General features: G+C 41.1%; 1 protein-coding gene across 3 annotated transcripts; it reads left to right on the top strand.

The window, feature by feature from the left end:
- Positions 1–10,240: 10,240 nt before the first annotated feature.
- Positions 10,241–43,647, top strand: PDGFA (platelet derived growth factor subunit A). Of its 3 annotated transcripts, none has more exons than XM_075831397.1 (7): positions 10,241–10,901; positions 13,269–13,365; positions 23,815–23,925; positions 25,017–25,204; positions 36,453–36,576; positions 39,968–40,036; positions 41,696–43,647. In XM_075831397.1, exons 1-6 carry the CDS (start codon positions 10,839–10,841, stop codon positions 39,985–39,987), a joined length of 603 nt encoding a protein of 200 aa, XP_075687512.1. In that variant the 5' UTR covers positions 10,241–10,838; the 3' UTR covers positions 39,988–40,036; positions 41,696–43,647. The 3 variants fall into 3 exon arrangements, with proteins under 3 accessions (XP_075687512.1, XP_075687511.1, XP_075687513.1); XM_075831396.1 differs by lacking the exon at positions 39,968–40,036 and adding an exon at positions 39,002–39,087; XM_075831398.1 differs by lacking the exon at positions 39,968–40,036.
- Positions 43,648–70,834: the final 27,187 nt, after the last annotated feature.

Genomic DNA, 70,834 nt, shown 5'->3' with positions numbered 1-70,834 from the left:
TGAATATACCCCTTGTTACATCTGAATTTGCAGGAGCGTTACTCTGTAATGGGGTAATCCGAACATTCGTAATTGGAATGATTAAATAGATAAGGGGCTAAAATTCTGTCTGCGGGTTTTATCTCCTTCTCAATGAAACCGGTTACTGTATAATTGGAGGTGAATTAGTGACTTTTGCAGACTGCAGACTGTGGTATAGGATTATATTATAGGAGGCATAGTGAAAACCACAGACGTCAACGGGACAACAGACAGATTGGGATTCTTGGTATATAACCAGTCCGATTCTATTCTTCTCCCAATATGCATTAGCAGAACTGTCTGGCGGCTGCTTATTCTTGCTCCCACCCAAGGCCGGTTATATAAAGGTGCTTTCCTGCGCTTGCCATGTTTAGCCAGTTTTTTCTCAGAATTTTAGCCCGCATAATACCACCATACGTATATACCGCCCAGATAATATGCGACATTCAATTAATATGAGCTCATGTAGTACTGCCATATAGAGACCACATAATACTGCAGTTAAAAAAGCAAATAATACCACTATACACAGTAAGGGTTATCCAAGGAGATATAATTGATAGGCTATCAATAGCTGATTGATGGAGGTCTGACTCTCGGCACCCCCGCCGATTAGCTGTTTAAAGGAGCCACGGTGCTACTGCGAGTGCGGCTTCCCCTTCATGCCTTTCACTGCTTCGTACTGTGAAACGCCAACAAAGTTGTAGCAGCGCTTCACAGTATTACACATATTCTCCTATTAATGAGCACAGCGGATCCTTCAAACAGCTAATCGGCCAGGGTGCCGAGAGTCAGACCCCCATCGATTACATGTTGATGGCCTGTCCTAAGGATAGGCTATCAATTTTGTCTCTCTGGATAACCCCTTTAAACTATCTTTTCAATTGCTCCTAGAGTTTATGTCCTTGGCAGCCCCCTAGGATACAGGGGTCCCGGGCAGTTGCCCAGTGAGTCAACCCCAAAAACCCATCCCTGGTCTCATCATAGACATCATATGCCTGTTCGGCCGGCCTGTTCTTATGTCTGTGGGTAGCATTACACATTCAAGACTAGAAAAATATATTTCCAACTTTACTCTGAGCAGAAGTGAAATAAAATACTTGAAAATGTGGGCTCTTAAATTGCTCCCTTAAAATGATCATCAATCATGTGAGTTATATCTGTTTCAGAAAAAGCTGGGTGACGTTCCCTTTAAATGGACTGTCACTTATCTTTCTTATAGTCCTGAATACCAAAGTTTCCTGGTAATGCCGCAATATTTTGTGTTAAAAAAACTTTTGTAGTTAACTTTTATTTTTTTTAAAAATGCACCATTTCTCTTCTGCAGCTTCTATATATCACAGTGCATAGAAGCTGCAGAATCCCGTTCTAAGCCGAATCCGATAGAGCGATGCACTGTCGGCTCCTTCTACAGTGGCTCCTGCCTTCTCCTGAGCGATCTTCTAAGCTCAGTTCTGATTGTCAAAGTAGATCCCGTGGAAAAGCTGAGTGACAACGTCAGGAGAAGCTGCAATGTTAGCCACCATGATTTCCTGTTATGCCAAAGTTGCAGTCAATCTTCCAACCGCATTCTCCTCTATGGATGCAACTTGCCCATTATTGCTTTGTGTAACCCCAACATTAACATAGGGCCATCATTAGATCACATGTTATATCTATGAAAGAACAAATGAAAGGAACACACAAATATCAAATATGCATTGGTAAAATAGATTGTGCTTCCACATCATCCCAGTAGAGGGCGATCAAGTACATCAAACTCCTACAGGATTCCTGATAAGTTTTTATTTTTAGCCCATTTCATTGTGAACTTTTTTTTCCTATTAAAAATAATTTAATTCCATTAAAATTCTACATAATGCATGAAGTGTAGAATATCGTGCCGGAGAATCGTGACATAACTTTCTGCGCAATGTGCTATGAAGAGATACTGTAAGCTTGGACCATGCAGCTAAATCCATTGCAATATATGGATATCTATGTATTTAAAGAAAGACTAATAATAAGCCAAGGAGTGGAGATATATAAAGGTATAGACTCTTGACCTGGGCATAAATAGCATTTATTATGTACTTGCTGCAAAAATATGCAGCAATGGGTATATTTCCTTGTCTTCTGGTTACCCCCTCTCATGTTAATTCTTCTATAATGGGGCCCCAGCGACTGCTAACATAATAGACTATCATCTCTGAGTGGCTTCAGAGGTTTGTATTGTTGAGCATCAGGCTACACCTCCTGGCAGCTAAATGTATAAGGTTTCAGTGTACTTTTAGTACCCCCCCCCCCCAACACTTCTTATCACCATAGGCAGACACCTAACCTGCCTACCCAATACCCCGAGGAGTAGGATGAAGAACCGGCCGGAGTGGCATAGATTAAAATCTTGTCATTGGCATGGACACAAGTTTTTCTAGCAGACAATAAGCGACAGATTACCAGTCAGGTAGGCAGAGGCTTAACTTGAAGCTTCTGGGTCCCAATGCCAAATCTGCACCAGGGCCCCCAATACATATAACCGAGTGATTTCTGGGTCCCCCACAAGCACAACGGCCAGGAGCGACTGGACCCCATATAGCTACGCTCCTGCAGGTAGGTTTTGGGTGTAAAAAGTGTGCCAGGGAATTACCACATATACCCGCCGCAGTACTGATAAATTTGCCATTGACTGAATAACAATTTTCCATTGCAGTTATTTCCATTTTTCTGGACGGTCTCAGGCTCTTTGCTCTATACTCGGTATATGTTTACATGTGTCTAGCTGGAAATAGAATCCCATTCAAAAAATCTGAACTTTAATATCATTTGGAAAAAAGCCCATACAGATAAGAGCTGGCTCCCGGTAACTCTGCTGAGTATGACCTAATGGCCTTTCCCGAGACAGGGGATTGATTTCCCGGGACATTAACACAATACAACTTTATTTCACTGTAGAAAATATATAGTACCGGCCTCCGGGCACAGTTTACACATAGTGGAATGTGTCTTCTGAAATGTCTCAACCCCTTGTGTAGACCCTGCCCGGTAATTGTGGTGTCTGCTTTACTGATGATGTCATGGTTAGACATTTTTATTACACATAGGCAGTAGTCTAAAGTAGGACTTTCCAAAGAGGCATACAAGGTCTCATAGGCCATTAGAACGGACCCATTCCTGGTGTTGGTTCAACAAGTCACTAAGCTCCGAACATGGGAAAGTCTCATGACCTGTAATATTGAAGAGTGACATCACCCACGGGTGGGTTCCCTTCTGCCTAGTTTGCTAACTTTGAAGGTCCTGTCGAGAGTGCTACTTTATGCCACTTATATCGGAAGGGGCTAACCAGAAGGTTGGGCCACTCTATCAACAGGCCCCATAGTGGGTGCATGAGCTGCCCATGTGTACATTTACCCTTAGCCTTGGATGAGTAAAGATTTGAGCCCTCTCGAATGGTTTCTCTACCTTTCATCAAGGCCAAGACTGTCTCCCACAGAAAATGAGATGTAGACCGCTAGTGTAATTGAAGGGGTTGTATGAGGGTCTGCGTTCTTCTAGACACAGCCCATTGGGCTGTGCCTGGTATTGAAGCTCAGCAACCATTCAAGTGTTGTACAGCCCATGGACTACAGTGGTGCGGTTTCTGGTCAAAAAGCAGCCCCTTTTTTCTAACAACCCGTTAAAGTGGACCTGTCATCTCAACCTCATTGTGCTGTTTCTCTGTTACTCCTCCTAGAAATTTATGAATAAGTTGACAACTAAGTGTTACCAATTGGGGGTGTGTCCTTATAGAGACTGGCAATGTCCAATCAGGGATGACAGAGTGAGACTGTGTAGGGTCACACCCCCTTAAAACGGAGAATGGCAACACCCAGTTGTCAACTTATTCATACATTTCTAGGAGGAATAACAAAGGAACGGCCCAACGCAGAGTTCTAAGAAAAGATGCTCCAGAATTGTTATTACAGGGGAAATACAAGTAAAATAGACATGTCAGGAGAGGGGACATGTCCCCTTTAAGGATAATAAAATATTTATATGCCTAAACTGAAAACTCATTGCATATTCAATAGCCACGTTCTATATAATCGTTATGAAATTATTTTGCACATCATACCACATTTTATATACATCTGTAATGATCTATACTTCTAGTGGCAACATATGGATGGGTCCTGCTATCAAAAACAAAATATTTATAGACAGCTTTGTTAATGCGTTAATTTTAAATGATCTTTAAGTCTAAACCTACATACAAAAACTCTGCTTCAACCTTTGCTAAAAACGGAAACTCATACCCCACATGTGACGGCACATTAAGAGCTAATACAGAAACCCCCCATAGATTGCATCTGTCCTTTCATAATTTCCCATCATGCAACACGGTTCATAATGAGTAAAATGCCAAAGCTACAGTGACGACTGACACAGGCAACACAGATAACTAGAGGGATAAGGAGGATTTGCACAACAATACTGATCTATATGTCAAACAGGGATTGTGTGAAGTTGGGTGACGACCTCTATGGACGCGGTCACGGCTGCCATCGATAGTAGTTGTTACCAGGATCAGTTACCCGTGTAAAAAAACAAGATAACTCAAAAACAGCTGAATATTATATTAAAAGACTTCAAGCGATAGGAATCGAAGATTACGGGGAGTTTATTGAGACTGGGGTTTCATAATAGAATAATAGTTTTAATAGAAAGAAAGTTGCCGTAAGATGTATGATTTTTCGCAGCGTTTTTTACGGCCGTATTTGGAGCTGTTTTCTATAGAGTCAATGAAAATCGGCTCCAAAAACGTCCCAAAAAGTGTCCTGCATTTCTTTTTCGTGGCTGTCTTTTTACGCAACGGCCACATAAAAAAACGGCCCATCGGAACAGAACTCAATGGGCAGATGTTTGAAGGTGTTCTGTTTCCGATTTTTTGGCCGTTTTTCGGGCCTTTACGGCCCGAACAACGGCCGAAAGTCGGCCGTGTGAACATACCCTTATATTTCCAGGTATATACTTTTTTAGGGGCAATGCTCTTAAAGGGGTTGTTCTATTCTGCCATAAATATCTAATTCTGGTCGGTGGAGGGCCGACTGCTGTGCCGTCTGAGGATCGCTAGAAAAAAGTGTCAGTGGTGCTAGGAAAGGAACAGTGCCACTTTAACAACTGTAAGCTCCGCTTAGCTTTTTCTGGTGACTGTATGTCAATGGCCGAGCAAGTGGAGCAGACGGGAGACAAAGTGGCACTGTTCCTTTCCTAGCACCACTGGTACGTTGTTTAAGCGCTCGGCATCGGTCATAGTGGTCGGACCCCCGTCAATTGGACATTGATAGCATATTCTAGCGATGTGCCACCAATATCTGTCCTAAGACAACCCCTTTAAGTAAACACAGATCTGGCATGAATCGCTGTGTGGGCCTTTTACTAAGTGGTAGACTTTGGAACGGAGTAAAGATTATTCAGATATGAACTAAATTACATAAATTAACACTTAATATTAATATTTTCACAAATACCAGACCCAGTTCTATACATTTAGGACACCATAGGCCCTGTTCACGCCATGTTTTTTTTCTTTCGTGAGAGGTATACTTTGGGAGGAGTCTTCACGTATACTTCCGATGGAGGTAGCGACGTCTGCTACTGTGTAGGCATACAGTGGGATACGTCACGAGAACCCCACAGGTAGAGCCCTAACCGAAGCGCTGTGTCTTGGGAACTCCTGACATCACTGTCCATATATGGACAGTGACGTCAGGGGCTTCTCCAATTCCGAAGTCCCCAGCCAGAGCACTACATGATGCTCTACTCGGGAACTCTGGCCCTGGGGAAGCTCCCTAAGGTATACGTTAAATGTATACCTGCAATGGATGTCATACAGTGGCATCCATCAGCTATAGGATCTTGCGGAGTGTATGCTTTTTTTGCAGGATCCCTGAGGATTGAAGTGTAGTCTACTTTGCTATTCCATCCTCCAAAAAAAAAGATATATTGACGTATACCAGACCAACGGAGGCCAAAAGTACACTCTTTAGGCCTCTGTTGGGATAACGGAGCCCTATGGAACCATTTAGCCTGTACGTCGGGAGCTTTCCCAACATACTCACTATACATAGAGCTAAAACGCAATGTGAACCAGGCCTTACTGGTTATATGACCTTTGTGTCTTGAATGCCCATTTATTAAGCACTGTACTACTTGTTTACTACTCTAGTGTTATATTCACACGCAGGCTCGATGTTCCGTTCCCACGAGCCTTTATTTTACGCGTCGCTGTCAAAATACGGCGCGTAAAATGCTGGCTCGTCAAAATAAGTGCAGGACACTTCTTGGGACGTTTTTGGAGGCGTTTTTCATTGACTCCATTGAAAAACAGCTCCAAAAACGGCTGTAAAAAACGTAGCGAAAATCGCGAGTTGTTAAAAAAACGTCTGAAAATCAGGAGCTGTTTTCGCCTGAAAACAGCTCTGTATTTTCAGACGTATTTTGCGTTTGCGTGTGAACATACCCTAAGGGAAAAGAGCTCCTGATTTTCAGACGTTTTTTAACAACTTTTCGCTGGGTTTTTTTGGCCGTTTTTGGAGCTGTTTTTCAATGGAGTCAATGAAAAACGCCTCCAAAAACGTCCCAAGAAGTGTCCTGCACTTCTTTCGACGACCCGTCATTTTACGAGCCGTATTTTGACAGCGACGCGTAAAATAAAGGCTCGTGGGAACAGAACATCGTAAAACCCATTGCAAGCAATGGGCAGATGTTTGTAGGCGTAATGGAGCCGTTTTTTCAGGCTTAATTATAGGCGTAAAACGCCCGAATTACGCATAAAAACCACTGCGTGTGAACATACCCTTAGGCTGGGTTCACACGAGCATGTTACGTCCGTAAAGGACGGAACGTATTTCGGCCGCAAGTCCCGGACCGAACACACTGTAGGGAGCCGGGCTCCTAGCATCATAGTTATGTACGATGCTAGGAGTCCCTGAGTATGGGACAGTAGTACCACGGAGAGGCAGGGACTCCTAGCATCGTACATAACTACAGTGAAGGAAATAAGTATTTGATCCCTTGCTGATTTTGTAAGTTTGCCCACTGTCAAAGTCATGAACAGTCTAGAATTTTTAGGCTAGGTTAATTTTACCAGTGAGAGATAGATTATATAAAAAAAAAATAAAAAAAATCACATTGTCAAAATGATATATATTTATTTGCATTGTGCACAGAGAAATAAGTATTTGTTCCCTTGCTGATTTTGTAAGTTTGCCCACTGTCAAAGACATGAACAGTCTAGAATTTTTAGGCTAGGTTAATTTTACCAGTGAGAGATAGATTATATAAAAAAAAATTAAAAAAATAACATTGTCAAAATTATATATATTTATTTGCATTGTGCACAGAGAAATAAGTATTTGATCCCTTTGGCAAACAAGACTTAATACTTGGTGGCAAAACCCTTGTTGGCAAGCACAGCAGTCAGACGTTTTTTTGTAGTTGATGATGAGGTTTGCACACATGTTAGATGGAATTTTGGCCCACTCCTCTTTGCAGATCATCTGTAAATCATTAAGATTTCGAGGCTGTCGCTTGGCAACTCAGATCTTCAGCTCCCTCCATAAGTTTTCGATGGGATTAAGGTCTGGAGACTGGCTAGGCCACTCCATGACCTTAATGTGCTTCTTTTTGAGCCACTCCTTTGTTGCCTTGGCTGTATGTTTCGGGTAATTGTCGTGCTGGAAGACCCAGCCACGAGCCATTTTTAATGTTCTGGTGGAGGGAAGGAGGTTGTCACTCAGGATTTGATGGTACATGGCTCCATCCATTCTCCCATTGATGCGGTGAAGTAGTCCTGTGCCCTTAGCAGAGAAACACCCCCAAAACATAATGTTTCCACCTCCATGCTTGACAGTGGGGACGGTGTTCTTTGGGTCATAGGCAGCATTTCTCTTCCTCCAAACACGGCGAGTTGAGTTAATGCCAAAGAGCTCAATTTTAGTCTCATCTGACCACAGCACCTTCTCCCAATCACTCTCAGAATCATCCAGATGTTCATTTGCAAACTTCAGACGGGCCTGTACATGTGCCTTCTTGAGCAGGGGGACCTTGCGGGCACTGCAGGATTTTAATCCATTACGGCGTAATGTGTTACCAATGGTTTTCTTGGTGACTGTGGTCCCAGCTGCCTTGAGATCATTAACAAGTTCCCCCCGTGTAGTTTTCGGCTGAGCTCTCACCTTCCTCAGGATCAAGGATACCCCACGAGGTGAGATTTTGCATGGAGCCCCAGATCGATGTCGATTGACAGTCATTTTGTATGTCTTCCATTTTCTTACTATTGCACCAACAGTTGTCTCCTTCTCACCCAGCGTCTTACTTATGGTTTTGTAGCCCATTCCAGCCTTGTGCAGGTCTATGATCTTGTCCCTGACATCCTTAGAAAGCTCTTTGGTCTTGCCCATGTTGTAGAGGTTAGAGTCAGACTGATTCATTGAGTCTGTGGACAGGAGTCTTTTATACAGGTGACCATGTAAGAGCTGTCTATAATGCAGGCACCAAGTTGATTTGGAGCGTGTAACTGGTCTGGAGGAGGCTGAACTCTTAGTGGTTGGTAGGGGATCAAATACTTATTTCTCTGTGCACAATGCAAATAAATATATATCATTTTGACAATGTGATTTTCTGTTTTTTTTTTAATATAATCTATCTCTCACTGGTAAAATTAACTTAGCCTAAAAATTCTAGACTGTTCATGACTTTGACAGTGGGCAAACTTACAAAATCAGCAAGGGATCAAATACTTATTTCCTCCACTGTATGATGCTAGGAGCCCGGCTCCCTGCAGTGTGTTCGGCCCGGGACTTGCGGCCGAAATACGTTCCGTCCTTTACAGACGTAACATGCTCGTGTGAATCCTGCCTCAGAGTCTAAAGGATTGGACTTTCCAGGCTAAATTCATTCATTAATTCATACCCTATCATTCCCCTGACAAATAGAAGTGATGGTGCCTATTAGCGCTACTACTACTGGAGGGCAATGCTCCAACTACCCAAGACTCACTACCACTGCCTGCGAAATCAAAATTTTTTTTTTTACCTCTAATTATATGTTAGGGAATTGCTTAAGTAGCGGTTCCCTAATATATACAATTTACTGGAGCTGCTTTACACAGGGATCTGATAATACAGCAGGGAAGCTGGAGATTATAGGATTTGTATGACAGGGGTGCATAGGTATAACTAATAATAATAATAAGATATTCGTGAAATGTATGCAATTCCATAATATATAAGTGTAGAGTGACCAAAAGGTGAACCCACAATATAAATAGCTGTGATGTTAAAGAACAGCCATAAAAACAGCATCAATTCTATTACTGGTGGACCATATATGCAGAGGTTGTATACTGATGCCCTCAAGTACTCCTGACCTGATCCGCTCAATATATAGCTGCACCCCTCATCTCCCCAGTGTCAGTGATCAGCAGTATAGCTGCACCCCTCATCTCCCCAGTGTCAGTGATAAGCAGTATAGCTGCACCCCTCATCTCCCCAGTGTCAGTGATAAGCAGTATAGCTGCACCCCTCATCTCCCCAGTGTCAGTGATAAGCAGTATAGCTGCACCCCTCATCTCCCCAGTGTCAGTGATAAGCAGTATAGCTGCACCCCTCATCTCCCCAGTGTCAGTGATCAGCAGTATAGCTGCACCCCTCATCTCCCCAGTGTCAGTGATCAGCAGTATAGCTGCACCCCTCATCTCCCCAGTGTCAGTGATCAGCAGTATAGCTGCACCCCTCATCTCCCCAGTGTCAGTGATCAGCAGTATAGCTGCACCCCTCATCTCCCCAGTGTCAGTGATAAGCAGTATAGCTGCACCCCTCATCTCCCCAGTGTCAGTGATAAGCAGTATAGCTGCACCCCTCATCTCCCCAGTGTCAGTGATAAGCAGTATAGCTGCGCCCCTCATCTCCCCAGTGTCAGTGATAAGCAGTATAGCTGCACCCCTCATCCCCCCCAGTGTCAGTGATAAGCAGTGAGGCTGCACCCCTCATCTCCCCAGTGTCAGTGATAAGCAGTGTAGCTGCACCCCTCATCTCCCGGTGTCAGTGACTAGCAGGCAGGCAGTGTTGGCTCACAGATCCTGCCCACTACTTGGCTGTTTGTGGTTGTGTTGCTTAGTACAGCAGAGGGGGCGGTGCATAGGAGGTTGGCAATGCTATAATCTCTTGCTCCAGATTATTTCACTCTCCCAACAGCAGAGAGCTGCGAGCAGCTGACATCCCCCAGGAGTTACTCGTCCACCCTGATGCTGCTGCTTCCTCCCAGGGATTTAAACCATTTTCCATCCAGGTGGAACTCCAGGGAGCTGCTCCCCTTATTGATCACTGTGCAGAAGACCTGACAAGATCCCAGTGTTTGGAAACTTGGTTTCTTTTGCTTCTTCCTCTGAGACAGACACATTGCTCGCTGCCTTTGTGCATTTAATGATTGGGAGAGGAGGGGGGGACATAGGAGCTCCATGCAGACAGGTGATGGGCGTTTCAGTGGAGATCTAGAGCTGCCTCCTTGGGCTTTATGTTGGTCTGATCAGTGCACAACATGCAGACCCTGAGCCTCATTGCCTGCTAAAGATCAACCCATCTGCAAAAATAAAAAAAAAAAGGAAGGGGAGAGAGACCACAGGTTGGTGCTGGAGAACCCACCCAACCCCCCAAAACGTCCAGCAGATCCAACACATTTGGTGGGGTGTTGATCCCCCTCTAAGGGATGGTACTGACTCCCCCAGACACAGGAGCAGATCTGCAGCTCCTACATCAAGACATTGCATTGTCATTCAGTGATAAGTGCAGCAGAACGCAATGAAGAGCTGGGCTTGGATTTTGCTTCTAGGCGTCTGCTACCTGTCTCCTTCATTCTGCGAGGTAGGTCTTGGCTTCTCTTCATATTCTCTATGTTCTGTGTGTGGAGATCCTTAGATGATCAGCATTGTGTGCAAATCCTACATTGCCTCCCATACATTATCAGCCTTCACACTTGCACTAAGGGCAGGGCTGGAAAAACCTACATTGCTAATCCATGTACCCACAGAAGCCTCAGATCCCAAGGAGCTTCTGGCTTTGACCATGCTGCAAGTCACCTGCACTTGAGCAAGTTGCAGACTAAAGGCTAGAGGGTTCATATGACAGCCAACACCCCCCCATTCCTGTATTAAACTGCATTTTACGTTCAATGTGTCCAGTGTCGCCATAGGCGCGCGAGCGTGCCAGTTGGGCAAAGATTTTCCACCCTTTTTAGTGATGGCTTTCAAAATCTCAATTTTGAATTATTTGGGTATTGATGACCCAAGGTTTTGGTAAATTTTTCAGAATTTTCATCTTGTGTATGGGCACCTTTTAAGACTATAACCGTTCTGAGGTTCTGCAGTAGATGACAGCTGCCTTCCAAGAGGTTCTGGTGCAGGCTTTTCTGCATTGGCCTCCCAGAAGTCCTATATTCATATATTATAGTATCCACCATTGACTTGTGCAGTGAACCACATTCTCCCAGTCCATGCCTAGACAAGATTAGGACATGTTCAAGCACATTGGACTTCTAAATGCTATTTTACTCCCTTCCTTCCCATACGCTACTATGTCGGAGGCCCTAGACATGTGCTCTAATGTTATACATTCTCGCTCAGCACATCTGTCTTCTAGTACAAAAGTTACTAAGCTCTAACTAATGGCGATTTGTTGGATCCTTTAGAGCTGGTGGAAAAAAATTAAACTAAATGTCAATCGCATTGCAGTTTTTAGCATGTGTAGGGGGAATATTGGCAATGTGTGCGCCCTTGTTGGCATCTTAGGGCGTAAGAAAGCCCCTTGCAGGCGACTTATGAAGATCAAGTTCAAAGATACATTTTGTTTTTGTTGTTTTTCATTATGATACAGTTTATAGAAGAGTTACATTTGTATAAATTAAAGCAGGTCTTCTGAGCAGTTTTGGAAAGGTGTAAGTACTTCTAGGATGGGTGCACTCCAGCACAGACTGTAGCCTCCTTGGGTTTGCACAATAAACCATGCCCCATAGCATGTGAGAACTGGGGCATAGCTGGTAAAGTTTCAAGCCTCTGTTGTATATAGTGTAATATATCCCTGGGCTTTATTGGCATTCTGTAGAATGGCAGGGATTTATGACTTATTTGTGCCCACCTTCCTGACAGTCCTGTCGAGAGAGAAGACTGCAGACTAAAGCGCAGGTTGTGGTTACTTGTCTAGAACTACCCCCTCCAATACAAAAAAAAATTAAAATAAAAATCTCCTGTTGTTGACTTCATGGGTAAATGGGAGCAGTTACCTGCCAGGGGGCTTTCCTCAAAGAGTTTTGTTTCATGTACCCGGTGCATGGGGTGATCTTCAAAGCCACTAGTTGTTTCTTTCATATGATATAATGCTACTGCAGGTTGAACTAAATAAACCCATGCAACCACTTCAGAACTGTGGTTAAGAACAGGGGGGCGCGCGCGCGTAGGAGAAAAAAAAAAGTCTGCTCTGACTTCGCGTATGCAAAAGATTAACTGTATAAAGGAAAAATTAGAATGTGACCCATTAAAGGGTTAACATACCAATATTGATGGTCTTGACCAAAGAGCTTACAATCAGCTGGGTCTGCAAACCTATACAGGTCGTAGATCCATATCGTTCGTTGTATTTGATTAGGCCGTGGACTGGATATCTGTCTTTTCTGCTTGCTCTTTAGCCATAGAGTAGGACACAATGAGCTGATTTTCCATCTCTTGGTTTCCAGACTGCTGACCTGCTCCCATAGAGAACATACAGACTCCTTTTGCAAGTCTAGTTATACAACTGGCTGAATGAGTTAAAGTCCTCCAGTCTCCTGCTGGTACTATGGGCAGGGAAATGACACTGTGACAACTTGGAGAATGTATGGGTGCAAAGTCTCTGATAAGGAACGAATAAGGAGTAGGACGCAATAGTGACGTTTGCTTTTCATGGTGATTCCGGAAGGAAACGTGCACCACTTTCCCCTTTGACATTGGAAAAAATTTTTTTTTTAGTTAGGCCTGCTCCATGTACTTGAAATTGAGGCAAGACCCTCTTGTATGAATTGTATGGCCAAATCTCTGTGCTGGAGGTTTTCCATCTTGCAGGCATTTTATCCCATTACATGCTCAGTACTAAGGGAGGATCCAACATGTGAGGTGTACATTATATAGTGGGAGTGGATTATCATTGGGAAGTGTCTATGAACTGTATTTTTAAATGTGTTTCTTCCCTGGCTGCATTAAGGAAGCAGAGATCCCTCAGGAGCTGATCGAGAGACTGGCTCACAGTGAAATCCACAGCATCAGCGACCTACAGCGCCTCCTGGAGATTGATTCCGTAGGTAAATTCAATTTCCTTTTTACCTTTTCCTGCTCACCTTCTGATTTTATGGATTTTGTTACCCTATGTTTTCCCTATCGCTTTCCTCTCCGTGGAGCACAAATGGTTAAACCAGAACAAGAAAGGTCAGATTCCAGGCCAATAAACAGCAGCTGAGCTATTGATAAACTAACAGGGCTTATAATGAGTGGGTGTGATTTTACTCTCTTGGGAAAGGAGGCCTGCGCATTGGGAGATAGTAGTATAAAAGGTGACCTGTGTTCACGTTCATTGCCTGGTCCCAGAAGAAAAGACATTGATGAAAGAGGGTGTCGTGATGATGATTTCGCCGGTAGCTGTGTATTTACAGGACCATCTGTTGCTATCAACGTGTAACAATTGGGCGTTACAATAAATATTCTCTTGTTTGATACAAGTAAACGAGTGAATGTATAAATGTGTCACAGATGAAAAAAATGTCAATGGAACAAATTGCTGCGGGTGATTTGTGCCATACTTATGAATGGATGACACAATTTTCTGGGACGTTTATCCGCTTTGCATTTTACTACTCTGTTTGAAATCGGGATGTTACATAGTTGCCAATTCTAGAAACCGATCCCAGCCCGTAGGCCATGTTCAGACAGTACAGTTTTTGATGCATTTATTTTTATTTTTTTGCCCAGATTGAGGGGGGCCCATTGAGAGGGAAAGTATAAGGCAGAGATTTGGCTTTTCCCAAATTTTGTCATTAAATAAACAAACAAAAGGGAAAAAAAAACTTGCAGCAAACCGCACTGTGTGAACCGGTCCTATGACGGCTTTGCAGCATTTTTTACGTGTGCAGCCTTGCCTATCAATGTTATGTAAGATAAGAGGAAAGATTTTATAAACTGATTCGTGTTTTTTTATAAATGTGCCCTCTAGGGCAGTGGTGTCAAACAGGTGACCCTCTAGCTATTGCAAAACTACAACTCCCAAGCATTCCCTGGTTCCTGCATGTTGGGAGTTGTAGTTTTGCAACAGCTGGAGGGCCACAGGTTTGACACAGGTACTCCACGACCACACGATGTTTTGATGCAGTTTTTGGCTCCGTTTTTTTTAGCCAAACACCGGAGTGGATACCAAAGAATGGAGATGCATCAGTCTTTACTATCCACCTTTTCTTACCTTTACATCCAATTCTGACTTTGGTTCAAAAAACTGCACCAAAAAATTGCATCAAAACTCTGTGTGTGAATTTACCCTAATGCTTTTTAGTAACTTCTGTGCACCTGATGTGTTGCAAAATTGTGTTTTCTAATTATGAGTTACATGTTGAAATACACCCACTGCTACTGTAACATAGTTACCAAATATCCTGTAGAAAGCCTTGGGGAAGATGTGCAATAATTTATTTCAATTATCCGGGGTTATGTGGCACCAGATATTTTTGTCGTTTTCTACCTGTTGACAGGAATGTGTGTTGTGTTGTGTGTGGGTTTTTTGTTTTTTTTTCTTTGTGAGCTATAAACCATTGCGGAAGATCATGCCTGGTGGTGAAAAGCTAGTTGACAATAGCCGTGTTATGATGGTGTCTCTAATGAATAGGGAAGACTCTTTGATAACGTCGGGGTGGTAGCTTCTGTTGAGTGCATGCCTTTAGCGATTTAGTCTCCGTTGCTTTTGAAGTCGTGTTGGGACCTCCTAACTTTGGCCGTAGTCATAAATAATAAAAAGCAATTATTTGTAGGGTATTAAACACATCGGTGGTAGAGGATCAGAGAGCTTTGTTGTAACAAGACTGCAAGGCTAATTTCCCTTGGATCCAAACAATTGTGTATTGGCGTTGTAGGACACAGAGCGCTCCTCGCCTCAGTCACACATCCTTTACTGAAGACATAATTGCGGGTCTATTTATATAGTCCAGGATTTCTGCTCCACGACCTCCCTTTTGCCGTTGAGCAGGTAATGAAGCACCGCGGTCCCAGACAGCTGATTGTGCGGGTTTAACATAAAAGGAGCTTTTATCTTGAAAGGAGGAAAATAATGTTGAACTTCCAATTAAACATGGCAACATTTCTCAGTACATATGGTGAAAACGTGCAGAGCTATGGACCGAACGTGGAAAGAGGTCTACGTGTCCGAGGCCTTGTGCGCTGTCATCTGAGACGTTCAATTTGAATATAGGAAATCATCTAAGGTTTTTTTTTTTTTTTTTCCATTTTCTAGCCAAACCCGTGAATGAGTAGGAGAACTTTTAGACCGGGTTCCCATGTAGCGTAAACGCTGCAGAGTTTCCGCAAAGGAATTCTGTGCGAAAATTCCACAGCATTTACAGTAGCAGCAAAGTGGATGAGACTAAACTCGCAGCATAAATGTTAATAAATTGACCTGCGGTGCAGAATGTAAATCCGCAGCATGTCCATTTATGCTGCATTTTAGTTGATTGTCCATTGCGGGTTTTCCCCATTTAATTCAATAGAGATACAAATCCCACAACAGAAAGCCAAGTGTTGTGGCGCAAGTCTCCACTACGGGAAAAAAAAACAACTTGCCCAGAAGTCTGTTTTTTTTTTTTTTTGTTTTGTTTTTGTCCAGTCCGGCCTCCTGGGATGACGTTGCATTCCATATGACCGCTGTAGCGGCAGTCACATGAGATGCAGCGTCCTCCAGGGAGGCCGGACCAAACTACCCAGGAGAGACGTGTCACCATAAGGGTATGTGCACACGAGGGCATTACGTCCGTAATTGACGGACGTATTTCGGCCGCAAGTACCAGACCGAACACAGTGCAGGGAGCCGGGCTCCTAACATCATAGTTATGTACGACGCTAGGAGTCCCTGCCTCTCCGTGGAACTACTGTCCCGTACTGTAATCATGTTTTCAGTACGGGACAGTTGTGAGGCAGGGACTCCTAGCGTCGTACATAAGTATGATGCTAGGAGCCCGGCTCCCTGCACTGTGTTTGGTCCGGTACTTACGGCCAAAATACGTCCGTCAATTACGGACGTAATGCCCTCGTGTGCACATACCCTAACAACGGCCTAGGTAAGTATGAGGGTTTTTTCCTGACTAAATTTACTGCGGGTTCTAGGTTGGACGTGCTGCGTGATTTTGACACCGGGCATCTGACCCGTGGGAACCCGGCCTTGGGGTATGTTGCCATAGGTAGAACATGCTGCAGATTTTCTGCAGGGGAATCTAAAAAAAAAAAAAAAAAAAAAATGCAGGTAAATCTGTCACTGAAATCCGCAGCAATTAGTTCATGTTGCTGCGGAAACGCAATGTAGCTGCAGAAATCATTGCTGGTTTTCCGTAGCGGTTTTACCTGCGGAATTAGTGTGAACTATTGATTGTAGCAAACTTTATGTGCACCTACGGATTTGCAGCGGTTTTTAGTGTTTGCGCTGCGTTAACTCTGCAAGACTAATCTTGCATAATCTACGCACTCCATTAAAGTCTATGGGCCAAACATGCAGCATCTCCGAACAGAACCCGCAGCATCAATTGACCTGCTATGGATTTTAAGGCTGTACTGCAGATCACTTTCCACGTGACTTTTCTGCGTTTTGTCGTCCCCCGCCTGCAGTGTAGAAATCTCAACCACTTTGCTACTACTGTAAATTATGGGGGAATTTGTGCACAAAATTCCATTGCTGAAATTCCAGTAAATCCTGCCTTTGGGAACATACCCTTAGGCTGGATTCACACATCATGTGTGTGTTGCAGATTTGGATGCAGTTTTTTTTTTTTAACCAAAGCCAGAAGTGATTTCTAAAGGAATGAAAAAAACTTTCTACTTCTCCTCCTTGATCCACTTCTGGCTTTGGTTAAAAAAAATCTGCGCAAAAATTTGAAACAAATACACTATGTGTGAACCCAGCCTTATAGGTTCTTCTTCCTTTTTATACTTTTTCATTAGAATCCACTCTTCATTTTGGCTAAAAGATAATCTTTCTTGTCGGTTTTCTAACCAATCCTGTAAAAATACTTTTTTTTTTTTTTTTTTTCCAACAAACAGCGCCACTCACGTCCATGGGCTGTGTCTGGTATTGCATCTTGGCAAATATTTTACCATGTAGATAAATATAATACCAGACACCGCTCATGGACAAGAGTAGTGCTGTTTCTGGGGGGGAAAAAAAAGCAGGTCCTTTCTTTCTTATCTCAAACAGTCCCTTTAGGGGGCATTTACACACAGTTTTTAGGAAGGTGATGGATTTTATTGACTTTTGCCTTTTGTTTTTAGTCAGTGGTATTTTTCAAAAATCGCAGCCTGGCTTTGTTTTTTGTTTTGTTTTTTTTCCTCTTTAAAAAAAACCCCCAAAAAACACACGTGTCAATTTCTGTGTGTTTTGTTGGTGTTTTTTTTCTGAAAAAAAGCATGTGTTGCAAAGTGGAATCTGAGGTAGTAAAACGTGCTATTAGCAAAAAATTCCATAAAAACAACACGTTTTTTTTTTTGGCCAGATAAAGCCGCTGCGTATGTCCTGGTAACTGTCTTTTTACATATGAGATGTAGAGTACAAAGGTGATGATGGCTACAAATAACCTGTGCTTCTACAACGCGGTGAGTGACTGCGGTGGTCTTCACAGGAGCATGGAGATAAAACTAGTCACACACAGATTGTGCTAAGCAACTGCTATAACTTCACCAGCATGTAGTGTAGATAAAGCTTGATAAAATTTACATACATAAAAATGACTGATAACTGGTGATACCCCATGTAATACGATTACCATTTATGTAGCCCGTGTTCTCAGAATAAGTCACTCTGGCAATTGTACTACATTGCTGATAAATTTTCCAATAGGTGGCGCTTTATAGACCTATTGAAATCAAAGACTATGTATATGGTCGTATCGGCTTGGCACTGTTTTATTTAGGCTAAAATTGTTTGAAAATGGCATCTTGGAGTGTGTGTGTGTGGGGGGGGGGGGGGGGGGATGGGTCTTGTTGCCCAGGGCCCCCTTTTTCTATAAAACCAGCCCTGAGCCTACACACCATGGTTAGAGCTACTGTCAAGTGATCAAAAACCCAAATTCAGAGAAAAAAAAAATAGCCTCCCAGCGTGTTCACGTAAATATAATAAAACCTGGAGTTTGACCATTACGGTGCTGTTGGATTATATGTTATTCGAAAAATGGAAAGCCACAGGAAACCTCCGTAATCTTGAGTCACGTTTCCGATCTTCAGCCTCATCACTTGAATTATTCATGAAGATGGATCCTGTCTGAGAGTAACCTTACTCTGTGGGTTAGTGTATGCAATGGCAATATATTAAATATTTAGTCTTGCCTGCAACCGCCAAAGCTTGTTCACCTAATTAAAAAAAAAAAAAGAATAATTCTTCTAATCCAGTGATATTAGGACCACTGATGCCGCATTACCAGTGGTCTATATTCTATACATAGATTTGTTGTGTCCGCCCCTATACAGCATTGTAGACCCCATTCTATGAATGCCACATGTGCTCGCACCTTGTATAACAGAATACACACTGCAGGTTTCTGTGTCGCCTCCTAGTGGAGAAGAATAAAACTACTTCTTAGATTGCTTCATATAACGTTGCGTTTACCAGCTATAAACTATATAAAAAAAAAATACGCTACAATGGCACTTATAGGACCAGTGCAGTGATGCACCATATACTGATCATAACATTTTCTGCAAATAAAAATAATGTTTTATATTTTTTATATATATTCTATTCTGGGGCATATTTTGGCCTTGAATAGCTCTGAATAAGGCCCGACCTTCCAAAGTTTGTCATAACTTGCAATGTGGTATTAAAACCTTATCATGGCGTAATTTGGACTGGAGCCGAGGAAGCAAGTGACACTTTTATCCGCTGCTAAAATAAAATAAGAGCCGGACAGGAAGAGATTCGGTTTGTTCGTGCTATATGCAGCACATAATTGCACAAGAGAAGTGAGGACTACCTAAAATAACTTTAAGCCTGGCAGATATGCGAGTCCATTGGCCATCAAAGCTGCTTTTGACCACTAAATTGCATAATTTTGGCACATCCTGACTTCTTATGAGGTATTACATGAACCCTCCCCCTGGGACCGATCGTAGCTCTGAATAGACATTTCCTTTTTTGATGATAATCTATTGCTAACTGTATAAATTCTGAGCATAATATCAAATTCTATCCGGGTGATGCTTATTGCAGCGTTTATCCTTGATTAAGAGAACATGAACAGAATGTCAGAATTTCATTTAAGACTGACACACAAATGCCGTATTAGGATATATGAGCATCCTAGAGGCACATCATATGAGCTAGAACAGAGAGCCGCTCTGTAGAAGTGGCTGCTGCTCTGGCAGGCTCGAGCTGTCCATGTGTTACATGGGCGGCCCTTCGTCTGATGAATGTAATACTACATTTGCCCTGCAATTGGCGCTGGAGGGGAGATGACAGGCCGACCACCGCAAAATAAGCTATTTGCCAGGGGGGGGGGGGGGGGGCTAGGATTCGGGCCAGTGGAGATCACCTGAACAGCATTCAGGGGTGGTTTGTGCTGAGGGCACTTTAATTGCGTCGATTACGAATGCTATTGTAAATCATGTGGAATAGGATGTTCTAAGCTTCTGGCTATGGAACATCTGTGGGCCAAATTGGTACAATGCACCCCATTTATCAGTAAAAATGGCCTTGTCAATAGCAAACAATCACTGTGCAGCTTTCATTTTTCCAGAGTAGTTTAAGAAATGAAAGCTGAGCTCTGATTGGTTGCTATGGGCCAGATTTGAGGCCTATCGTGCTATGCCTATTGCAGGGCCTGAGGGATTCTCTTTGGTGTCATGCACCGCCCCCTTTAGGCTTAACCATGTTCCTTTTTCACATCATTATATAGTTACTTTATGTTAATTTAGATTTGTATTTACATTTTGAAGCTGATTGTAACTAGTAGCAGAAATAGAATTTATAAAAAAAAAAAAAATGTCTTGGCCGCCGGTAGATTAGATTAATATGAATATTATGTGATGATTAATTTTTTATTTTTTTATTTTTTTTTTGTTCCCAGTTGGTCTACATGAGTTATTGTTAATTCAATCCTGTTTTGTCTACCCAGGCCCATAGATCAATGCAAGGCGACTCCATTCTGCGCTTCTGAAAATGTAATTGCCTTTTTTGGCAGATGTTAAAACGAATGCCAATACCGAGTCATTCCACGTAGGCTCACCTTATTCCCCTTTTTTTTTTCGTGAGTTTACTTGGCGCTCCTCCATTTTGTCGGTAATGATCAAGTTGCATTTTTCAGATACATTACGGAACAAGACCGAACCAATTGTCGTATATTTTATCCATTCTCTAAACATTGTCAGTATGTCAGGGCATAAAAAATTTAAGTGAAACTATTTGGTTCCTCGCCACAAAACTATTCTAAATGAACTGCTGGCAACGTCTCCCCTCGCCCAGAGAGCGTAGACGAGAATCAGATATGTAGAATATGGAAACAATGAATGCAGGATCAAAGCTTTTTATGTCGGGGTAATGACGGAGACATATGTTGCCTGCAGTAATAGCAGGTTACAGACAGCAAAGAATGTAAAATGGTAGTAATGGTCATGGATCTAGAATTTTACTAGACGTTATAATGAGAGAATCGTAAACAAGTAAAAAAAAAAATACTAAAGCTGTTACGTGTTTTGGTCATACTAAAAAAAAAATGTCTACAACCTGTGACTGAGTTGTAGTTTTGCAGCAGCTGGAAAGACACGGGTTGAAAATCTGCGGTGTTCACAGCTGGTTAAGAAAAATGGCGATCATGTGTGTGATTAGGTTATAAAAAATTGTATGTTGAATCGCGTGCAAGTTTCATAGTAGAAATAACCAGAGAAGTTAAAGTGGTATCCCTAACTTTTTCCTGCACAGTGCCGCACCGGCACCCACTGTGGAGGGTGCTACCTCGCTGCCACATTCAAGTGAATGGAGCCAGCTGCAGTGCCCTGCGCAGTCAGGTAGCCTCGAGTGGAAGTGTGCAGGGAAAATTTAGGTGACACCGCGGTACAGCTGATCTAGCGCTGCGGCCCCTTCATTATACGAATTGGTGGTGGTCTGACCTATGGAACGGCCGGCAATCGATATGTCGTCATTTCATGAGACAAGAATAACCCTTTTAAAGCGGTTGTGTGAGATTAGAGAAACATGGCGGCTTTCTTCCAGTAACATCGCCACTCTTGACTATGGGCTCTGTCTGGTATTGCAACTCGTACAATATCAGACAGAGCTCACGGACAAGGGTGGCACTAGTTCTGGAAGAAAGCAGCCATGTTTTTCTAGTCTCATACCATCTCTTTGCATTATGTCTAGGCAGTTGTTGTTGAGCGGATTTTACAACCTTTTCTTTGAAGCCAGATGTGACTTGTTTTAGTAAAATATCCTTCTTCAATATTATAGAATAAACACATATTTTAATATTTTTTTTTATTCATAGATCAAATTTAACCATGTATGTTTTACCTTAGCAAAAGAGGCACCAGCTCCTACTGCCAGTACAGGCAACTAGCGCAGGGAGAGAGAGAAGCGGACCTTTTTTTTGGCACCGGCTTCGAAAATTGCCAGCTTTTTATGTCAGGTGTTGCTTATTTTTACCTAGTGGCAAAAAGATCCAAATATAAATATAAGGAGTTATTTGCATATCCAGTACTAAAAGGTCTGAAGTTGTTCTTTCATGTCTTGCTCTTTTTAGTTACAAAGAGGATGTGTAGGGTTACGAAAACATGGCTACTTTTTTCCAAAAAACAGCGCTACACCTGTCCATGGGTGGTGTGATATTACAACACAGCCCTATTTTTCTTCAATGGAGCTGTGCTGCAATACCATGCACAGCCAATGGACAGGTGTGGCGCTAATTTTGTAAGAAAGCAGTCATGTTTTTCTAGTCCTAGATGACCTCTTTAGCCAAGATCTGATGGTTCGGGAGAAGGTTCTGATGTGGGTAGAGATTTGGCTGCTTTGTTAATTATTCTATACTATACAATACCTTACTATGGTGTTTTATTTTTTAATATGGGTATCAAAATTGGCTTATTTTTGACCTTTGGTAGTGGTGGACACTTTTTATCTTGGTTTCCCAGCTTGGTTGCCCTTTTGGATGTGCATAAATGCAAATCGTGTATCATTGAAGAGTTGTGCGATTTTTGTGCCTAAACTTTTGGCCAATGGACCAAGAAATGAACCTTTCAGCAGTCACTATTTCTTTCATAAATTTTCAATGAAAGGTCTTAAGTTATGGGACCAGCATGTCCATGGGACTTTATCCAAAAACTTACAGGTTCAACCCACTCAAGACACGTTCTTCTGGTCTGTGTGCAGTGAATCGAGAAGAGGAATAAGGATGTTTCAGTCTAAAAAAAGTTCAGACTTACCCCGCCATATTCGTGGTGTCGCATACCTCTGTTCTGAGCCCAGCTCCTGGGATGACGCTATAGTCCATGTGACTGCTGCAGATTTTGATTGGCTGCAGCAGTCACGTGGGATGAAACATCATCCCAGGAGGCCGGGCTGCGTTTTGAAGAGAGGATCGCATTGCTAGGAATACGGTTGGCGTAAGTATGAGCTGTTTTATTAACGATTCTGCCGCAAAATTTGCAATTTAATTGGGAAAACCCGCACCAGGAGAGCAGTGATTCCGCAGCATGAACGGTTTATGAACTTTTTATTTTTATTTCCACCATGCAATCCGTAGCGGAGAATCTGCAGTATATCTGTCTAGTGTGTTCCTACTCTCAATAGGCTTTTCAAGTTGTGTGTGTGGGAATTCGGTAAGGGGCTGTGGCGTAAAGTGCGCCAGAAATCTGGTATACAATGCTGTCTGAAAATCAAAGGTGGTATAAGGAAGAGAAAAGTGTCTAACCGCTCAAGCAACATGCGCCAAATTTGTCAGACCGCGCGCACCACTGTGAAAAGTCTAGCGCATCTTCCGACTGCTTGGTTTAAGCTTACGCTGTCTAAATCTTAGATCGCATTAGTACAACTGCCCCATAGTCTGTGAGCCGTACTCTATATGTTGTTCTTTTAAAGGGGTTGTTAAGGATTTGAAAAACAGCGCCACACTTGTTCATGGTTTGTGTCTGGTATTGCAGCTCTTGTCCATTGACTTGGTGCCGAGCTGTAATACCACGCACAACCTATGGACACTTGTGGAGCTTGCTTTTGTTTTTTTAAGAAAGCAGCCATGTTTTCCTAATCCTGGACAACCTCTTTAAGCTCTTGTGATCAGATACTGCACTCCTAACGCCTCTTATCTAGTGCGCGGTCGTACAGCAGGGCATCTACAAAACACTCTTGTCCGTGTGGCTGTGCTGCCCACATTACCTGCTTTGTATTTAGTTGTCGTATGAAACGTACAAACCCCTATTTTATTGTTTAATTCATTACCCTTTCTATGTGGAAATATGTTATACTGCATATCCTATACATTGCTCTATGCTATCTTTATCATTTCGGTCTAACATTTTTTAATTTCCTTTAGGGCCTGATGACTTATCAGGAGGAAACCTAAAAACGCAGACACACAACTTCCATCACAATAAACATGCCCAAGAGAAGAGGTCTGTGCCTATTCGCAGGAAGCGAAGCATTGGTGAGATAATAATATATTTATTTATTTTTTTATGCCAAGTTTAATAATTAATCAACATCTTATTATAGATTTGTATTTTTTTTATTAAATATGATCCATTGAAGATAATGTTATATTGGCATTGTGCTTCTTAGTCATGTCTTATCTCGGTAATTGTCCTCCAGTAAGAAATGATATTAAGGAAACTTTTTGTGAATTTGTGTAACATACGTTCTGCATGACGTGAAAGTTGGTCCTGGATTGGGTCCCTATTTTTAAAGCTATTCAGCTCCTCACCGAATTTAAAATACCACTTGCTTAGGCAGGAAGTGCTCTGCGTCCTTATTATCTTTAGCAGACTACCGACCCTTAGGTGCTCCAGTGGTTGGCACCCATTTTATAACCTTTTTTAGCCCTTGGACCTAGTAATTTTCCTAAGAAAGTGCAGTGATTTTGGTCCCTTCTACCACCCCTTGTGACACCCCCCCCCCCCATTCATATTTAGTTGCGGTCTATTAAATTTAGCACCTAATAAACACTCATTAATATTTTTGGTTTTTATGTTGAAGCTTCCTTTAAAAGTTTTAGTGGATTTGCTCTTTGAGGCCTCCAGCACACGGTGTAATACGGTAGCGGCAAATTTGACGAGATTTGAACAACGGTCATCCGCACGCTGCAGAAAAATCTGGAGAAGTTGACCAGTGGACCGAAATTCTACAGCAAATACACAATATGTGCCGGGAGCCTTTAGGACAGCCAGTTAAATGACGGCTGGATATACTGTAGTATTAGCTGACAAAATGACTGTCGTCATTTCCTAGTTCTGCCCTTCAAAAGCATTTATTGCTGAACATAAGCATTTCTACCAGCTACAATTCATTGCGGAGGGTGTATGGAGTGATGGCCTTGGATGATTCAGTAAGAATGATTATTACACCGCACATAGACTCAACTTTCACGCTTACGAGAGTATATATTTAGCAAGACGTAGGTGATTGTATGACTGGGATTGCAGCAGGTGTTTTGCTGACTCATAACTTTGTGTGGTGCTTTAGTTGTATGAGAGGTATTAAAGGTGCAAATAAACTATACTCGTTTGTATTTTTCAACAGAGGAAGCTGTCCCTGCAGCCTGCAAAACAAGGACTGTTATATACGAGATACCTCGTAGCCAAATTGACCCAACATCTGCAAACTTTCTGATATGGCCGCCTTGCGTGGAGGTGAAACGTTGCACAGGCTGCTGTAATACCAGCAGTGTTAAATGCCAACCATCAAGAATACACCATCGGAGTGTCAGGGTAAGCAGATTATATCAACCTGTTCTTGAAATATGGCGTGTATCAATATTGACTTGGGGTGTTGATACAGATCCAGTCCTATTTCGGTGCCCTACTATTGGCTTGATGCTCTTGTGGGTAGCCCAAAATCTATGATGGCTTGTTGAAAGTAACCTGAGTTATTTGTTTGTTTCACATGGTGAGTGATGTTGGCATCACCTATATTTTGAGCAGTGTTGGCCTACAGCTCAGTGGGCCCACCAGAGGAAATGATTGAAGACAAACCCTCTAGCTATAAAGAACATGTACTATTCCACTCTTAATTGCGTCATAAAACTTGTTGCTATCTTTGCACATGCAGGACGTATCATAAGTTAGGTCATATTGGTTATTTGTGAATTGGTCCTGGTAGCAAGTGATTGGCTCCAAAATTGTATTTGAATGTGGTTATCTTCTGCTGGACTTTTGTTGCCCATTATGGTGTCAGTCTGGATCCACTGGAGTCTCCTCTGATGGGCAAGTCCTACCCAGATTTTAAGAGATGGCGTAGCTAAGCTAGGTACCAAGATGGGTTGAATTGCTCTCATTTAGGTCTATCTGGTGGCCGATGCCCTTAGAGATGCATTCTGGAATAGCTTTTCTCTATTTGTTGCCGTGTTCTTCTGGTATATTGATGACGTTTTCTTGCTGGTTACATTTATAGTTATATTGGCACTATCCATGTATGTTGAATAAGTAACTTGTCATAGCTCCCTTTTTTTTTTAAATTGATTTTTAAAGGTATAAATCCACTATCTAATCGGGATTCCTATAAGAATAAACCATTAACTTGCGGTTGCATTGCTGGATGCTTCATATATCCACTATCTAATCAGGATTCATATAAGAATAAACCATTAACTTGCAGTTGCATTGATGGATGCTTCATTCTAAACGTCTGGTGATTAAAAAAGGATCCATACGATATCCGCTCCAGTTAGTTAAAAATAAAGTTGTAGGTCTATTTTCAGATGTAGTCTATTCTGTAGTATTCTATTACCTTTCGGTTCCAAGTGCTTACTTTGGACACTGTCTTAAACCCGAGGGCAACACTGGCATGAAGTTTGTATGTTGTTTTTGTGTGCTTTTTCCCTACGACACGGCATGAACATTCTTGGGTTATCTGGTGTCCTATGAAACTGGTTCTTTACTGTATGCGGGATTTGAGAAGCCCATGGGGATAAGGGCCAATGTGAGCAGTGGAGTGTATTAAAGTTCTATACAGAATGGAAAAAAGCAAAGTTCTATTAGGAACTACATGCAGGCTTCAGATCGGTCAACCATAATATTGGAGAAGTCATATCTTCCACATAAATATACTGATCTGCTGTGGTTTTCTAGATATTACTATTTTAGCTCTGTGTTTTCTTATCCTTGTGGTTTTGGCAAAATGATATATTTTATAGTTTTTCAACTGTCTATGAATTTACTCAAAAAAACTTTTTTTTTTTTCATTTCTTTCGGCAAAATGTCAAAACCTTGGTCTAATTACAAACTTCTGATAACCATCCACGTAATATCCATCATTGTCTGTGTGGTATAGCGGATATGTAGAATTGGAACACACTGCAGCTAATTTATCCGACTGAAGTTAAAGGACAGAAGTTCAAAGAGCATGTTAGGAGAATGGGTGTTTAATACTTGAAACTGGAAGCTCACCCCTTCACCTCCTAATGTAGACAATGGAGCACAGTGTACGCCGCAACACACGCCTCGTTCCTGGGGCTTTATGCAGTTGACAAGCAGAGTTTTCTAATTCGAGACTTGGTACTTGAATGGCTTTGTGTGGCGTCCTCTAGTAAATTGTGCAGGAGAGTCACGCAGGACGTGGTGGAAAGTGTTACACATTACTGGATTGCCGCGTGTTTCTGGAATGTTTTTTTAACTTTCAACTGTTTGCACAGGGTCTAGTTTTATGAAGACTTCCTCTTTTATTAAAATAGAGGTCTTTATTATATGACCGGGACAAGGTACTGAGATCATAGGACTGAATGCTGACTGAGTACACAGACACATCCAAAGATCAATAAATGATAACGCCGGCTGTTCCGACAAGGGCATCTGGCTGCATCTTTCACATTGAGTTGGCAACCTTACCTTTTCCTTCAAAGTGTAATTATAGAGTGGCTCCGAAACTTTAAATAACTAAACCGGTCTATTCTATAACTGCTAATGTCTTTGGAAAGTTTGTGAAATGCATTTAAAGGACTATTGCAAGATGTATAATATAAAAGGGGTTGTCATCTTTGTAAGGGTCTTATCCGGATGGCTACCTATTGTACAAGACTGGAGCAATGAAAGTAGAAATTACGTTATTGGATGGTTGTCTTCATTCTGATTGCGTCTGCTAAATCCATGGCGTGTATAAAAATGTTTATAGATTGATCAAAACTAATGTCTATCTGTGTTCAACAAGATGTGCTACCTGTAGGCAACAAATGAACCTGGAGTTGTAGAATTTGAGGTCCCTTGAATGAATATATAACTTATCTACTAGAAATTCTTGGCTTATGAAAAATCCAAATCTCTTTCTGTATTTACTAGAAGCCAACTATTTTTCGAACCTAAATTGATCTCATGGTAAAAAATCCTTATAAATTGACTTTCAGGAAAAAATGTTGACCATGTGTAAGTGACCCTTAGGCCCTGTTCACACAGAGTTTTTTGCAGGTCGGAAAAATCTGCCTCCATTCCTTCAGGAATTTTGAGGCAGATTTTGACCTGCTGGCCGAACATCTGTTGCGCTGTTCATGGCGTTTTACATGTCTTTTTCCGGCCGTGGCCATTGAGCGCCGCTGGCAAAAAACGCAGTGAAAAATGCAATCTCTGCCTCCCATTGATGTCAATGGGTGCTCAGAGACGGAAACACCCAAAGAAAGGGCATGTTGCTGCTTTTTCCTGCGAGTGGTTTCTACCGCTCGTGGGAAAAAAACTCCTCGACAGTTCCCGCATCAAAAGCAGTGCCAAAATACTCTGTGAACATACCCTTAGGCCTCATTCACATAGAAATATACTATAAGCCTGCAGTACAGACCCGTAATGCACTCTGTGGTCAATGAGATGTCGTATTCTACTCTAGAAAATACCTGTTTAATATTGCATGCGTTACAGCTATGAGAAAAATGAACGGTCCGCCTCTGTGAAATCGGAGACGCATAGATTTACAATAGGAACTCCTTGCTTTGCACACCGTATTCGGGATTCATGTTCTACTTCCATGTGCATGAGGCTCAAATTGTGTAGTTTTGTACTTCCAAAATGTTGCATATGTTGATATCATAGTCTTCTCTGCTGTATCACCTTAGGGCCCTTTTACATGGGCCAATGACCTCTCGTTCCCAATCATTGCCCTGTGTAACCTTTCGAAAGGAGAAAATGAGTGCCGTTCGGCGCTCGTTTTTACGGACAATATTGGGCCGTGTAAGAGGAACTTTAGGCTATGTTCACATCTCCGTCACACATTCCTTCATATTTGACTGGAAGTATAGTGCAGCATGCAGCACTATTATTCCCGTCAAAACAACGGACGACACCACGACGGACCCTATTGCAAGTCAATGGGGTCTGTCGGGTGCTGCTGGTGTCAGACATGTGACGGATCTGGCACTGCGGTGGTTTCCATTTATAACGGAAACCATGGCGCAGCTATGAACAGAGCCTAATATTGTGCTTATTAAGAGAGATTTTGTGCTTCCTAATCCACTCCCACAAATAGTCTACATGCCACCCAAACTTAGCTCCTTGACCTTTCCAGACTCTTCTGTCGCCTGAATATTTCTTTCGTTCTTCATGTACTCTGCACAGCCCACCACCTCGCATAGCGATGAATCATTCTGTAAATGCCCTGTCTGTGACTCCCTGCATCTAATGAACAGATGATGCCAAACTTGCTCTTTTGATGCCGATTTTTATTCTGGAGGTTTGCTGGAGATGATTAATGTTTGAGATGTCCTGAATTATATTTATGGTACTGCATCATTTCCACATCAGTTGGGTCTAATAGAGTCAGAATACCACATCATATTGTGCATTCATGGGTTATGATTAACTTCAGAGAGGCGTTTTTGGTTATTGAAATAGTTGCCTTGTTCTTAGAATTTGGACCTCTGATGGTTGCTGGTTTGTAGATGTGGGTTCCAGAACCCAGCATGAGTTCAGCATTTAAAGACAACCCATATTTATAGGGTTGGCAATCAAAATTGTTTTGGATTTACGATATTCTATCAAAAGACTTGTGATGTATTGTAATACTTTTATGTTGTATTGTAGCTTTTGTAATTTTTAGAGTTTGATCTTCAACATCCTTATTATATTCCATTAGGAAAGCAATAGTCATTGTATGCTGTTTTAAAGGTCAACTCTGGTGGAAACCCAACCTTCCTAAATGAATGCTAATCATTACCATTATGCTATGATACCACCTTTTGTTGTCTATTCTCAATATGTTGAGTTTTTGCCTTCTTGTCTAGCAGCATCATGGTAGAGCTGTTGAATGTTAACATTGGATCTATATGGGCCTATGTGATGTGGTGTTAATCCCCCCCCCCCCTCGATCATCAACATCTTCTTCATTTTTATTTATTTTTTTCTTGTGTAGACTGAAGAACAAGTGAATTCACACTAGTGATTCAATTAATTGTTTGCCAGCAGAGCCCACAGTGATGTTGGTAGCCGCAAGGTTTCAGGACACCTTGTAAATGTTGCATAAAATCAGACCGGGTTGACCTTTTTGCGTTGGTCGCAAGGTTGCCAGTGACGTTGATTCCCATAGGGACACATTTAAGTTATGGTAGTTGTTGTTGTTTTTTTGTGTCAACCCTGAATACACCAAGTGACCAGATGTAGCCCTAGCTTAAAAGACAGACTGATACATATAGGCGGTGATTACAATCTGATGAACAATTTATTTCAAATTGTAATCTTGAGAAGACTTAAAACATTTGCTTAAAATCACTATTATGTAGATGCGTTACTCGTTTCTTTAAGATAAAATGAGGATGCTTGATGTATGAAGAAATATTTTCCCCTAAAGAACTGTCCTAATTATTCTTGGAGTGAATATTTTGAGTTTTCGATCTATAGTATTCTTTTGTGCAAAAAGGTTCTTTCAGGTTATTGGGTAGTGTGTCGTAAGGTATTTCATAATATATGGGATAAGAAGTTTCAAAAGACTGGAACCACGAAGGAGATCAACCACATCTGGAATCTGAGTAGAGGAAGAAGGTGTTTTGTGATCTAGGGTATAATTCTAGTCCAATCTGTTCAAAAATGACCTCACTGAGTAGAAAAGTCTGGAATATGTTTGAGCGAGACCTAAACAGGTAGAGGATCTTACATGCTGTGATCTGTAATGGATTGTTCTTCATTGATCATATTGGCAGCCATAATGTTTATAGAAGAAACTCTAGATCATTTAATTGGGGTTTTCCCATGAAGGACATTTTTGACACATCCACAGGATATGTCATAAATTTCAGATGCTGCTCCTACCTCTGGGACCCGCACATATCTGTAGACCGGGGTCCCCTAAACACCATTCGGCCACTTACAGATTACATGGTTGGTAGTTATGGGAACAGCGTAACTCGCTGAGCTACGCTGTTTCCGTAACTCCCATATAACTGAATAGCAGTTATGGAAACGGCGTAGCCCGCATGCTACGTTGCTTCTGTAACTGCCATTCACTACTATTGAAGTTATGGGAACCGGGTAACGCACTGATCTACGCTGTTTGTGTTTTCATAACTCCTGACCATGTAATCAGGAAATGGGCAGGAGTTCGCATGAGCACAAAAAGCTAGAACGGGGCTTAGGGTACCCCGGTCTAGAGAAATGTGCGGGTCGCAGAGGTGGGACCAGCATTTATCTGACATTTATGACATATCCTGTGGACATGTCATAAATGTCCCTCATGGGAAAACCTCTTTAATTGAATCAGTTGTAATTTTGATGTTTCTAAAACCAGTAAGCACACTATAATTTACTAATCCGATTTACAGTCGTTGGCTGGTAGGAGTCAGCCCACCTCTAACTCGTGGCTTTTCTTCCGAACTGTGACTTGTGAGTACTAACCTTTTCCCTTCTTCTGCCTCTTTGCTCTGAAAACATTGCTTGATGGGGAGAATTGCCCTTCAGGTCTTGCCTGATCCATTGTAATGGCTGGTGCCAAGAACCAGTGAGAGGTAGTGTCCTATAACCTCAATAAAGAGGACCTGTCACTAGGGCATAGAAGTTGAACTGGTTAACTGACCTGAACAGCGCGGTCTCCCTGATTCCAGCGCAATTTTTATTTATTTTTTTTATTTTTTTCCATGGACTTTCTCATTCCAGAGATATGGCCCACTGTTTTGTTGGCACCCTGTATGCTAATTTGCTGTATTTATCCAATGGGTGGAGCTAGCTTCCCTGCCTCTGATCCCGTGCATCAGCGTGTGGCAGCCTGGGGGAGTAGTTCATGCCCTGTTATGTAATTAAGGCAAATTGGCATCGAGGGAGCCGAAAAAACAGTGGGCCATATCTCTGAAATCGGGGGTCCAGAAAAAAAAGAAAAACTGCACTGGAATCGGGGAAACCGCACTATTTTTAGGACCGTAAAGTAGTTCAATTAATATGACCTAGTGACAGGTCCTCTTTAAGCCAAGTTAAGTTGCAATCTAGGGAGTGATTCCGCTATTCTTTGAAATTGACTGAAAAATGTTAGCATGAAAGATATATGCCATTGGTTTGTGGTTTCTAGGCTTGTACTTCAGACAATCGATCAAAAGGACCTTGATGCTATGAGTTGAACGTTCGTTCCCGATCATTGCCCAGTGTAAAAATGCCCAGTGGACAAAAGATCATTTAATGTTGATCGCAAGCCTTATGGGTCATAAAAATTATCATTTGCCGGCAGCACATCCCCTCGTGTAAACAGGATGTACTGCTGACGATAATGTAAAGTGTATTATAGGAGGTTCGAACAAACCATAGCATGAAGGATTGTTACATGAAAATAAAAGTAAACGAGTGTCGATATGCTTTCTATATAGGCGCTCACTATGGGCAGTTTATCTGTAAAACGACATTTAGGGCTTTTAAACTGCAGTGTAGTGGCAAGAAGATCTATTGGGCTGTGTTGAAACCCACCAAGGGTGGTAGATGTGCCAAGAACTTAGTGGCTTTCTGAACCGCATCATGGTTTTGACTTTTCAGGACGACAAAAAAGGCATAGAAGGACCATTTTATTTAACTTTTTATTTATCTTCATGATATCAAGTTCCATGTATAAATCGAAGTCTGGCTGAATAACTTTTAGGCCGGCTTTAGATGGCTATAATAGAGCCGTATTTTAGCACCTGTATTCTGGATGTAAGGGCCATAATATGGACGGTTAAATGTGGCCATACTATTGCCTTCTAAAACTTTTTTTTATTTTTCAATACACAAGTTATAGGGTACGCCAATTCTTTAACTTGTACTTCGAGCAATGGAAGAAGCCTTCTCTGCTTAGAGCAAGCCTAGTAGGAATCTGGTTGTGCCATAACTCAGGGTTAATCTTGGAAGAGACTCGCACTGATACTCCTATTATACACAAGAGGATCATTATGCCATGAGTAGCTTGTTTCCCCTTGTAATAGCTGCAGATTATCTAACTCCCGGTACTAATCTCTACTCTTTATTGGCTGCCGTCCTGTGTAATTTTAAGCAATTGGTTGCTGCCAGCAAAACCTCAGTAACTAGGCTGGTTGTACTGCCGTATTTTTAACGGAGGGAGTCCTGAGTGAAGTCGCGAGGCCTCTTTCAATTTAATCATTATGGCTTTCTGCAACAGAAGCCAAATTCAACGTACTGATTGCAAACCAAGTGCCGTATCATTTAGAAGTCGGCAAAATGAGGTCTTCTGTCACTTGACAGCTGTTTTACGGGAGAATTTGATAAATGTTATATTCTAATCTGTGATCAACAACAATATAAGAAGCTGTACAAGGTTTATCTTCTGTGCTGAAATCCTGGATGGTTAGTTTATACCAGAGCAACAGCTGATGTCCAAAGAACATCTATAAAGTTGGAGGTAAAGGACTGACCGGCTTTGTGAATTTTTACGTGCATAGCTAAACAAATAAAACAAAAACTTCTTAAAGGAAAATGAAACTGTCAAAAGAAGTTGCACAAAGAACCTCTCCAGATCTCCTGTGTTGATATTGTTGTGCCCACCCTGCTACCCTTCGGAGTTACCAACAGCAGACTAACTTTCTACAAAAGGGCTTTATCTATTGGTATTTGGATGAGGTTAGAGGGTACATAAGAGGGCATGGTAGGTTAGCAGCTCTATTTATCAGCTGGACCTGTAGTTTTTGTTCGTCTTTTCTCTTCTTGACAAATACTCAAGTATGATTGAAAAGGCAGTGTGTACATATTTGGGTTTCCAGATTTTTTTCCTTTTTAGCTTCGAGGGTGAAAGAATTCAGAGATAAAAGAGAAATTGATTTCATAAGGCTAGGAAAAAAAATAAATCCTATCTATTCCTAAATCAAACAACATTGAGTTATTAGAACTTTCCAAGAAAACACCTTTTATGGTGATCGGTTGAACTTGGCCGGTAAGTAAAAAGATGAGTCATAGGTTTGTCTTGCGTTTGGGAATAACGGTCCTTAGAGAGATTAAGGGCTTGTAAAACTAAGCTACTTCTCAATGATGATCGTGAATTTTTTAAACTGTACATTGATAAATTTTCCTATGCAAAGGCACAACTTTGCAGAAAAGGGACTTTCCAAGATCTGCTCTTAATTCAGACACCGCTTGGCTGGATAATTACAGATTTGCTGGAATTGCTGTCTAGATCTTCACTCTTAGGCCTTAATCATTTGATCTTCGAAAGTTTTGCAGATTAGCCGTTCTTTCATGCCGGATGAGTCAAATTTATCCAGCGTCTTGAAAAGCATTAACAGAGGGAGCTCACCATAAAAGAAACTAAAACATATTGCTTCGACCCAAAGTTGACCTTCTTGCAAAGCATTCATACTTGTCACGTGCAACTTTGACTTGTTCAATAGAAATCTGACAGCCCTGGAAAATGTCTTTTTTTTAATTTTTTTTCTTTTCTTTTTTTCTTTCCTTCTTTCTTTGCTACTGTCTGACTAGAAGACTTTTTTGTTTTGCAGGGCTAATGAAAGCAGGCTCCATGTCCTGTTGACAAAAAGGGCAGTGACTCAAAGCTGAGTTTCAGATACTTTCAGTCAGACTACCGTGGAAACCTTGTGTGCTGAATTATTTTTTTCTGTGTGCGCCAAATGTACATTTTTTTTTTTTATTTTTTTTTGTGAAGTGTGTTTTTGTACATTAGGTGGTTTTGATCAAGTGAGTTGGTGGGAATAATTGATTGCACATTTTTGCAAGCTATCGAATGATGCAGATAAATTGTATACTATGAGTTTTTTATTTTATTTTTTTTAGCTTTCCATTGTGTGCTGGCTGTAGCTTTGTGGAGCTATTTAGATTAACTTATTAGCAGATTGCTTATAGAAGTATTTTGAAACCCACGCTGATCTCTTTATCTCACTTCCACTTAAAAAGAGTAACTGCACATGTGTGATCATTTCTCTGTCTGGAACAGGGACTAAACGCCTCCATTCTAGGGGTGGACATGGTAGTAAATAAAAATCAAAATTCCTTGCAGTTTTTTATTTTGTCTGCAGTTACAGGGATGCTTGGGAAAACTTCAGTATTTTGCACATGGGCTTTAGAGGACAAATGTTTAGATGCAACTCTGGCTCGTATATCAGTGGAGGGCCTCAACAACCCATATTTCTATGGAATCCTGGCAGTGCTTTAACTATCAGGGGAACAAAGGATAGGTAATGTTGAAATCCAGCATGCCTGTTCAGGGACAGCCTAGCTTCGCCCATTAAACATTTGATTGTTGGTGGATGCTACGAAATTGGAAGGGTTCATTTCTCTTGCCTAAACTTTTTAGAATTGCCTACAGTTTAGAATTGGAGCTTTTTTTCCGGTGATGCTTCGGCAGTCAATGGCTGCCTTAACAATCGTCTTACTCTTCCTCCTATACAGTCCCTCCCACCGTGATTTCTAAACTTCGGGTGGGACCGCCTGTGTTCTTCGGTGGAGCTACACTTTTACCTAGTGTAAGGGGAGCTTTTATACTGGAAAGAAAAAAGGTTATGTTTGTGGCTCACTATTCAATATCTTGAACGCCATAATGTACTTGATTTGCGTGTTGCAGTCCCGTCATGTTGAGTACATGTACCGAATATCTGTGGTCCATTAGTGAATCATCCTTCCTCTAGCACCATTTCACTAATGGTATACTTGTTCTTCTTGGTGTGGTCAGAGCTTTGTTGGAAAATGTTTCTTCCGATAATGTTTATCTACAGATTACAAGCTGATTCTGGCATAGCACATAGTCAATATTATTCTACAACCAACATTTGAAAAGAACAACAATGAGGGAATATCATTGCTTTCAGATTTTTTTTATTTTTTTATTCTTGCTGCCAATTTTCTTATCATAAAATGATGTCATTGGCTTTTAAGGAAAAAAAAACCAATTAAAAAAAACCAAAATGTTTTAATCAATTGACTATACACAATAGAGCCAGTGAGTTCACCTTAACACTGAAGGCTTGTTTTATAGTTGACATCCGTTGGGTCTAGATGGCCGGTAGATTGTTAATGACTATGATCTAAAAAAGTTACTGAGCATTAATGAGAATGAATCTGGCGGATTGGGTATTTGTAATCGAATGTGAAATCCTATGTTTCTTGTCTAATGGGGCATTTTAAGTTAAGGCTGTCAATCACAAGCCAATACCAAGATCGGGTGGTGGTAGAATGGCATAGTTCTCTTGGATAGTCCCCACTTTTTGACTAATTGAATTGATTCTATATTTTATTTTCTTATACTGGTTTTGAACCTTTTTAAAATGTACCTTTCACATTTATTGAAAGCTTTTTCAACCGTGTTGAGCACAAAGTAGGGTGGACCTTCATTTGATTTTTTTTCCGCCTAAAGTTGTCGTCCTATTGAGAATGCACTGGGGTAACCTTTAAGAAGATCATCAATCTAAATGTTTCATTAATATGTTAATAGATTAGTGGAATTTATGTTTGGTATCTAAGGAGATATTAAGGTGGCTTTTTTTTTTTTAAATTTATTTTTTGTTTGTTTGATAGCCTTTTATTTTTCCCTTTTCACGTAATGTTAAGTTTTATATATAAATATTTTATTTTTCAGGTGGCGAAAGTAGAATATGTAAGGAAAAAACCCAAATTAAAAGAAGTCCTGGTGAGATTAGAGGAGCACATGGAATGCACTTGTACAGCAAATTCTAATTCAGATTATCGAGAAGAAGAAACTGGTAAATAGCCTTAATCTTATTCCTACTTCTTAAATATTTAGTAGGTCTTGATTTATTGCTGCTACATTCCCTCTATCCCAGCTACCCAGTAACTACTAATGTTGTGAATTATCGGCCTCTCATTCAGAGCTGGGACAAGCTCTCTTGGTGCCCACGACACAAATTCGCCCCCTCAGTCCCTGAAATTTAGCATTCAGGGTGGTGGTTTGCTTTTGGAGTCTCTGCATGGATGCGGAGGGTGCCTCACCAGGCAAGGCAGGGGTCGAGTAACCCCCATCCAGGTATTAGATATGAATCCCACAGGCTTGGACCTGCATCTATTCGACATTTATGTATATTTACTTTTTGTAGTATTTTCCCACTTTGAGGTCATTGGTTCTTGGTAAGTGTATACCTGTTTAAAATCAGAGCTTAAAAAAAAAATGATCTATATATATAAAAAAAAAAATGTCCCCTCTCTTGGACCTTGGTTATTGCCCTCCCAGGCCTCACTACTGGTAAATGCAATCCGTTATATGTCTACTGGAGTAATGTCATCATGCTCCTTTAAGAGGTCCATCTCTAAATTTTGTGTCTCAATAATATGACTTGGAACAGCTGGTCTTAATCCACAAAAAGTGACATTCAAAGCAATTTCTATTGAGTAAAAACTTTTTTTTATATTTTATAGATCTTATCTGTGATTTATTTTTTTCTCCCATATCTCCAGGCCTTCATGCCCCACTGGCCCCCACTGATATCCCTCCCAGAATGTTGACAGATTATCCCTCCAAGCTAAAATATTTTATGATTATGGGTCAAAAAAAAAAAAGAATCTCTGAAGGCAAACTAAGCTCTCAGAGGGAATTGAATAAGAAAATCCCTTCAACTTAAATATTCTAATTCTTGCAAATAAATGGATGGTTTCAAATAATTCAATATACTAGACTCAGCACTGCAATTTCCCATGACGTTTTGTATAAAATCCCCGGTTTAACCTCTCTTGCATAATATTTTATTTTATATTTTGCTGTGTACATTCTTATGATATTTGATCTGTAACCTTCTGGAACACAATAGCCCACGTTGTACGGTACCGGTTTTCTACAGCGTCAAGGTCGTTTATTTTAGCAGCGCTGATTACGATCGTCTTTTAGCACGCAGCTGGGGAAAAGTTGCTCGGTCATGTTTAATATTTGTATTCTTTGACAGCTGTCACTCGTACACATCCCATATCTTTTTGTTGAAGCAATAATCTACAGACACCTTGCTTCTAAAAAGAAAAACTCTGACCTGAAGCATTAAAAGTAAATAAACAAAATTCTAGAATTATATAAAATGGGCCTTCTTTTTTTTTTTTTCCCAGCAACAGCGCCACACTTGTTTTATAGGCTGTGTCTAGTTTTGCAGCTCAACCCCATTCAGCTCAGCTGCAGTACTAAATACAACCCATGGGCAAGAGTGGCACTGTTTCGGGTGGAAAAAAAAAAATCTCAGCCGTTCTTTTCTAATCGTGGACAACCCCTTTAAGATCCTCAGTTGAACATTTGCAAAGACTGCGATTAGCTGAGCGAAGTCACAGTAACCTACTGTATCCATCCATTTTTATTTTTTTTTGGGCTATGTTTAAGAAGTTGATTTGGAGTACTTATAGATTCCAACATACATCCGGATAATTTTCCAGACATATAGACTACTGTTTTAACTATCAAAGCGAACTATATCGCTACAATCTAAACTTTTCTGTGGGATCATGACCGTAATGTCTAGGTGTAAGCCCAGCCCTAAGCAAAATGTGTATGATTAATATCTTTGGGTCACTCCAAAACCTGACCGTATTATTAAATAAAACCTATTGACTTGATTAGCTCAGATTTATTTGCGGGGTATCCTACCGCACATCTGCGTTTGAAGGCTCCGTTTGCGGCCTCCGTCACAGATCTGGTAAAAAAATGCCACAAAAAAACTTACTGTTGGTTCTGGTAAAACGACAGACAGCATGACCTGACTGAACCCATTTTAGTCAATGGGTTCCATCGGGCGCCGAAGGTGTTCGTCATGCAACAGATCTGGCGCTCCCGGTATTTTCATTGCTCGGCGAGGAGCAGAACATCGGAATCCCCGAACGCAGATGTGAAACCAATTTAATAAATATTCTCACCCCTCTATACTGATCCTTAGGCAATTTTTTAAAAATAAAATACTAATTTAATTCACCAAACTTAACAAAGGAAACACAAATTTTAAGAAAGCACACCAGCTGTTAAACAAAGCATACAAGCGTGCGCATAAAAAAAGTGGAGAATCAACAATGCTAGGAGTACACGAGGCGGCTAACCAGTTTCTCTTTCAGGAATGCACTTTAAAATCAATCTGTTTGTCTCATTATTGAACAAAAAATACGTTTCCTTAGGCCTTTTCACCAATCCTGCCCTTGTATTAACAGGAAGGCCTAAGGAAACGGGTAAAAAACGGAAGCGAAAAAAACTAAAGCCTGCCTAATACCCAGCTGGAAATAATTTTCCTCGGCAGGTAGGAACCCCAAACTGACAATAACAGCACCAGCAATGAAAAGACTTCCCAACCTTTTAATCACGTCAACACAATCGCTTGTTCCAATCTTGACACCATTACCTTAAGGCTGCAAAGAGATTATAATATGATTTGGCTTTGATAATTCTACCTGCTGGATTTTTTTTATTTTTTATTTTTTTTCAAGCTACACATCACTGTAAAATCTTGCATTCCCTGGCTGTCTTCCTTTCTCACTTTTTGTATTGTGTGTGGTTGGTGTTTTTTTTTTTTTACATTTCTTATGCTGCTTTAATGATCTGAATTGTTCTGCAAATACGTCATTTTCGATGATTTTTGGGGTCACCATGCATGAAAGAATTGTCTAAAAATGTTCTTGCGGGAGATTGATTTCCCATGTTACAGATGGAAATTGGAAAAAATGTTTTGTATTCCGCCTTATCAGTCCACAAAATATATCTTATGAAACTCACCTTTACTGTTATTTTTAGTTTTGGATATTTTTGAAAGACTAATTTGATATGAAATAATCTGGATCCCATATTAAATCTCAAATGGTCAAGGCCATTTGTCCACCTTGATGTGCCTTACCTGCTATATTCCCCAAACCATCGCACCGGTCCTTCTGTATCTACATTATTGATGGAAGAGGGACAGGCATTTTGGATCAATACGAGCACTTGACCTTCCCTCCACTGAAATCTATGTGTTTTTGTGGGAATCCATGTGCAAGGAGCCATTCATAGCCAAAAGTGTCTAGACAGAATGGTGTCTGGGTATAAGGAGTTTTATTTAAGGAAAGGACTTTTCATATTGAAATTTTATTTTTGAATGTTAGGTTTAAAAGCCCTTTTTAAAAGACTTTATTTTTCTGTATCAGGGTGTGGGATAATGCCGTGACCAGCTCCATTAAGCTACATCTTCCCTTCAACTGAGGGAAAGTGAAGAGGTATGTGACTGGAGAGGCTCCATTTCCCCACAGCTCTGTTTTTAAAGTACCTGCTCCCGATTTATATTAAGTGGTAGTCCTTTTGTGAGCTGAATTAACTGCGTGATATAATGGTCTACGTTTTCGTTGTATAATTAGGTAACCTCAGTGATTCTGAAGTAGCAGAAAAAAGCCAAGTAAACGTTCAACCTACAACATGGCCGTGTCCATTGTCTTTAGGTGAAATATAACTTGCACGCAAAGCAAATGGAATTATTTGGAGTTTTTTTTTAAAATGTTTTTTCTAAATTTCATTTTACTTAGCTTTGCTACTCAAGAGGTATAGGGCCACCTTACCCTCATATAGTCTGACTATGTGAATTGTGTCCTATCTTTTTTGTAATTTTATAAAAAATTTGGTACGGATAAGTTGACAATCCTGAGATTTTTCAAAAATTCCCAATATTTTGCAATGGAGATACTATAGTATATTTGCGTGTTTAGCTTTGCGTGAGGAAAAAGTTCTCTATGTATGGCATAAACAAATATTTGAGTATACATTTGTGTTATGAACAAAGACTTTTTGGTTTTGTGTTGTTTAGGAGTTAGTGGGCTTTTCATCTTTTGTGTATCCATGAGCCTTAGCGGAACTCCTCTTTTTGAATGGATTTGCAAACCTCAAAAATAATTCATTTTTTTTTCTACTACAATGATTAAATATTTGCTTAGGATTAAAAAGCTGTTTCCATTGAGATGTTGGGGGTATAGAGTTCTTGTCCTAGTTCTTGTCGTTTTTTTTTTTACTGTATTAGAATTTGTAAAAATAGGAAGGCATTTATGCCAGCTCAGGGCATATTAACTTTAACACTTAGGATATGTGCACACACACTAATTACGTCCGTAATTGACGGACGTATTTAGGCCGCAAGTCCCGGACCGAACACAGTGCAAGAGCCGGACTCCTAGCATCATACTTATGTACGATGCTAGGAGTCCCTGCCTCGCTGCAGGACAACTGTCCCGTACTGTAATCATGTTTTCAGTACGGGACCGTTGTCCTGCAGCAAGGCAGGGACTCCTAGCAAGTCCCGGCTCCCTGCACTGTGTTCGGTCCGGGACTTGCGGCTGAAATACGTCCGTCAATTACGGACGTAATTAGTGTGTGTGCACATTCCCTTAGAGCCTGTTGGACTGCTCTCCAAAAATTTAACCCTTTCTGAATGTGGTCACAAGGCCAAGGATGTTCATGGCTTTGCCCATTTATGCAGCCCACAGGCTGAGCTGTGTACATAGACCAATTTACGCACCTTGCCTTATTAGTCCTCCTGTGTGAAAATTACTTCCCATAAACCCATTGACATAACCAGAGGATCCCCGACTGTACATGTGTAAACGCCATAACTTTGTTAGAATAGAAATAAAGCACTATCTTATTTCTTTTTACATAAAATAAAAAATAGACTATTTTGTTTTTGCAACCTAAATGTTGTGCTCTCAATTTTTTTTTTAAATTTAAGTTTGTAAGCGATGAATGAAGAAAAATTCAACGTATAACCAATGTAAAGGTGAAAAATAAATTCTTATATTTTGTGGACAGATTGTTTTTTTTTTAATTTACAAAACTGCTGTCTTTTCACCGATTTGTAGAATAATATATATATATTTTTTTCTTTTCCACAGATGTAAGGTGAAATAAGCTAGAAACTTTCATCTGGGACTTGGATGTACACACTTTGTTACATTCCTGAATCTTCGACGTATGGTGCTTTTATAGACTTTGTTTGTTTTTTGTTTTGTTTTTTTTCTTTGTTTTTTTTTCCTTTTTGTTCTCTTATGTAGAAAGAGGATTAAAAACAAAAAAATAAGGAAAAAAAAAAAGGGTTCAAAGGACACTCTGTGAGAACAAAAGAACAATGTACATTTGTTTTAATGTGACATCAAAGCAAGTATTGTAGCACTCTTACAGCGAAGAGACGCTTCCCCTGTCAAACTGCGGCAACAAAACAAGATGGCGGGTTGGTTGAAAGAAGGATATGCTTAAAAAAAAAAAAAATACAGTGAACATAGCAAGTGAATAGGGACTTTATATCAAAGCAGCGGTGCTTTATGTCAAGTGATGTGCCTGCTAATACTGATGAAGATGGATGGTCACTGACAGACCACTGGCACGGGAAAAGGCCAGGAATGTATCAAACGAACAAGTGTCTACGCAGAAGCTGTTGATTATAATAAATCCTTGCTCCATGATGTTAGTCTTCACACAAAAACCTGGGAAGCCTTAAGAGGACTTTTTTTTTTTTTTTTTTACTCTATAGAGTAATTATTATACCACGGGGGTAATTTAATTATGGCAGCAAAGTCCTACCACTAGGAACTCACCTGCTCTTATATTGGTCAGTTAATGATTCTCATATCTATTTGTGTCATTTTACAGCAGTTGATCTTCAAAGTGTTGAATTTTGTGTGTTTGCGTATTTGCTCTTGCTTGCCCGAAATATTCACTCACTTTACCAACCTAATATGATCTCGAAGTGAGTGAAGTGTCTCATAGCCATTTACCCCATATCCTGCCTCTCGGTAAGAACCATCTACAATGGAAGCTGCCATTTTGGGGACTGAACTTGTTCTCATGAGAATACAACCTACCAATTCTCCATGAACTTGGTGCCAATGTTCATGAAAAATTAGTATTTTACCTAAACCACTTTTACCGCATGTATTCTCACGACTGACCCACTAAATGGCTACCTCTTGGAAAAAAAAAAAAAGCATTTGCAATCGAAATAATTTTCTGGGGGGGCTCTGTATATCAAGGTAATTTTTTTTTTTTTTTTTTTGTTCAGTATTTATATTTTGTTCTAAATATTTTCTATTCATAAAACGGAGTAAAATTTTGCCATTTTAATTTTTTTTTTTTAAACTTTCGATGTACACCCCTCCAGTGGTTAGATAATCTTATTCTCCTTTTATTCAGCAATTTTGAAACACCTTTTTGTTTTTTCTCCATTGTGGAGAGATTTTAAAAACTATTTTAAAGTGGTCACAGGGCCCAATTTTGTTTGAAGCTTGCGTTTTCCAGCTGGCCTTTAAAATGCAAAAATGCCCAGCAATTATGTCAAATTGGCGTTTACTACTGTAGGAAGGAAAAAGAAAGGTATCCTGGAAATAACCATAGAAGGATGAGAAATTCTCTATAGTTAATGATCGGGGAGGTGGATAACCATGGTAGGCCCACATAGGACAAATCAGATCTGTTGCAGGAGCAAACACACACACTTATTACAGCCAACTACATTTTAAATGCATGTATTTATATAACTGTATCCTTACTTTGACATGAATTTTTGGTACGTTGTAGATGTAGTTACAAACACTGAAAGTATCTGCCCAAGTATGGTGATCGATAAATATATATATATATATATATTTTTATTTTTTTTCAATGCCCGTTCCAATTGATCTTTTTGTTTGGCATTTTTAATGTATTTTTAAATGAAAAGCAACTAAAAGACAAAAATACTAAACCTACCCCGCTTCTATGGTTTCTCATAGTGTTTCCTACCCTTGGATTCAAGCTAATGAACTACAGGGTGGGCCATTTATATGGATACACTTAAAGAAAATGGGAATGGTTGGTGATATTAACTTCCTGTTTGTGGCAGATTAGTATATGGGAGCGGGGAAACTTTTCAAGCTGGGTGTTGACCATGGCGGCCATTTTGAAGTCGGCCATTTTGTATCCAACTTTAGTTTTTTCAATGGAAAGAGGGTCATGTGACACATCAAACTTATCGAGAATTTCACAAGAAAAACAATGGTGTGCTTGGTTTTAACGTTACTTTATTCTTTCATTAGATATTTACAAGTTTCTGACCACTTATAAAATGTGTTCAAAGTGCTGCCCATTGTGTTGGATTGTCAATGAAACCCTCTGCTCTCACTCTTCACACACTGATCGCAACACCGCAGAAGAAATGCCTCCCGATCTGACCCCTTAGACTTTTATCTTTGGGGTCATCTGAAGGCAATTGTCTATGCTGTGAAGATACAAGATGTGCAGCAACTGAAACTACGGATACTGGAAGCCTGTGCTAGCATTTCTTCTGAGGTGTTGCTTTCAGTGTGTGAAGAGTGAGAGCAGAGGGTTGCATTGACAATCCAACACAATGGGCAGCACTTTGAACACATTTTATAAGTGGTCAGAAATTTGTAAACAACTAATGAAAGAATAAAGTAATGTAAAAACCAAGCACACCATTGTTTTTCTTGTGAAATTCTCGATAAGTTTGATGTGTCACATGACCCTCTTTCCATTGAAAAAACTAAAGTTGGATACAAAATGGCCGACTTCAAAATGGCCACCATGGTCAACACCCAGCTTGAAAAGTTTCCCCCCTCCCATATACTAATGTGCCACAAACAGGAATTTAATATCACCAACCATTCCCATTTTATTTAGGTGTATCCATATAAATGGCCCACCCTGTAGATTCAATTCCAAAAGGAAAAAAAAAAAATCCTACTAGTCCATGCCTCGTCAGATTTCTTTTCCATTGTGTCTGCATAATTTAAATTTTAAAATATTGTATATTAATAAATCATGGGATATCTGTGCAACGTTAGAATTGTGCCAGTTGCCTATTAATGCTAATATTTTATTTTTTTATTTTTCTATTGTTTTGCAATTTATTTTATCATACACAACATTTTCACATTTGTCAATGTGAAATGGACATTTTATTCTTGTAACTGCATTGTACAGTTTCACAGTAGCAGGAGAAATATTTGCTACGTGTATTTGAACAAATCCTAAATTCTTTATTTTTGGTAAAAAAATATATGTATGCTTATGTGTATTCAAGAGAAATGTGTTCTTTTTTTGTAAAGTTGAAGTTTGTATTTTTATCTAAAATTAACATTTTTATATGAGTACGAAAAGCCTACTATGTTTTCTTGAACCAAAAAATGCATTGTGTGGTCATATTTTTGTAGCACCATATCATACAAATAATTAGCTATATCTGTTGCATAGAAGTGTTTCTAGCACTTGGTTTACGATATCCTATATTATACTGCTGCTGTTTAAAGTAAATGTATATCTAGTGAGTCCATTCCCCCAAATGTCAATCTGTTGAGTGGCTAAAAAAAAAATTCTTAAAGGGGCTGCCAAGTTATTACCCATTTGGACATAACTTTAGTATTTATATTTTGAACCTACATTTTTATTTTTTTTTCTAATTTTTTTTAAAATCCATATATCTGACCTTTCCCACCATGCAACTGTTTCCTATACATGTGTTTTTTTGTTTTTTTTTAACATTAGTTCTCCTTTTTTAAATGAGTTAGTGCTACTCTATATGTATTAATCCGTTGCTTATTACATCCTGGCAGTGCCTGTACCCAAATCATTACAATCGACCAACATTAAAAAAGTTGTAATAATACCAAAAGTTAAAGTATTAAATGTATTTAGCCTGGGATCTTCTGTTTTATTAAATGGAAAGCCCTATTTAATACATCAGCTAATATTTAGAAGAATCTATTTATAAGCTTTCCATTTCCTTAAATTGGTGTAAAATAAAAAAATTCTCCAACCGAAGGCCTTCAGTGGGCATCTGCCTTGTGAATAATATACTAATCAGTCGTAAACTTGTACTCCATAATAAGACCTTAGAGCTCATGCATACATCTGTATTATGGCTCCATACTGCCACCGAGCTGTGCGGAGTTGTAATACGTCACCCATAGAAGTCTGTGGGGCCCTATTGTACTTTCATATGCCTCAGATTTCATACGTTGGGTTAGTACCTGAGTTGGTTTTGGCATTCTCCATCAGATGCCGTGTTATGGAGAAATTCTCCCTTGTCTTAATACGGAGGCACATGTAGTGCTTATGGCTCCGTAGTACGGAGCTGCAGGTACGCTGGTTGCCCCCATATAGACGTTAGACTTCGTCTGATAGAAAAATCACTTTGAAGTAAGCTTTTCCTGCTGAGGCACAATCTTATATTTTCAGGTACATTTTATGGCTGAATAGCATAGACCAGTTATTCCCAACATTTACACCATGGGGTTATCTCTCAAAAAAAAATCGTTGCCCTCCAAGGGAATGCCTACAGCAATCCCACACTTTTTGTTAAAGTAATCGCTCTTGCTATCTCGCAGGAAGCCCCTAGTTAGGTTCCATTGAACCCTGGTTGGAAAAGATTGGCACAGACTTAATTTATCAAGTGGGAAAACGACCCTAGCATGAATTCAAAATGGTTGCCTCATCCTTGATCTATAGCACCGAAAAAAAGCAGTTTTTCAGTTGGCCATTTCATACCATTTCTAATAATTTATAACATTGGGGAAATTGTATTATGGAATTGGAAGGAAAATACATATATTTTGAATACATTCCCATTAATTCATGCCATGTTTTAGATTTTCCTGGCCGAAAAGTTAAACTTTTTTTTTTTTTTTTTTTTTTTAAATTGTTCGGAACGCACCTTGTGATTTATCCACCAAGATGCATTCAGCGCCAAAACTGGAAATACATGTATTAAATTGTGTGTTTGCTCCTTTGCAAAAAAAGTGTACAATTCATAATGTAATGCACATGAATGTATGTGTCTGCGTAAACAGAAAAAAAAAAAATGAAAACCCTGTATAAAAGTGTAATTTATATATTTATGTTTTGGTGGGATGCCAATAATAATGCTCATTTTTGTTTTGTTGCCTAAAGTATCTAATGAAACAAAGGCTTTGTATATCCATTAAAATGATGTAGATGGAATGTATGGTTGTAGCATTTTGGACACCTCCTATGCGATATTCCTATTTCTGCATAATGTCCGTACAAGTGCGTTCTATGACATTGCACAGGTTTTAAACAGCAAAAATAAAATATCCTATAAGTGAATTTTTTACTGGCTCCAATACATTAGAATATATGAAATCTTATAGTAATTTATTAAAAGGAGATGTATATTTTTTGATAATTACACATATTTGGGTTACTTTGAGTCTGGTTTAAAAAAAACAACTGTTTTCAGATGCCATGTTAGGAGTTCTCCTGTTCAGGACCATCATCTATTAGCCAGAGCACATAGTTGCTACTGGAGGACCCAAAAACATTGATTTTAATGAGAAGTGTGTAATGCTTAGTTGCCCCTGTGGTGGAGCTGCAGGGGAATCTAACGCATGGGAAGTTTCTCCACAGGAGACAGATAATTTCTGGGGCCCTCAACAGTGGCTCAACCTGAGAAAAACGTATTGTTGGGGAGCTTTCTACCAAAAAAAGGGATTATTCAAAGTCGACAGCTGCTTTTTTTTAAAGTATGAACGGAAGTACAAGTGATGGATAAGGTCCCCTTTTTTTTTTTTTTTTTTTTAATTTGTGGACCAAACCAGTTTGTTGCTTGTCATTTTACTATGAAACAGTTAACCATTGTATAGTTAACATGATTAAGTCTTGTGCTATTTTCATGAACAGTCTGTTTGTATTCTAGCCCCGTAGGGACACCATTTGCTGCGGCTGTGAGGCACTGTATTCTCCCTTTTTTTTCATTTTGTATTTTTTTTATTTATTTATTTTAAATAAGAGTTGCCGCTCCATAAATTAGCATTTGATGGTGGACTTATTTTCATGTGGGAGTTTCCTGAATCTGTGAGGAATAAACGTCTTTGTGCCCCTGTGTAAAATCGGCGGCACAGTATGAACTCGTAGATCTATAAAGCATCTGTGTTCATGTGCCCTTACAGGGGATTTCCGGTACTTTCATATTGATGGCCTATCCTTAGGATAGGTCGTCAAAATCAGATCGGCAGGGGTCCGACTCTCTGCACCCCCACCGCTTTTTAAGGTAAAGATTTCTCTTTTCTGAGACCTCATATTCTCCCCCTAAAAGAATTGCTTTTTCATAAAATGGCATTCGAAAGCACACCACAAATTTGTTTGCTCACCGAGCATCTAGTTTACAAAACACAGGCTCCCCCGTGCGGTCAGGTGATCTCTAATCTGACTCGCCAATTCACATATCGTCTTTTGTGTGGACTGGAAGCCAGTTTCTCTATGTAAGACTGAGAATGTGAGTCTCCTAGACTTACATAGAGAAACTGGCTTCTGGTCCACACAAAAGACGATATGTGAATTGGCGAGTCAGATTAGAGATCACATGACCACACGGGGGAGCTGAACGGAGGCTGTGTTTTGAAAATTAGACGCTCGGTGAGCAAATAATTATTATATACATGTACAAGATGCCCAATACAATCAGACAAAGCAATAAAAATTTTCATGGGAGTGCTTTGTCCACAAATGTTTTATTGGCTGTCATGTAAAAAAATTGTCATGTCTATGGCTGGTTTTAGAGCCTTCTAAACTTGGCCACTTCCTGCCGTGGTTGAATATTACTTGTTCCCTGGATTCAGATGAGGCAGGTACATCAGAATAAATATTGGTAAAGCTTTTTGTGAAGTCTATATATTTTTTTTTTTTACTCTCTAAGGTCAAATAAAGGTGACATTCTCCCGCCCCCTTTTCTCGAAAATGGCTAATTTAATAGGCATGGCGGTTTCCGGTATGGCTGCAGTCCTCATATGGATTTAATATGTCTTCAACCGAAAGGTCTATGAAGGGGTGAAATGATGGCTTTGGCTTGAGTGAGAAATCTAGTAGTGTTTCAGATGCAGACAAACAAGCCATAGCTTAGGGATTTGGTGTGTCTACATGTGCCAAGAATAAGTCAAGTCCAGGGAGAAGATTAAGTTATTTCCACTCCTTTTGGAAGTCCCATTAGAGATCTTATGACCGAAAAATGCATTTTTACTTGGATTTTGGACAGAGATGTGACAAGAAGGCGTAACTCTGGGGCATCTTCTGGGATCACAACTTTCCTTTAGAAATGTTATTTCTCAGTTACATGAAAAGGCTGATTTTCTGCCCGATTCTCATTTAGTGCCTGAACTTTTTTTTTGCTTCTACTAAATGACTTCGACACTAGGTCATACAGAGTACTGTGTTGTAGACCACTGCAGCGATTATATGAATAAATGAAGCAGAACGTAACTAAATGAATACTGTTCAGAGTCTATAGATACAATCCTATCATTTGTGGTAGGTGTGCGGAAATCTCCCTAATGCATAAAGTGTATTTGGTATAGACGGCTGCGTGATCAAAGGGAGGAAATATTTCATAAATATCCTGGGCTGGTGACAAGGTCACCGGTGAATACACTTCACATCTGGTGTACATTTAATTTTGTAGCGCAAATGATTAGCTTCCCTTTGTGGATTGGTTGACCACACAATGCAACCTGTTCCTAGACTGGGAATGGATGCCCCTGACTTCCAGCCGTGATTCTTGTGTGTAAAACATATCTACTTACTCTGTCGTTTTCCCAGACGTGCGTGCTTTTGGGCGGTCATGCTTGAATACCTTAATAATTTTTAAATGGTTTAGAAAATTTAATCTTCAAATAAAACATCTGTGTAATATCCAGGGTCACCTGTCTTGGGCTTGCAAATCGCTTATGGTTACCAAGCATGAAAGAGGGCATTTTCCCATGAGAATGAAGCCAGGATAATTTAGGTCAGGAAAGGTTTATCAACAAATTCCAGGCTGGCAGCACTTTTTAGGCCGCCTTTTCTTAGCTCGGATGCATTCTGTTGAAAAAGAACAATGGTAATCCTTACCCAATGCTCTGAAAAAACAAAATATGTATATTTTTTAATGCATCGTCCTTAGCTAAACCAGTTTCTGAAAGTAAATGATTAAATTGAAAACCAAAATAGATTTGTTCAATAGTCTAAATGGTTCAATAAATCACAACTGAAGCGTGGTTATGGTGTTGGGAGTGCTTGGAGATCATCTTAATCCGCTCCCAAAGTGCTTACATATTGAAGGTCAAGTAAAGAAGACCATTAAAGGGAATCTGTTATCAAAAAGTATTTAAAAAATAAACTATTATAAAGAACGGTGATCGAGTTTTAATCTAAGTCTTTGCAATTTAGTGTTGTGTTGCTGTGGAGAACGTTTCTTGTCAATTTTGACATCCTGTTGTAAGCGGGGATGGGTATGCTGTTGAAAAGCAACGCAAATGAATATTGTAATATAACCAGGTAAAATGAAGAATGATGGCTTATTCACAAACCTACTGTTTCCAGGAGCTACTGCGTCTTCTTACTTTGGAGGAAAAAAAGAAGCCTAATAAATGTGACTAAATCCTCATATGGGAACTTTTTGCCATACATTTTTTACACAAAACAGTAATATAAATTATGACAACGGGACTTTTGGCCCACATTTCTAATGCCGTACAATAGTTAGATTGCGTAAAATTTACCACAGTAGTACATGCTGTGTGATATTTGTGAGTCTTTCATCATGTGTTCGCAGGGCCGGCCTTAGGATAGATGGCGCCCTGTGCAAAATGATCTTTCGGCACCCCACCCCATAAAAAATTATAATGCACCTTTAGTGCCCCCATACAGTATAATAATAATATTTAATAATATATTACAACCCCTTCAAGGACACAGTATTTTGTCCTTTAATTGTGCCCACAGTATTATGCCACCTGTAGTACCCCTACACAGTATAATGTCTGCATAGTGGCCCCCACACAGTATAGTGCCCCCTGTAGATTTTGCCATACAGCCTACCTGTAGACAGTGCCATAATCCCCCACCTCCTTTTTGTAGATCGTGCCATACAGCCCCCCATCTCCCCCTTGTAGACCGTGCCATACAGTCTCTCACCTCCCCCTTGTAGACTGTGCCGCCAAACAAAAACAAAAATTGTATTCACCTAGGCCCCGTTCCCATGACGAACTGAGCTGCTCCACGGCATGATCCTGTAGCCTAGTACAGAGTTTCCCAACCTTTTCGAACTCGAGGCAGCACTGGAAATATAAAATTTCCTCAGGGCACCCCTACCAAAATAGTTTCGAGAGACCGAAAACGGCTAAGAACAAGCACTACACTCGTAGGGTATGTTCACACTTTTTTTTGTAAGGAAAAAAAAATCTGCCTCAAAATTCCTTCAGGAATTGACCGCGTTGTGTGACCTTCCTTTTTTTTTTGTGTTTTTTCTTAAGCCGTTGAAGCGAATGCAAAAGACACAGGAAAAAAAGCTCCAAACGGGAGCCACAGGTATTTTCTACCTCCTGTTAATTTCAATTGGAGGTAAGAGGCGGAAACCACTTGAAGACCATCAGCCCCCCACTCACAGTAAAATGACCATCAGCCCCCCACTTACAGTAAAATGACCATCAGCCCACCACTCACAGATTCCACCCTTAGGTAGTGCCACACAGCTCCTTGTAGGTGGCGCCACACAGCCCCCTTGTAGGTAGCGCCACACAGCCCCCTTGTTGGCAGTGCCACACAGCCCCCTTGTTGGCAGCGCCACACAGCCCCCTTGTGAGTAGCGCCACACAGCCCCCTTGTGGGTAGCACCAGACAGCCTCCTTGTAGGTAGCGCCACACAGCCCTCTTGTAGATAGCACCACACAGCCCCCTGTAGAGTGCGCCACACAGCCCCCTTGTGTGGGTAGCGTCACAAAGCCCCCTTGTGTGGGTAGCACTACAAAGCCCCCTTGTAGGTAGCGCCACACAGCCCCCTGTAGAGTGCGCCGCACAGCCCTCTGTAGGGAGTGCCACACAGCCCCCTGGTTGGTAGTGCCACACAGCCCACAGCCCCCTGGTTGGTAGTGCCACGCAGCCCCCTGGTTGGTAGTGCCACGCAGCCCCCTGGTTGGTAGTGCCACGCAGCCCCCTGGTAGGTAGTGCCACACTGCCCACAGCCCCCTTGTAGGTAGTGCAAGGACTACGAAATGACCCTGGTAGCTGGCGGGCAATAGACATTCAAAAAAAGGACAACTGTGCAGGAGCACACAAAATACCCAGCTTTCCCAGCTATCAAATAAATGTGTGGAAATAAACTAAGATATAACTTTTATTTAGTCTAGCTAAAAGGATTAAATAAAAGTTATATCTTAGTTTATTTCCACACATTTATTTGATAGCCGGGACAGCTGGGTATTTTGTGTTCTCCTGCACAGTTGTCCTTTTTTCTAGGTAGTGCCACACAGCCCCCTTGTAGATAGAAACCTCCCCCCCCCCTGATCTTGGCCAATCAGCAATGAAGAGACCGTTTCAGTATATTTGTCTAAGGACCAGGGTCAGGCTAAACATTCTGCCATTAGGGCAGTGCCCATGGCCAGAGAGGGTTCACAGCCCTTTGGTCATTCAGCACACATTGAACTCCAAGTCAGTGGCGTAAGTATAGGGGTCGCAGCAGTCGCAATTGCGACCATGCCCCACTGTCCCCTGCACCACATCAATGAAAAGTTACTATAGTAACTGGGGCCTATGTAATAAACTACACGGGCCCCATTACTATAGTAACTGACAGTACCTACATTCCTCCTTCCGGAGCGCAGCGGCGGTCCTGACGTGGCAACGATATGCGTTGCGCACAACATCCCGACCCTGGATGGAGTCAGGACCTCCGCTGTGGCTGAAGAGGAGGGTAAGTTTAATACCACTGTCTGCTGGAGCTTATGGGTCGGGGTCCGACTCCCTGGACCCCCGCCAATCAGCTGTTTTGAAGGGGGTGCAACGCTCGTACGAGCGCTACTTCCCCTTCATTCTGGTCGCTTTCTCACACTTTCATTACCCTCACGGACGTGTCAGCGATTCACAGTGTGAACAAGTAAGGAAAATGGAGGGCGCTGCACCCCCTTCAAAACAGCCGATTGTCGGGGGTCCCGGGAGTCGGACCCTGATCCATCAGCTATTGATGGCCTATCCTGAGGATAGGCCATCAATGTGGTAGGCTTAGATACAGTATAAGATTACTGTCTGCTGGACCCTGTATCTATGCCTACCTTAGGCTTAGATACAGGATCCAACAAACAGTATCACATATGCACTTGGGCCCTGTATCTAAGCCTACCGTATGTGCTACGCTGTGTTCGAATCAGCTTTGCCCTTCCGTTGAGGGGTTCCGTCTGAGGTTTCTGTCGGGTAACCCTCAACGGAACGGCAAACTGAAACCTCCACTTCCGTTTCCCTCACCATTGATCTACATGGTGAAGGAAACGTTGCTAACGGTTTCCGTTTGTCACCGTTGTGACAGGGTTCCATTGTTCTTGACGCAACCAATAGCGCTATTGATTCAGTCAAAACAACGGAACCCTGTCGCAACGGTGACAAACGGAAACCTTTAGCAACGTTTCCATCACCATGGAGATCAATGGTGAGGGAAACGCAAGCTGAGGTTTTAGTTTGCCGTTCCGTTGAGGGGTTAGCCGACAGAAACCTCAGACAGAACCCCTCAACGGGAGGGCAGCGGTGATGTGAACAGGCCCTTACTAATGATTTTTTTTTTTGTGTTTGTGTTTTTAAAAAAGTTTCGTCATTGGACTATCTCGGATTCGAGGACTACTTCGATGACGGCTTTTTTTTATTATCAATAAAATGGTTAATGAGGGTTGTGTGTAGGATTTTTTATTTCAATCAAATATTTTTTCTATGCCTGATTGACAGCGTCCATTACTAAGGCGGGGCTTAATACTAACCCTCATTATTACCCTGGTACCCACCGCCACCAGGGGTGCCGGGAAGAGACAGGTACGATCCAGTACCCAACCATCTGTAATGATGCAGGCTTGTATTATTAGGCTGGAAAAGGCCAAACACAGTGGCCCTTCCACCCTGGTAATGATAGCCTGCTGCTGCTGTGTTGTATCTGGATGGTTATGAAAACTGGGGGAGGACCCCACGTCATTTTAAAAAAATGTAAAAAAAATTGGAGAGAACGATGTGGGGTTCCCCTATTTTTTTTTTATAACCAGCCAGATACAACACAGCAGCAGCCTAGCATACCAGAGAGGGAAGGGCCACTGTTTTTGGGCTTTCCCAGCCTAATAATACCAGCCTGCGGCTGTGCCAATGCCCAACCATCACTACAGATGGTCGGGTACTAGATCGTACCCGGCTCTTCCCGGTACCCCTGGTGGCGGTGGGTGCCGTGGTAATTATGGGTGTTTGTGTTAACCTCTTCATGTCTAACATTAAGCCTCGCCTTACTAATAGACATTGTCAATCTGCCAGCAGCTATTAATAAGGTGATAGTAATAAAAGTTTAGAAAACGTAAAAAAATACAAAGACATAGCAAAAATATTTTATTTAAATAAAAATCCCACACAACCCTCGTTATCCGTTTTATTGAGAATAAAAAAAATGCCGTCCTCGAATCCAAAGTAGTCCAACAACCGAACTTGTAAAAAATCACAAACACACAAAAATAATTAGTAACACATAAAAAAGGAAAACATTTATTATACTTACCTTTCCTGGGTCCAGCGTTGGAGCCGGAATATCAGCGAACTGGGTCCTATTTCTAATCCCATAATTTGTGATACTGTCTGCTGAGCCACTGTATATAATCCTATCATGTGTGATCAGGGGCGTAACTAGGAAAGACTGGGCCCCATAGCAAACTTTTGACTGGGGCCCCCCTCCCCCGGGTGTCACACAACCCGCCCCCCCTTGTAGATAGTGCCTTTTTTACAAACCCCCCCTTTTGATAACGCCATACAGCCCCCCTGTAGATAACGCCATACAGCCCTCTTTGTAGATATCTACAGAGGGGGCTGTATGGCGCTATCTACAGAGGGGGCTGTATGGCGTTATATACGGGGGGGGCTGTATGGCATTATCTACGGGGGGACTGTATGGCGTTCCCTACAGGGGGGGACTGTATGGCGTTCCCTACAGGGGGGGCTGTATGGCACTATCTACAGCGGGGGGGGGGGGGGGGCTGTATGGCGCTATCTACAGGGGGGCTGTATGGCGCTATCTACAGGGGGGACTGTATGGCGTTACCTACAGGGAGTCTGTATGGCATTCCCTACAGGGGTCTGTAGGGAACGCCATACATCCCCCCCTGTAGGGAACGCCATACAGCCCCCCCCCTGTAGGGAACGCCATACAGCGTCCCCCCCTGTAGGGAACGCCATACAGTGTCCCCTCCCTGTAGAGAACGCCATACAGCATCCCCCCCCTGTAGGGAACGCCATACAGCGTCCCCCCCGTAGGGAACGCCATACAGCGTCCCCCCTCCCAAAAAAATGCGACCTATAGTGTGTCCTAATAAAAGACATGTATCCCCTATCCACAGGATAGGGGAGACATGTGTGATCACTGGCAGCGATAGGGAGAACGGGGGACTGAAAGTCCCCCTGAAGTTTTCCATGACTAACCTCTGACTTCCGGCGTCTGCGCAGCTCACTAAAAATGAAAGGAGCGCTGGTCACGCATGCGCACAAGCGGGCCCGGCGCTCCATTCATTTCTCCGGAGCTGCCGACACAGACCCCGGAACTAAGTCCGAGGTTTGTAATGGAGAACTTCAGGGGACTTTCAGTCCCCCGTTCTCCTTATCGCTGCCAGCGATCACACATGTATCCCCTATCCTGTGGAGAGGGGATACATGTATTTTGTTTAATGGCAGAGCGGGGAGATACCTCCCTGCTCTGCCGTAGTGTTCAGTGGCGTCGCACTGTAGCAGCCATAGTGGCTGCTAGCGGAGCCTCCGGCCATGGTGGGGGCCCGTGCCGGCGGGCGACACGGGCCCCCTCATGCCGCGGGCCCCGTAGCAGCCGCTACTGCTGCTACGGCGGTAGTTACGCCACTGTGTGTGATACTGTCCGCTGAGCCGCTGTATCTAATCCTATCATGTGTGATACTGTCTGCTGAGCCACTGTATTTAATACTATAATGTGTGATACTGTCTGCTGAGCTACTGTATCTAATACCATCATGTGTGATACTGTCTGCTGGGCCTTATATCTATCCTATCATGCGTGATACTGTCTTCTGAGCCACTGTATCTAATCCTACCATGTGTGATACTGTCTGCTGAGCCACTGTATCTAATCCTATCCATAGCTATGGGGTCGTAGTGCTATAGATATGCTGTCTCCTATATACACATATACATACACGCACACACACATTTTCTTGGGGGGACATATGTATTGGGGCTATTTCCCCTGAAGTTTCAAGACCTTAGTGACGCCCCTGGCTGCTAGTGCTGCATTGTTGGGTCACTTAGGAGACCCAACGATGCAGCTGAAAGCTGCGGGCAGTCGGCCATGAGAAGTTTGTGGGGGGGGGGGGGCAAGAAAAGCTTTTGCATCGGGGCCCATGAGCCTTTAGCTATGCCCCTGCCAGCATGGTGCTGCTTGTGATCTGCTTATTGTCAAGGGACTGTGCAAAGCGGAGAACCTCTTTGGTATGAGGCTTTTGACCAATACTTTGAGTGTAGCATATATGTAAATGTTGCTTTGGAAAGATTTGGCTTTAAAATAAGGGCGAGACTCAGCCCTTTTCTCAAAATGTTCTGTTCTCCAGTTGTTTCTCCTTCCGTGAAATTGCCTGAATCTGTGCCTGCTGATCTGAACTACTATTAAATGGCTTTATTCTTTATTCTAAAGTAAAATCTGCTTAACTATAGGTTTAGATAATGAATATTATTGTTGGTGATTCATCCATAATAGTCTATAATATTATGTTTCGAAAATCAAGCGTCCGATGTGAAAAAGTGGTTTTCCCGTAAGAATGAAAAAAATAGATCCCTTCCTTGCCAAACCCCAAACGCTTTTTTTGGTTGCTGGACAGAAGATTTGTATTGTAATATGCAGGGCAAGAAGCTGCTGAAAGTACGATCACCTCCTTTCAGGCCTGGCCAGTCCACAATTTACTGGCTGCTACTAGTCTAAATTTTATAAGAAGACATCGGAGGTTGTAGCTGGACAAATCCTACATACACAATGGTTATGTTTTAAGGGATATTTCCTGTGGACAAGGACATTTATTATATATAATATTGCAGTCTTGTAACTCCCTGTCCTAGAAGTAAACCCTTTACTATAAAAGACCTGCACTCATATTATACAGTATATGTCTGATCCAAAGACTTAACCAGTACATCCAGTATTACTGTACATCATTTAAAAAAAAAAAAAAAAAAGAGCGGTCGTGCCTGGTAAACAAAGGGGGAAATTGCGAAAGAAGTTGTGTTTTCGGTATAGGTATAACTCTACTTAAGGTTTCTTTTGATAGATGTATTCTGTATCTCCCTGAGGCTGCCTTCCAATAGACCAATTATGCAAATAAGAATATTTAAAGAAAAAAAAAATGATGAGATGCGTCTGGCACCAGGAATGGACAAGGATTTGCTTACTTTGTGTACTGTCTGGTTGAAGGTTAACTTTAACATCCAGGTTTTTCACCAAAATTGACTCAAGACACTTTGGCAGCTTAACGCCTTCTACTGGACCCTAATTAGTTGAAAAAAGAATAACCCATAAACGTCCTCCCTAACTGGAATCTGCTATAACAGGGAGATACTGAGAAAAGCAATATTCTACAAATTCCAAAAGTCCTAGCCACTGAGCGGCATGCCAAGATGTCTCAGGTCCTTTTTGAAAAACAAAGAGGTCAAAGTGAACCTTTTACCAGATTAGATGTCATTCTTTGCCCACTCCTGGCATCAGATGAATCTTAAAATTTTTCTTTTGTATATCCAGTGTATCAGGGATTTCTATATGGAAATCATCAAAACATGACTTATTGGGATCCTTGATGCCAAATTTGAGAAACATTGGTCTAGATTAAGTAGTCTAACATTTTATGAAACTTATGTATAAGAAAAAACATCTTCCCAATGCGTTGAAATGCTATCACTCCTTTAGAAGTTCTAGAGATGACTTGTGGAGGACTTCCAGTGAAGGAGGTTGATATCTCAAAAAAGCCATTTTATGCCATTTTGATTATAAACTAAAAAATATTGTCTAGTAAAAATGACTTCTAGTTTTCACATACTTATAGGTCCAACTTTTTTTACCACAGCCAAGTCTAAGGACGCCGAAGCCGTCCGAAACGCGTAGGCTCTGAGGACATCACCCCCTCGCTTTTTTCACACCAGGACTGAAAAAAGACACATGTCCATCAAGTTCAACCAAGGGACGGGAAAAGGGAAGGAAAAATTTCTACACATAGGAGCTAATACTTTTTTGTTCTAGGAAATTATCTAACCCTTTTTAAAGCCATCTACTGTCCCTGCTGTGACGGCTCCTGCGGTCGGCTATTCCATAGATTCACAGTTCTCACGGTAAAGAAGGCTTGTCGCCTCTGCAGGTTGAACCTTTTTTTCTCCAGACGGAGGGAGTGCCCCCTTGTTTTTTGAGGGGGTTTTACAAGGAATAGGATTTCACCATATTTTTTGTATGTGCCATTAATATAGTTATATAAGTTAATCATGTCCCCCCTTAGTCGTCTTTTTTCAAGGCTAAATAGGTTTAATTCTTTTAATCTTTCCTCATAACTTAAATTCTCCATGCCCCTAATTAGCTTTGTTGCTCTTCTTTGTATTTTTTCAAAATCCAGGCAGGGCATCCTTTCTATGAACTGGAGCCCAGAACTGAACTGCATATTCTAGATGAGGCCTCACTAATGCTTTGTAAAGTGGCAATATTACATCCCTGTCCCGTGAGTCCATGCCTCTTTTAATACACGACAATATCCTGCTGGCCTTTGAAGCAGCTGATTGACACTGCATGCTGTTATTTAGTTTATGATCTACAAGTACACCAAGATCCTTCTCAACAAGTGAATCCTCCAGTGTAGCTCCCCCTAGGACATATGATGCATGCAGGTTGTTGGTACCCAGATGCATAACTTTACATTTATCTACATTAAACTTCATCTGCCAAGTGGACGCCCAAACACTGCCTGCAATTCATGAACATCTTCCATAGACTGAACTATATTACATAGCTTGGTGTCATCTGCAAAAATAGAAATAGTGCTATTAATCCCATCCTCTATATCATTAATAAATAAGTTGAATAATAGTGGTCCCAGCACTGAACCCTGGGGTACACCACTTATAACTGGGGACCATTCAGAGAAGGAATCATTGACCACAACCCTCTGGATACGGTCCTTGAGCCAATTCTCAATCCAATTACAAACTATATTTTCTAAACTTATAGTCCTTAATTTACACATTAGGCGTCTATGGGGGACAGTGTCAAATGCCTTTGCAAAGTCCAAAAACACTAAATCCACAGCGGCCCCTCTGTCTAGGCTTCTGCTTACCTCTTCATAAAACCAGATCAGGTTAGTTTGACAACTTCTGTCCTTAGTAAAACCGTGCTGGCTGTCACTTATAATGCTATTTATTGTCACATAATCCTGTATATAGTCCCTCAATAGCCCCTCAAACAGTGATTTAGTATAACAAAACACGCTGCGCTTAAGCAGAATTTTAGGAGAGTATGGAGAGTAGAGATTTGTGAGGAATTGTTGATTCTTTTCCCATTAATTAGGTAGAATTTTATCCCAGAAAGGTTTTATCTTAGGGCATTCCCACTAAATATGAAGTATTGTGCCTCTCTTGGTTCCAGAGCATCAACAGGTGTCCGGGACAGACAGGTATGAAGTCATTTCGAAGATATCGGTATCATCTGGTTAGAATTTTATAATTATTCTAGAAAGAGTGTATGAACATTAGAGGCAACTCCTGCCGCAGCTATATGTTATGTCTTTATCAGTGTGCATGACGCTCTTAAGTTAGCACTAGGGTAAAAGCCATTTCACTAGGTCATATATTTACTATTCAGAGCGGCTCAACACCATCAATCATGTTTGAAAGTAGCTCACGACCTACAAAAGATTGGCGACCACTGGTCTACAGGTATGTTGGGTAGGAGGATTTGGTCCAATCCCTCCTTCTCTTCGGTGGTGTGAACCTCCTCATGGTTCCTAGTCTCTACAGGTAATGTAAGGCTAGGTGTTGTGACACTTAGTCCCCCCCTGATTCGCATTAAAGCCCCTGCGTTACCACAAATCTCGGGTGACTTCAATGCTTCTCTATGGGAAAACAAGTTGCAAGGAAACTTGCGACCATTGTAAAAACTCTGACCATGTCAATATGTTTTAACATTTTTACAAGGTCAATTGCAACTTTCTTTCTCAAAGGAAACATTGATGTCATTGAGCCCTAGCTTCACAATAGTAAACCATAGTGGGGGAGGGTAAACCAGCAACTGACGAAGGATCCATTTAGGCTTTTGCTATGGATCTCCCTTCTATCTGTATTTTCTTTTCTTATATTTGCTGAAAGCAGTGTATGACAATAGCTCAATCTACCAATCTACAGTAAAGGGAAAATGTGTTCTTGTTAGACATAGGGTGTAATTTTCTTTTCAGCTCATAGTAATGTTGAATATATTATTAGGAACAGTAAGACTATATATTAGGCTTGTCAAACATAAATAATTCGGAGCTTCAGTGGAAGTAAGAAAATATACCACTAATCACATGGCATTGCTGGTGATATCAGACAGTGGGTTAATGTCACCACATCTGTCACTCTAATTACAGTATTATCAGGCAGAACTATTGCTAATGCTGTAAAAAAATAACTACTGCTGACCAGTTGTCTTTAAAAGACAGCGGGATCAGTAACTGCGTCGATCCGGAAGACTAAAGTCCCTAAGGGAATTTTCCGAACCCTAATAATAGGTTCTTTATGATAGAAGAAGCCAATGTTGTATCCATCCTTAAGAAGGGTAGTAGAAAAGAAGTTGGTAACTACAGGCCAGTTAGCTTAAAAGTTTGGGATGTGTCTCTACACAGACTGACACCGTCCAATCAGTGCTGACAATGCCAAACACACCCCTTTGAAAAGGGGAATGGTAACACCCAGTTGTCAATATATTCATACATTTCCAGGAGGAATAATAGAGGAATGGCCCAATTCAGTGATCTAAGAAAAGATTCTCCTGAATAGTTATTTCAAGGGAGATAAGTATTTAATAAAACAGACATGGCAGGAGAGGTGACAGATCCTCTGTAAAAAGTCTTCACCCCAGATTCCCTAGTAACGTAATTGGGTATTAGCAGTTGGGGGTTTGTCCCTACACAGACTGACAATGTCCAATCAGTGCTGACAGAGTGAAACTATGAAGAGACACACCCCTTCAACAATCAAAATGGTAACACCCATTTATCAATGTATTTATACATTTCTAGGAGAAATAACAATGAATGGCACACCACAGATTTCTAAGAAAATATTTCCAGAATTGTTATTTTATAGGGAACACAAGTATTTATCAAAATAGACAGGAGCAATGGCGGATAATCATTAGGGCATTATGGATGGCAGTCTGGGCCCCGAGGCTCCAGGGGGTCCCATGGCTGACCAAAGTACAATGCAGTTTTTTTGGCCCTTTTTTACGCAAAACGTGGCAAAAACCGTGACAAAACTGCATTGTGTATGTTTTACAAAAGGACCCGCAGACATAAGGTCACATGACCACAGGTATAAGGGAATGGATTTGGTTAAGGGGTCTGTATTTAGGGGGTCTGTATTTTCGGGTTCTGGTCCGGGGTCTGTATTTAGGGGGTCTGGTCTCTGTATTAGTTTTAGAGGTCTGGAGTCTGTATTTAGGGGGTCTGGGGTCTATATATTTAGGGGGTCTGGTCTGAGGTCTGTATATTTAGGGGGTATGGTCTGGTGTCTGTATTAGTTTAAGTGGTCTGGGGTCTCTATTTAGGTGGTCTGGGTTCTGTATTTAGGGGTCTTGTCTGGGGTCTGTGTTTAAGGGTCTGGTCTGGGGGTCTTTATTTAGGGTGCTTGTTCTGGGCTCTGTATTTATTTAGGGTGCTTGTTCTGGGCTCTGTATTTACTTAGGGTGCTTCTTCTGGGGTCTGTATTTGTTTAGGGGGGTCTGGTCTGGGGACTGCAATAGTTTAGAAGGTCTGGGTCTGTATGTATTCTAGGATCTGGTCTGGGGGTCCGAATTTATTAGTTTGAGTAAAAGGGGTTGTCCGGGCACATTGATCGTTCATCAGTATGAAAAACCGGTCTGTGCCTGGACAACCCCTTTAATGTATGGGCCTGGGCCTTGGTGTTTGAATTTTTGTGTTTCTATAGAGGCTGGAAATGGCTACAGAAGTGATGGGCAAAGATGTCTCATCAGGAGAAGTCGCCATAACGGTCTGCGTCAGATGGAGAAGAAAAGAGCAACTCCCATCAGAGAAGATGTCACCTATGAGTCACTGGATCTATAGAGGATCTGTCCCCTCTCCTGACATGTCTGTTGTAGGAAATCCTTGCAATCCACATAAAGTCTTTGTATACCCAGGACTAATAGACAAATGCGTGTTACCTTTCCTACCTTTCCCATTGTCAGGAGGATGTGTCCCTACACAGTGTGATACAGTCAGCGATGGATGGAGACTGTCAGTATGTAGGCACACAGCCCTTTGACAAGGGGGATCGTAACACCCATTTGTCGCTCGCACAGGAAGGTGGTGTTCACTATAGACACGGCAGAGCGGCGGTGGGGAAGGGGGGCCCAAATTTCTGGAACAGCCCAGGGCCCATGATCTACTTAATCCGCCACTGGATCCGCCACTGGTCAGGAGAGGTGAAAGGTCCTCTTTAACATCTGTAGTAGCAAAAATGACAAGTAATAAGTCGCCGTAAAATAGCAGGTTACCACAATCTCAATGTTTCCCTTCGGATGAAGCAGCCAAGGGCATCTTCTCAACAAGTCAGAATACTTGTGAATGCCCATAGGCAAACATTTAAGTTGCATGACAATTCTTGTCCAGGGACAGTATTGTCACTCCTTCAGATTTAACCCATGGACAAGTGTGTAACTATTTTTAGAGAGTAAAAAAAATGCAGATATATTTTTCTTTCTTATCCTTATTAAACTTGATTCAAATTCAACCAGATACCGCAGGGAATTTCGTGTGAAAGTCTGCACCAAATCGTGTTTGATTTGGTACAAAATGTTTGGCCATATTTGCGGCTGCGAAGAAGAAGAAATAGAAAAAAAAGCCCATACTCACCTCCCCTGGGGTACCCATAGCGATGCATCCCTGCTCCCCCATCTGGTCTATGTTGATGCAGCCTCCTGGGATGTTGTTGCGTCCCCTGTGACCACTGCAGCCTGTGATTGGCTGCAGCAGTCACTTGGGATGAAACACCATCTCAGGAGGCCGGCAAAACAGAGACCAGACAGTGAGGTAGGTGAGTATAGGCTATTTTTTATTTAAAACTGGAAATAAGGTGTTTTTATTTTCCTACTTGCGTTATTTGCTGCAAGTTTGCAGTTTTTCCACAGCAAAAATCACAACAGCTGATATTTTTTGCCGATTTTTACTTCTCCATTGAACTGAAAGATGAAAATTTGCAACAAATACGCAGCAATGCCGTAGCATAAATTGTTATGCTGTGGATTCAAATATCTGCACCCCCAGTATTTCTGAATGAAAATGTATCCTCAGTCTGAGGATGAAATCACATCCACTTTGCTGCTACTCAAGAAGCCGCAGATTTTCTGTCTGCAGATCTGGACAAAAAATCTGCACAAAAAATCTGCACAAAAAATCTGCAGCAATTCCGCTACATGCGAACATATACTTAAAGAGTAATACCAAATAATATTATTAATAATAATAGTAATAGTAAAAGACTGGCATAAAGCATCTAAATTACTGTTCACATGTCTGATTTCACACAAATTTCGACTATGCAAGTAAATGGGGATTCCACAACCCTGTTCACATGATGCGAAAAATTTACGCGTGGATTTATGTTTTGCAACGTGGAAAAAATCAGCCAGAAAAATAAGTAGCATGCTGAATTTTTCCACTAATTCCACATGGATTATCTGAACATTAGTCCAATTGGGCAAATCCTCATGCAGATCTGCTGCACATCCACAAAACATCCGTGTCAGAAATGCCTCAGATTTGTGTTGCGAATCATGTAGCAATTCGTTATGGATTTGCAATATGCAAATCTGTCACATGTGATTGTAGCCAAAGGAGATCTACCAAAGGAAATGAAGTATAGGCCCCTTAGTGTAAATTTAAGACATTGAAGCCGCTACGCTGAGATATGATTGTTTGGTTACAGGCCCAAAGCCTGAGTCCACACGACTGATGACAACATTCTGGTGACATTTCCCCCAGGTGCAGTCTTGTCATGCAGTCATCATGTTGAGTCAATTCACCAGATACATCAATATCTACGTCCTACCTGCCTTAAATTGTGGCAATCGTGTGTGTATATGTGTTAACGTTGAAGAAGATGGTGATCCACACAACCCCAGAAACCTGATTTACCACTGAGTATTTGCAGTTTTCGTCCTCCTTTATTTGCCATCATTGTGATGTATAACTTTTCTTCTTTTATATACTTTTGTCTGTACAAAGGTACATTTACAGTGGCACAGTGACAAATGACACATCCTGCTTATCCACCCAAGCTGCCTAGCACCTACCTAGACTCGCACAAGACTATTTCCATTTAACCATTAACTGCTCATTGTTTCATGACTTCTCGTTTTACATAATGTGTTTATGGCTTTTTTTTAATATTACAATTGTATATCATCAATTGTTGTGTTTTTTATTGATTGATTTAATCTTTTTAGAATGGACGGGGATAAAATTATATGATTGCAGCATGTTTCATACGAAACTGAACTTAGATGACCATAACGTTAAGTTATCCTCGGAATATGTAATTTATGTTTGATTGGAGAGATGGGAGGCTCAACCTCTGGGAACGCCGGCGACCAGATCAATGTAGGGGTCTCGGCTCTCCAGCTTTACTGATCTCTATTAAAAGCCAAGTCGGAAGAGAAGCTAGCTACTTCCTCTATCTCCATCGCCATTGAACTGCATTTCCCAGCATTATCTGTTTTTTTTTTTTACTGTATTAAACAGTAGCAGGTAACCTTATAGGTTATGGATTCATTTGCCAATAAACATAAGATGAGTGTTAGCCGAATGTTGAACAAAAAAAATAGGACTAAATAGGTTGAAATCCCACAGAGATGAGATTGTTGAAATTGGTAGGCTTCACCAAAAAAAATCCCTTGTCTATGGCCAGTTAAAAGAGGACCTATCATCAGTTCTTTCTTGTAAACCATTTACATACCCATATTCCTGCGGTTTCTTAATTTTCACACTTTTTGCTATGCCCGGCGCTCAGTTTTAGCGTCCAATATGCAATTTTCTAGCATCCGCACAGGGGGGGACGGGGGACCTTAGCTCTCCTCAGTGGGCATTATTTTCTCCCTTGCTGTTACGTGGTCCGATCAATGCGGATCGTTTGACAGTGTTGCAGAAGACATGCTAACCTTGCGAGCTGTGTCTACAGTATTCTTGCGAGACCAGCCTCTGTAGCCTGATCATTCTGGAGCCGCCACCATTCAGAAGGGTGGTGCAGATGCCACGGGCAGAAGATAGGAAGTTCATTGGAGCAGCAGCTCCAATAATCAGCATGTTTTCTGCATCGCTGTGAAGCGGTCCACATTGATTGGACCGTGTCACAGCGAGGGAGAAAACAACACCCACTGAGAAGAGCTTAGGTGTCCTCCTCAATGTACCAATGCTAGTAATTAGCATATTGGGTGCCAAAGCAGGACAACAAAGGGTGCAATTTGAAAAAAAATTAGGAGACTGCGGGAAATAAGGGTATGTGTCACGGCTGTAGGGTATGTGGATCCACTAGGCCGCTCCACCGTAGCGGAGAAGCAGCTTGCCAAACAACAGTCAATAACAGTCTCTCGGATATGAGTACCTGGGTAGATGTTTAGGCAGATACTCGAAGTAGCAGACACGTGGTGAAAATGCACAAATGAAGATTGGCGTAACAGGTGACACCGGATGTGGCAGATGCCAACAGATGTGGCAGATGACACCAAACGTGGCAGATGAGGCACAGATGACTCCAACAATAGGCTTACGTTCACGAACAAACACAGCAACAGAATACGTGAACACTGGGAGCAGGATACAACTAAGGGACCATTTGCATAGACGAACACAGAAATACAAACAATGCTTAGGTAAGGAGAGGAAGGGCGGAGTCCTTTTTAAAGTCCAGGGTGTCACTGGGTTGATTGGGAAAATTTAGACAAGTGCGCACGCTGGTCCTTTAAGGCTGGGAGTGAGTGCGCGCATACCTTACTGGAGACAGGAGAGCGCTGCAGCCGTGTGTGTTGGTGTCTCTGAGGAGGGAGACGCCGATATGAAGATACAGTCCTGCGGTCGCGGCTGCTGGCAAGTGGGACGTGCCAGTGGTCAGCGACCGTGGGCATAACAGTATGTAACTGGCATACAAAAAAATAACTGATGACAGGTCCTGTTTAAGGGTGAGGCTTCAGTTTTGTCTGACATATTCCTGATAGACCAAATAATAATACCAGATCATGTAATGGCTATTACAACCAAGTGATGATGTACCCCTACAGCAAACCCAACCTTCTAAACATGTGTGTGGGTGGTATTCTCTTGAAGTGGCTCATAAAATCCAACCAGATCATGGACCCTACACCCATATGATTCTCTAAAAACCACTGGCTACATCCTTTTATAATAAATAGTTAGTCCTTGAAGGCCACATATAATCCATGTCTGGCCACTCTAGTTACCCTTACACAAGTATCTACTGCTGGAAAAAAAAAATTAACCTCCCCTTAAAGAACTCCTGCGTACACCATGGAGTGAATATACTATTGACTATTTATTCCATGACATTACATTTATAATTTCCTTTGCAACAAAGTTTTTAATCCATGTACTGTACAATAGTATACAGGTTCTAGCAAAGTAGGAATGGGACAATTGCCAGTGTTCGAGATATCACCGACTTGCTATGCTGACCTGCCAGTTTCAATTATCCAATTAATTAGGTATAGGAGGGCTTGTGGATGGCCGCCAATAATCAGGGAGGAACTGGTCTGGACTCATATCACTACAGAAACTGCATGAAAGTTTATAGCTTGATAAGAACTGAGAACATACTTCAGGTATCCAGCTTAGCTTGGTCATGTAGTCGATTACTGTGGAAATAATGTGTGCATAATCTCCAAACGTATAGTCCGTGACAAAGACTAATCATAAAATCCTATAATTTGTCTACATAATTTTATCACGGCTTCCTTAGCAGTTTATAGACAGTTACTAATTATTGTTGGTGACTGTTCTGCTCTATGTTCTGCTCACCCGTAGGTTCCAACTTAGTATATACTGTTGGTAAAACAAAAAATTTCCTGTCAATAGACCCGAAGATCATGAAATATATGGCACCAGAACCATTGACTTTTACATAGCACGTAAGATAGGTTTACACTTTCCTTATTCCAGACCTTGAAACCTTATTCTAATGCTATACTGGATTCAGGAGACAATTGAAAGATAAATTAAGAAACATTTTTTATTTTGACATGGATTTTGATCAGTGTCAGACTGTTACTCCTTAGGCCCACCAGAAGAAAATCTACTTGGGGCCCACTTTCCATGTTTACAAAACCTCTGCGTGTCCACTTTTAATTTAATTAAATCTTTGTTATAAATAGACTCACAAGACATATAATCAGTAAGGTCTAGGATCAACTTTTGCCCGCGGTCGCTGACTGCCGCCATGCTGTACTCACCAGCAGCCGCGACCACGGGACACTGAAGGCTTGTCGGCATCTCCTTCCCAGGAGACGCCAGCACAAGCTGCTGCACTCTGCGACTCCTGCGTCTAGGGTGCGCGTGTGCTCATCCCTGGCCTTAAGGGGCCAGCACGTGCACCAACAACACCCTGGACTATATAAAGGGCTCTGCCCTTCCACTCCTTGCCTAAGCGTTGTTGTTGTCTTCCCATGTTAGTTAAGCAAATGGTCCCTTAGTTGTATCCTGTTCCCAATGTTCCCGTTTCCTGCTTCCTGTATCCTGTAACTGTGTTTGTTCCTGAGCTGAAGTCTAGTGTTGGAGTCGTGTCTGTTCCATCTGCCACGTCCAGTGTCATCTGCCACGTCCAGTGTTAACTGCCTTGTCCACTGTCATCTACCATGTCCAGTGTCATCTGCCAAGCCAAGCATCATCTGCCATGCCTAGCCTCATCATGTGCCACAAATCATCTGTGCCAAAGCAACTGCTACATCTCGTCTCTTTGGACTCTCACATAGGTACTCTTGTGCTAAGACTTTTGCATTGACTTGTTTGGCCAGCTGGGTCCACATACCCAAGAATCGTGACACAACTTATGAAAAATAGGCCCTGGTGGCAACTGATTGGCTCCAAAGACATCTCCAAATGTGGTTGTCTTCTGTTGGACCATTGAAGTGCTCCTGTATTAGGGGCCTATTATTGTGTCTGAGCTTGGGTCCACCGTAGGATCCTTTGGTACTCTGGGGAGATAATCGAGCCCCGACCACTCGTGAGGCCCAGGCATCCCTATGTTCTGACTCATTCACATGCTATGCAGAACATTTTCTAGAATAGATTTAAACATTATCTTCCTTGGCTGTCAGTGGAATGAAATACACCCTGCTAAAGACTCCATGCAAAACATATAACTATACAATACAGTCATGTTAAAAGGCTATGGTAGGAAAACTGGCGCAAAGACGATAAATAAGTTTCACCCTTTGGAACAAAACAGATTCCTGTTGTCATGAAATCAGTGGACATGAACAACACATGTCCACCTGCTGTATTCGATGCAAAACAATTGGCTAGAGCAGGTCGTCTTAACATTTTTTGACTGGGGTCTCATCAGCCAGAACATAGGGATGCCTGGGCACCACCAGTGGTCAGGGCCCGATTAGCTTACCATAGCACCAAAGGCTCCTCCGGTGGGACAAAGCTCGGACACAAAAAAAGGCCGCTAATACAACAGGACATCAATGGTTCAGCAGAGGACCTCTCTCTATATGCCAGAATGATGAGCCGCTCTATAAGAACTCTAGAAGACGGCCATTCATTCATCTTCTGCTATTTTATAGTTACTCTAAGTTAAATCATTTAATTACATAACCTCTCAGTCTATGATACAAAGTCGTTCACTGTTTGCAGTTCTAAGAAGATGCTTATTTGAGAGCAACGTGTTTATAATAGACGGCAATGTCCATTTATTTACACAGAAAGCATTTTATGGACAGAGGCCTGTACTAACTTGTGCGGTGTCATAAACACTTCAACTCCCATCTGTTAAAAGCTGAAAACTTAAAAGAACTTTGTTGTAATCTCATAATTCACATGAGAATTTTATGCTTGTGAACCTTTCCTGACCCTGCTAGAAGAAGAGGAAAATCCCCTTTTTTGGGGAACAAGTTTCCATTTTGTTGGAGAGCTTGAAGAATAGTGTTTCAAGAATAATTAGCCACAATAAATTGATAATTACAGTTGGATAATGTATAATTTATAATTCTTAGAAAGGCTTAAGAGATTTTTCTTTCATATCTCATAAATAAATGTTGTCATCTTTTTAGAGAACTTATGGAACTAACGTTGTTTCAAGATCTAATGTATTTTGGAACTTGCAGTACAATTACCAACTGAGAAACTTCTGAAACATGTTATCATGTGGCGACTTGCTATGAAGTTTTACAAATTGAGTTGAGTAGTTCTAGGTATACCTGCAATGATATCAGACATGTTGATTGCTACTAGATATTTATCAATATGTAAGGATGCACTCCTAAAATTAGCGCTGTAGTGGTGCTGTAGAGGTTCGGGCTGGAAAACCCACACTGAAGATCCAAAGAATAAACCTGAACGCACTCTAGTAATCCTTGATTTTCAAAATAATTTTATTGTATTTAATTCGTAAATTTCGTCATACGATTTTTGGCGATTTCGTTGTGGACGTTTCGGCCCAACCTAGGCCTTTATCACAATCGCTATAGAAAAAATAATAATCATATACTACATATACTGTACAAAGTAATGCATCAAAACACAACAAACAAATGAAAAATAACATTACGTATGAAAACAATGTAATTGCAAGATCCTTTTCTAGCAATAGTAAAAGGTACAGAAAATTGCCATAATCAACAATAAATATATGCATCATCATGGTAACGGTAAGTATTATGACAATATATATGTCAAATAAGTATTATGTAGATATCCATAATATATTCAATTAAATGTAGCTTATATATCATGTTAGGAAAAACTTCTATGAAGATAGAGACAATATAGCTCAAAGAAAACATCATGTCGCTTAATTATGACGATAGGTATTGAGAAGAGGAAATTATATCAAGAAGGGGGTATTACTACTTAGTCACTTGAGACCATACCATAAAATACCGGTGTTACAATGTGCACAGAGTCAAACAAGCAAAGCAGAAGAGGAGAAAAAGGTGGGGAAAGGACAGGAACACATGAATGCATGAATGAAAAAAAGAACTAAATGATTAAATCAACAAGCGAGCATACCTGAATGTAGTGGTACTAATGGTATAGGCTGCAGCGGCGTCTACCAGACGCTCTAATGTCAGAGTAATGTCTGATGCTGGAGTCCCTACACGAGATATAGATATAGCCCGGCGATACCGGATATCCGGTATGTGGAACGCAAGTAACACTCCAGCGCAAGCGCACTCTGCCTGGCAACAGTGTGTGTTTGGGACGCAAGCTGGATTTAAGATGGATACTAAAAGTCAATGACGCCAAGATGATGTTACGATGCTGTGATAATCAATATAGTACAATAGAATAGTAGGACAGTATATGTATATTAGTTAGGTATATAACTACAGAAATCCTAATGAGTTACATATATAAACGATGTATATGTGGATTAAGCTCAGTGTGATCGTGCATATTATAAAACTATTGAAAAAAGATTATAGTTAATTTTATTATAGTTAATTTTATTATGATAAATATATGAATAGTATGTAGAGTGGTTTCAAATGAATTTTATTAGTAGTGAAGGAA

This window comes from Rhinoderma darwinii, chromosome 6, assembly GCF_050947455.1.
Source record: "Rhinoderma darwinii isolate aRhiDar2 chromosome 6, aRhiDar2.hap1, whole genome shotgun sequence".
NCBI lineage: Eukaryota > Metazoa > Chordata > Amphibia > Anura > Rhinodermatidae > Rhinoderma > Rhinoderma darwinii.
This window is presented reverse-complemented; position numbering and strand designations above follow the sequence as displayed.

What these genes read in the sequence shown, in the direction of transcription:
- PDGFA (XM_075831396.1), top strand. Translation starts at nt 10,839, where the DNA reads ATGAAGAGCTGGGCTTGGATTTTGCTTCTAGGCGTCTGCTACCTGTCT. An exon ending in TCGCAGGAAGCGAAGCATTG is followed by an intron (nt 23,926 to 25,016) that starts GTGAGATAATAA and finishes ATTTTTCAACAG; the next exon opens with AGGAAGCTGTCCCTGCAGCC. An exon ending in TTATCGAGAAGAAGAAACTG is followed by an intron (nt 36,577 to 39,001) that starts GTAAATAGCCTT and finishes TTGTATTAACAG; the next exon opens with GAAGGCCTAAGGAAACGGGT.